The 72089-nt window shown below is 42.3% G+C and overlaps 1 protein-coding gene across 1 annotated transcript; it reads left to right on the top strand.

The window, feature by feature from the left end:
* The first annotated feature begins 40124 nt into the window (after positions 1–40124).
* On the top strand, positions 40125–67749 carry LOC145415684 (N-acetylglucosamine-1-phosphotransferase subunit gamma-like). The gene is made up of 8 exons (XM_080284899.1): positions 40125–40231; positions 42334–42459; positions 44989–45072; positions 49959–50055; positions 52173–52234; positions 57222–57357; positions 66117–66200; positions 67609–67749. The coding sequence occupies exons 1-8, from the start codon at positions 40134–40136 to the stop codon at positions 67747–67749; spliced, it is 828 nt and encodes a 275-aa protein (XP_080141025.1). The 5' UTR covers positions 40125–40133.
* The last annotated feature ends 4340 nt before the right edge of the window (positions 67750–72089 follow it).

The raw sequence follows: 72089 nt of genomic DNA, 5'->3' as shown, positions 1-72089 counted from the left end.
TATACAGGGGAGCACTGAAGTGGAGATGTGTGTGTGTGTGTGTGTGTGTGTGTGTGTTAGAGAGAGAGAGAGAGAGAGAGAGAGAGAGAGAGCAGTTTTCTGTTCACCTGTTGTTGGGTATATACTTATCTTCCCTTTCCTCCAACTGCAAAATAATAATAATAATAATAATAATAATAATAATCCTTATGTTTTTCTTCATTACATTTTTATATATTGGATGAAGTGTAAAAATATTCTCTAGCAGCTTTAAATTTATGTGCTTGCTAGTTTTATTTGCACAGCATAAGGATTGAACATATTATTTTCACTACAGTCTTTTCATCTTAACTTGATCCAGATTTTCGTCCTTTTTCAGCTATTTTCATGTAGCTCAGTGGCGGAAAAAGACGCTATTACAGCTCTACCGTCTTTCCTTTGCACTTCTTCATGACCAGCACCGAATTTTACCTCTTATCTCTGGCTATAGCTGAGAGTCATGATGGAAAGATAGCAATTTTAGGCCAAGGTAGATAAAAAAATGGTATAGTCATCATTATTTAGCGTGATGACAAACGTTCCCTTTGATTTGTGTATTTACGGTTCACATAATTTACTTCATTCTATCGTTATCTACAGAAGGGTCAAACAGCAGCATCAGTAGTAATGGGGTTCAGAGGAGGACAGGGAAGAGAATAGAAACTTTTGAGTAAAAACCAGGGAAGCAAGAAGTGGAAGAGAGCCGAGTAAAAACCAGGGAAGCAAGAAGTGGAAGAGAGCAGAGATAATCACTTGTTTTTCAGCGCGGGAATTTGGTGCCGCGCGCTGCCCCCAAAACACATCTCACTAACTTGTAAGCACTTGTTTGTTCCACCGAATTAACGTGACCTCGCTTGGCCTGCAGAATTTACCGTGTGAGTGCCATCAATTTTTTGCCAAGAGCAGAAACTTAAGGCTTTTAGTACAAAAACAAACAGATCATCCTTAGAACTATGTATATTCTTACTCGTTTTCTGTGGTAAAAAATAGAGAGCCTGTATATTCACTGTTGGCGTGCATCTAAAGCTCCCAGGTATATGAGAGCAACGCGTTCTTAGCTTGTTTTTCCTGTTGTTAATGAAGAAAACTTTGAATTAAATTTTCACTGAAGCCAATTCATTAACCTTACTGCACAAAGTAAGGTATAGATCACAGCAAAGTCGAATGTTCGGCCCTCAGACCAGTTACACAGAGAGGATGTTGCATTGTCCAAGTGGTCCTCATTTTATTCTTGCAATCTTCAGACCATTAATTTCAGCTTAACACAGGCTTTTCGAACTGCTGAAGTAAGGTATGCTACACTTGCTACAGTCTTTATTAGCTCCATCAGTACGACAGGCGTTCCAAAGTTGAAAAAAAGGGCGTCTGAAAGTAACAACAGTAGACTAAAGGAAAACGTCAACTCACTGAATGGAATAAAATTTTACGTTTACTGAAGGAATGTATTATAATTTTGTCTGTCAGAAGGTGCAACGTGGGCTATGGTGGTGTTATCATCTTTAATCCACACAGCTGTACATACACCCAGGGCAGAACGCAACACTATACACCTACCAACCAACAGACGTGTATTGGAAAACGTTTAAAAGTCTGTCAGTGTCAGAAGAAATATTGCATGAACTGGGCTGTGGTGTGGTGTGGTGTGAGGGCCGGTGTGGCAGAGGGGACTTGAAACCTTAACCATGTAAACCACTCGTAGTTTGAATGATTCTTTTGCTGTGGGGGTTTCTTCATCTTCAATCTATATGGATTTGGGGGAATGGTTTAGCTCGACCGTTAACCTTCATGGGAACCCGTTTAGCCCATTTGTTTTTCCAGACCATTCGTGTGTGACTAAAAACAGACTTACATAACCTGGTTAGTTAATTTTCTTTTTTCTAACGGGGAAGGGGGACGGGTGCCGGCCGCAAGAGACCATTTCATGAAGATTGTGGAATACCTAGTGCACATTATGGTGATTGTGTTGATAGTCATTTCTTTCTGGTTATATTCACAAGGCTACCACAAATCCGGCTCGAAGCATCAAGGTCACATAGGCCTACACAGAGACAGGCTATGGTTACGTGTCACATAGGCCTACACAGAGACAGGCTATGGTTACGTGTCACATAGGCCTATACAGAGACAGGCTATGGTTACGTGTCACATAGGCCTACACAGAGACAGGCTATGGTTACGTGTCACATAGGCCTACACAGAGACAGGCTATGGTTACGTGTCACATAGGCCTACACAGAGACAGGCTATGGTTACGTGTCACATAGGCCTACAGAGACAGGCTATGGTTACGTGGAGAGACAAAATTGGATCGCCTATGTAAATCACGTTGCCCGAAACGTGTCACTCGAGTTTGTCGCTCTGCAGCTTGAGAAAAAAAACATTTCGTGGTCCCATAAAAAAAAGTTGGAAAATATGGAAGAAGGAAGAAAAATAAGAAAAAGAAAAAGAAAAATGAAGAAAACGAAGGAAGAAGAAGAAGAAGGAGGAGGAGGAGGAGGAGGAGGAGGAGGAGGAAGAAGAAGAAGAAGGAGGAGGAAGAGGAGGAGGAGGAGGAGGAGGAGGATAAGAAAAAGAAGCAAAAGAAGAGGAAAGGCAAAGAAAAAAAAAGAAAAAAAGAAAAAAGATGATGAGGAAGAAGTGGTACCGTAGTCAAAAGAAAGTCGTCCAAATTATTTGTTTAAAAGGTAAACTATGTCATAAAAGAATGATATACACATAGCTTCTGACTGATATTGTGCTTATTTCATTACTAAGCACAGTATAATAATTTAATTTGGTCGGTTCTCGGCATTATGTGGGTACAGAGAGCATAAACACACAATAACGACGAATTGTGTCCAGGCATCTCAAAATAAACGGATCCTGAATTTGGCTCTCTGTTATCTTGGTTTTGTTTTTCCTTAGAGGGAACAATCTTGCCGGCTCCTGGCCTTAGGTTCCACCTTTCTTACATTAAAAAAAAAACGATAATCCAGGACCACAGCACAGCAATGGAATAGAGACGCAACACACTGGTAGTAATATAGCCATACACACACACACACACACACACACACACACACACACACACACGGGCCAAAAAACACCACCTTAAAGCCTGGTAATCCAAGAGGAGGCACACCAGTCTGAGGGATCGCTGGTGGCTCCTGCAAGATTTTGGGGGAGGAAAGGAATTCGCTCCAGTGGCAAGTTTCTCTCTACAATTTTTTGTCTTGATCTTTTAATATATAACTTTTATCAGTCTGGCAAGGAACGCGGGACTTTTCATCATAGCCAGAAACGTCATTTGTATTTCGTCGTTGCAATCACCAGACAATATTATTCAGTTTTAGAAGACATGGCGAAGAGCAAGGACCAGATACAGCCTTCATCATCTTGAATGTGTGATCCTTTGTAAAATAAAATTGTCAGTAGATAGAACAAGTGCCAGGATGTCATTGGAGTGAGTGGGTTAAGGAAGTTGCAGCGTCCCAGTCATTACCGGGTCCAGCAGGTCCTGTGGGGGAGTCCATGTCGATTGGATTTGTGGGGGTGTGTTGGTGGTGGTGGTGGGAGTTTATTCAATCTGGAGCGTGATTGGTGCTGTTAGGGGGAGTGCCGGAGGGGGCCTCACAGGATGCACTCTCTTCCTGCTTCTGTGCTCTGACAGGGGGACGCTCTCTCCCTCCTATGCTCTGACAGAGGGGCGCTCTCTCCCTCCTATGCTCTGAGAGGGGGACGCTCTCTCCCTGTCTCTATGTTCTGACAAGGGGACGTTCTCTCCCTGTTTCAATGCTTTGACAGGGGGACGACGTTCTCTCCCTGCTATGTTCTGACAGAGAGGCGCTCTTTCCGTGTCTCCCCCTCACTTCCACCTTTAACCTTTCTCCACTTTTACACTATCTCCTCACCTTTATTCATCCCTCATTACCACAGTCCCTCACTTTTGGACTTCCTCCCTCGCCCGTCCTCATTCTCCCTCACCTTCACTCTTGTCTCTCTCCCCGTCACCCATCCCTCTCATCCACCTTGACACATCCTTCCTCATCTTTATTCGTCCCTCTCCTTTTCTCCCTTCCCCTCACACCTATCTCCTCCCTCATCCTCTTCCCTCTCTTCCTGTCCTTATCTGCTCTCTCATCTTCACACTTCCTCCTCCATCTTCCTTCTTCCCTCTCACCCGGCCACTTACTCCTTGACTCTATCGTTACTAATGTAGATTCAAAAGTTTAACCATCACCCTAACCTTATTTCCATTCCCATATTTTAACACTTCAGCACGTGTTTCATCACCAACCTTAGTTTCATCCTCAAGATGCAGGTGATGACTTATTTTTTACTCCGAATAACACCAGACGACTTTACTCGCCAATGGAAAGCCTGTCAAAGTCTATGGGGTAAAGAAATTATCTGTGTAACCAGTCCAGTGATTAATACTGTCTCTCAGTTCCCTTGCAGGTGGTGGACGCGATCTGGTGCAAAATGTGGAGGTTGGACCAGCTGCGTCGGGCAAAAAGTAATGAAGAATAATTGTGCGGGGTTAGGAGTGAAGAGAACCCCATAACACCTGAGCCTGAGTGTGTAATGGAGCATACAACTGCAAGGGTTAGCAACGCTCGCCTCGCCCACCACCACACTGAAAAATATCAATCACAATAACAGAGAGAACAGCCACTGGAAAACAAGGGAACATCGCTGCGAGAATATCGATGCGTGGGAATGATGGCCGAACAGCAGGGAAGAGAGAACGATTCACTCCTAAACGATCTTACTGTTAAACGTTCTTTAAGAGATTTTGTGTGGATGTGTTGCCGTAGATGATCATACTATAAACACAACTGTGCACTCTCTCTCTCTCTCTCTCTCTCTCTCTCTCTCTCTCTCTCTCTCTCTCTCTCTCTCTCTCTCTCTCTCTCTCTCTCTCTCTCTCTCTCTCTCTCTCTCTCTCTCTCTCTCTCTCTCTCTCTCTCTCTCTCTCACCTAAAGTAGATCTGTAGTTTTTTCCTGTGCATTCAAAAAAAGTAGTAGCAGTAGAAGCAGCAGTACTAGTAGTAGTAGTAGTAGTAGTAGTAGTAGTAGTAGAACTAGAAGTAGTAGTAGTAGTAGTAATAGTAGTAGTAGCAGTAGTGGTGGTAGTAGTACTAGTAGTAGTAGTAGTAAAAGTATTGGTGGTAGTTAGTGTATAGGAGTCTATTCTACAACAAGTACCAAGATATCAAAGCGACATCTGCCCTCCTTCCCCTGCTTTGTGTCCTCAATAAGTTACGGGGGAGTGTGGACCCCCTAAAAAACAATGGCAGAATTTTTTATATCGTGGAAGACATTATCAAGGAACCAGACGAACTGACCTGAGAAGTGTCGATGAAATCCATATGCTCACTTCCCCTATTTCTGATCTATTTTGTTTTGGTGAGGGGGACTGACCCCCCCCCCAAGAATCACTGGAGGGTCACACTCCCCTAATATCGCATTACAGCATGTACTAAGATATCCAAGCCGTATATACCCTCCTTTCAATATTTTCGAGAATTATTTATTTGGTGAGGGAGGGCTGACCCCCACCCCTCAAAAAAAAAAAAAAAAAAACATGGTTGGAAATCGTATACTGTGGAAGACCTGAAAAACCAGAAGAGCTCACCTGGAAAATGTCTTGCAGCGTTTTGGTAGCAGCTTACATAGAACTAGCAATAGGGAAAATTCCGTGCCGGTAGTGCGTCATCATTTCCGGCAGTACTGGACGAACGGGTTACCGCCAATTAGTACACAGAATGCTACCCTCGTCACAGCTGCAGGACGCGCTGTGTAAGGAGGCATGCAGGCTAACCAAGTGTAATGGTCACCTGCTGTCTCTCTCTCATCATACCCGCACGACCCACCATACACACTAAGAGCTAAGAAATCAGCGCACGCAAAAGTGAGGGTGAGGATGGGAGTTGGAGCAAACACACACACACACACACACACACACACACAAGCATGCACGCATATACAAGCATACCCCCCCTGGGGGTAGGGGGGTTTTCAAGAATACTCCCCCAGTATCCCTGCTTGTCGTAAAAGGCGACTAAAAGTGTTGGCGGAGGGTTAGTGCCCCTCCCCGGAAAACAACTAACTAAAAATAACAAACAAGATGCCTCGGACAAGGACTTGACCAAACGATGACGACCAAGGACCGGACAAAGAACATTGTAATTGGAACTTGGAATGTAAGGGGAGCGAATGATGAGGTGAAAGAGAGAGACTGTCCAGGTGCTTGAGGATGCGAAAGTGGATGTATGTGGAATAACTGAAACAAAATGGAGAGGAGAAAGTGTGAGAGAATGGGAGTATGGATGGGGTATATGTGCAGGAGTAGGTGAGAATGAGAGGGCAAAGGAAGGAGTATGTACAGTTGTGAGTAAAAGATGGAAGAGGAGCATAAGACAGTATGGATCAGTTGGGTCAAGGATTGTGTGGGTAAAGTTGAAAGTTGGAATACAAATGTGGGCGATTGTGTGTGTGTATGCGCCAAAGCAAGATCGTGCTAGAAGAGTGAGAGAAGAGTTCTGGACAAATGTAGAAGTGTGCATGGAAAAGTTTAGAAGGAATGAGAGAGTGTTTTTGATTGGTGATATGAATGGTAAAGTTGGGAATGTGAAGGTGGATGGAATAGTTGGTGAGTGGGGTGTGCCTGCTGAGATAGATGAGAATGGGAGTGCGTTAGTGGACATCTGTGCTGGGAGGGGGTTGGTGATAGCCAATACCCTCTTCAGGCATAAAATGATTCACAGGTATACATGGCGAGTGATGAGAAGGGTGGGTGGTGAACTGAATGAAAGGAAGGCAATGATTGATTATGTGTGTGTGGATGAAAGGATGCGAAGATGTGTAATGGATGCAAGAGTGTATAGAGGTTGGGGGAGTGGACTTTCTGACCACTACTTGGTGATGGCCAGAATTAAAGTACAAGAAAGTTGGAGGAATAGAAGGGAAAGACGAGAAGAAGGAGTAGTTGCAAGGAGAGTGGAAAGGCTACAGGAGGATGAGAAAAAGGCAGAGTATAAGAGAGAAGTGGAGGAACGATTGGGCAAATATGAATTGGAGCAGATGGGAGACGTGGAAGGTGTGTGTAGAATATTTACAGAAGAAATATGTGCAGCATGTGATGTGGTGTGTGGAAGGAAGAGAAGACGGAGGGGGGTGCAAGGAACAGCGTGGTGGACTGAAGAGGTGAAACAGGCTGTGGCACAAAAGAAGAAAGCATACAATGAATGGATGAGAAATAGGGGCGTGGAAGAGGTTGAGAGGCGGAAGAGAGAGTTATATGTAGAAAGGAAGAGAGAGGTGAAAAGATTAGTAAGAGAGAGTAAGAAGAGAGTGGATGAGGAATTTGGAAGAAATTTGAGTGTAAAGTGGAGGGACTGTAAGAAAATGTTCTGGAGAGAGGTGAAAAGAGTAAGACAGGGTGGAAGTGAAGTTAGCAGGGGAGTGAAAGATAAAAATGGTAGATTACTAGTGGAGAAGGGAGAAAAAGTGAGCAGATGGAGAGAACACTTTAAGGAATTGTTGAACGTAGAGGATGGAAGTAATGCGAGTATAAGTGGCTGGGAGAAGGAGGGAGGTGAGAAGACAGGAAGAAATCAGTAGGATAGAAGTTGTGGAAGCAATGAAGAAAGTTAAATCGGGGAAAGCCCCAGGAATTGATGGAGTGTGTGGTGAAATGCTGAAGCATGGGGGAGAGGTAGTAGTAGAATGGATGTGGAAGATGTGCAGATTGGCCTGGGAGGAAGGTAGAGTCCCGGAAGATTGGAAGTCAGGTATAATTATTCCCTTGTACAAAGGAAAAGGGGAAAAAGAAGTGTGTGGTAACCATAGGGGCATTTGTCTTCTTAGTATAATAGGAAAAGTGTATGGTAGGATACTTATTGACAGAGTTAGAGAAAGAACAGAGAAATTAGTTGGAGAAGAACAGGGAGGCTTTAGGAAGGGAAGAGGTTGTGTAGATCAGATATTCATTCTCAGATCTTTAGTGGAAAAGTTTCTAGAGAAGGGAAAGAAGTTGTATGCGGCATTCATGGATTTGGAGAAAGCATATGACAGGGTGGATAGACAAGGATTGTGGAAAGTGTTAAGAATATATGGAGTAGATGGAAAGTTGTTGAATGCTGTGAAGAGTATGTACGATGGTGCGAAGGCTGCAGTGCGTGTGGATGGTGATCTAAGTGAATTTTTTTCTTTGAAGGTTGGGTTGAAACAGGGATGTGTCATGTCTCCATGGTTGTTCAATCTGTACATGGACGGGGTAATAAAAGAGGTACAAGGTAGGGTAGTGGATGTTGGAGTGGCCATGGTGAGAGGGGATAGTGTTTGAAAACTCCCTGTACTGTTGTTTGCAGATGATACTGTGTTGTTGAGACGAAGGAGAGCTGCAAGGCTTGGTGGATGAGTTTGGGAGAGTGTGTAAGAAACGGAATCTAAAGGTGAATGTAGGGAAGAGTAAAGTGATGGTCTTTGAGAGAGGTGAAGTCAGTGAATGTACAGCGAGGTTGCATGGTGAGGAATTGGAAAGTGTGAGTACGTTTAAGTACTTGGGTAGTGTGATGAGTAAGGATGGAGGTTTGGAGGGTGAAGTGTTTGAAAGGGTACAGCAGGGAAGAAAGGTTGCTGGTTCCTTGAAAGCAGTGATAAGAAACAGAAGTGAGCATGGAAGTGAAAAAGTTACTACATGACAGTATTGTGATACCAACTCTAACGTACGGAAGTGAAGCTTGGACGTTGTTGGAAGGACACAAGTCAAGAGTGAGAGCAGTGGAAATGAGTTATTTAAGAGGAGCCTGTGGAGTCACATGGAGAGACAGGCTGACGAATGAGGATATAAAGGAGCGTTGTGGTGTTGATGTGGATGTGATAGGAAGCGTTATGAGGAACACACTGAGGTGGTTTGGCCATGTGGAGAGGATGGAGGGTGAAAGACTGACGAAGAGAGTGTATGTGAGTGAAGTGGAGGGGGAAAGAGGGAGGGGGAGGCCGAGGATGAGATGGAGGGATGGGGTGGAGAGGTATATGAGAGAGGGGGGTGTGAGCTGGGAGCAGGGGAGTGAAATGGCGGGGGACAGGGCGACTTGGAGGCGATTTGTTTGTGGCCACCCCAAACGGGATTGAGGCGTCTGGCTATATATATATATATATATATATATATATATATATATATATATATATATATATATATATATATAAACACACACACACACACACACACAGAGGGTGCCAATCACAACCACTTCCAGTCAGTCAATAAGCCGGGTGTGTGAGAGACAGCGAGCAATCGAGTGTAACCCAGTGTAATTCCCACCTGTATACACCCCACTAACCGCACCGCCGGGGATATTACACACTGGCTGGGGTGTAAGTAGGGGAGAAAACACCTCACCCTACACCCTGTCATAGTGTATCGCCCATAGGAAAGTGTGTAGTGAAGAACAGGAAGAGTTTAGATTTTGTGTGTGTGTGTGTGTGTGTGTGCGCTCTCGCTCTCTCTCTCTCTCTCTCTCTCTCTCTCTCTCTCTCAAACTTCATTTCCTCCCCTCCCCACTTCCCCCTCCCCCACGCGCCAGGCTATGCCCTGATACTCCCACTTTCAGAAAAAAAAAAGAAAAAAAAAATCTCATTAATTTCCCGGGAGTTTATTTTTGGCATGCACTTCTAAATTTCCTGAAAAGAGTGGAAAGTGGAAGGGAGGGAGGGAGGGAGGGAAAGAAAAAGAGGGAGGGAGGGAGGGAAAGAAAAAGAGGGAGAAAGGAAGGAGAGGAAGGGAGGGAGGGAGAGAAAAGAGGGAGCAAGGAAGAAGAGAGAGGGAAGGAGGGAGAGGGAAAGGAAAAGATGGGGGAAGGATGAAGAGAAAGGGAGGAAGGGAGGGAAAGAATGAAAACGAAGGAGGGAAATAAAAAGAGGCAGGAAAGGAGGACGAAGAGAAAGAGAGAGAGGGAAGGTGGGAGGAAAATAGGAGTGGAGGGAATAATGGAAGGGAGGGAGGGCATGAGACAGATGAAAGGAAGGAAGGGAAGGAGACGAATGGAAGGAAGGGAGGAGAATTAGAGGGGTAAGGGAAGGAAAAAGAAGAGAAAGGAATAAAAGGTGAATGGAGAGTGATAAAGAAGGGAGGAAAGGGAGGAAAAAGAAAATGGGAATTTGAGTGACAGAAAACGGGGACTGAGAGGGAGGCAGAGGGACAAAAAGGAGATAAGCGGAGTTTGAGAGAGAGACAGACAGACAGACAGACAGACAGACAGACAGGCAGACAGACAGACAAACAGACAAACAAACAGACAGACAGAGACAGAGAGAGAAAAGATCAACCAAGGACATTATGAAAGAACTAGAAAGTAAATAAAAAAAAAAAGGAAGGAAAGCTGGGGAGAATGAGAAAGCGGACAGGATCAAGAGTATGAGAAAAAGAAGAGGAGGGAAGAGGGTAAGAGGTCCTCGAGTCAGGAGGGGTGAGAGGAGGGGAGGGGGGGGGAGTGAGAGAGTGGGAAAGTTACAAGACAGGGGAGAGAGAGCGAAAAGATTCAGTCGCGATGATGGTTAAGTCAATAGTGGGAGAAATGTTGTGGCGGCGGCGACGGTGGTGGTGGTGGTGGTGGTGGTAGTAGTAGTAGTAGTAGTAGTAGTAGTAATGCAGCACAGTATTTTAGTCATCTTACCGTAGTCATCGTTATCACCCAGCCCTTTACCCCTCGCCAACGATGACCTCTTTTATCAGTTACCCTTACTTAGAGCAGGAAAAACCTCCCGTGCTTAAGGGATTATATAAGGATTTATCTTGCGCCTTTATTTCAAAACGTGTCTTCTAAGCTGAATAAAATCGCCCGAAGGTAGACACAAAAAATTAATGAAAGACAGCTTCGCAGTTGAAAATGCGGGACCTGGAAGCAGCATAGCAAGTGAAGTCAGCCACAGAGCTATTCACACATCAAGCCTTCGAAGTTTTTGCTGCACCTTACAAGCAAATACAATCAACAGTAATCATTTTCTATTTTTTTTCCTGTCAATTGCACTTCAAAAACACCAGTGAGGTAGCCATTCCACGGACTACAAGTGGTAAGATAAGTAAAAGAGTTCCTCCCTGGAAATGAGAATATCCATGATGGTTTTAGGGGGACTTTTCTTTTTTTTTTACATGACGATTACCTGTGGAAGAACTGTTATTACTGCCTAGAAAAATGTACATACCCAAACTGGTCCCTCTCTCCCTGCTTCGATTACTGATTTCGCGTCCTTTTGAACTGCACTTCGACTCTCTGCAATTTAAGTACCGAATGCCATATTTAAAACTGTTAGTCTCTCGTCTTATTAATTCATGGTACCTTTTTATTTCTTAACTCTTCTCTCCCTCTCTCGCACACCCTTCCTCAATCCCTCCCTCACACACCCTCCCTGAATCCCTCCCCTCATACACCCTTCCTCAATCCCTCCCTCACACGCTCCCTTAAGTCCTCCCTCACACACCTTTACTATATCCCTCTCTCACGCACCCTCCATTCATCCCTCAGTCACACACCCTCCCTGTATCTGTCGACCCCTCGCACACCTCCCTCCCTCACACACCCTCCTTTCCTCCATCCATCCCTTACACACCCTCCCTCCCTCACAAACATCCCTCCCCCTCCCTGAAATCACCATTCCTCCATCGCACACCAATCTTTCTCCCTCACAAACCTTCCATTTCTTCCTCCCTCATAGGTCCTTATTTCTTCCTCCCCCCCTTCCAGCTCGTCATTTCTCCCTTCCTCAAACTGGCCTCCCCTTCAAGCTCTCCCTTTCCCTCTCTTACTCACAGCAACCCCCCTCCCTTCCCGTTCCCCGCTGTGCTCTGTGATCTACGCGGGTGTCATCCCATAACTGTCCTCATCTCCCTCACCCTCTTATCTCCTTCCCACACCTCCTTCCTTCCTCAATCTGCCTCTCTCCCCCACTTCCGCAATTCAGTCAGCTTTCTCCCCTTCCCCTCCACCTCTCCTATGCCCCCCTCTTCCCCCATATCGCTCCTGCCTCCCCCCTCCCTCTCTCCATCTCCTGCCTCTCCCACCCCTATCTCCTGCCTCCCCGACCCCCACCTCTTTCCCAGTCTCCTCCACTCACTCACCCCGCCACTTCCCATCTCTCATCTCAGCCAGTCTTCCTTGTTCTGGTGGGCATCGGGAACTGCTCTGCGCCTCTTCCTCAGCGATATATTTTCCATCTTACGCCTCGCCTTCCCGTGCATTTTATGTCTACCTGTATGACTTTTGACACCATTTGCATCGCTAGCCTAAAGGAGGAATAATAACCCCTTCAATCCCATTACCTTTTCGTAGATTTTTATGCGTCCAGGAGATTTCATTTGACTTTGAAGAGAATTTTCGAGAAGGAGAGGTCAGACGTGTCTCATTAACCCCGCCACTGCAAGGGATGAGCCCAAGCAAAATGAAATCATCTGGAGGAAACAAGATAAACACTGAAAAAAAAAAAAAAATCACGTCATTGGAATGAATGGGTGAAGGAGTGATGTACAAAATAAATCGCTATGGAAAAGGCGTTGCGAAATCCACAAGCCGAGCAAAGACACACAACCCTGGTTCACTCCTGCATCCTGCCTTCCTCGTCATTCTATAACTCATTCACTTTAACCTGGTGAATTTTTTTTTTTTTTTTTTACCCCTTTTGTATCCCATTATCCAAAAGCCCTACATCACTGCCACAGCACTTCTTCGTGACTACTACCATATTCTAGTGTAAATATCATCTCACAGCACAGCATTCAAGATGGTGAGATGGCAATTTTACGCCTAACTGAAGCGAACGGTGTGTAGTTACCTAGAAGAGATACAGCAACACGATGGAAGGCATGGAGAGGTGTACAGCGAAGGGATGCCACCACATGTAGCCCGACACTGAGACACGGCCATTAACTGCAATAACACGAAATAGAAGTTTCCTTTATCTTATGGCACTCCAACACTGGTACAAACATTGCAAGAAACGATCACAACACGTAACTCTCGGCACGGAGGGAAACAAAATCGTGAAATAATTATCAAAATGCAGTAATCGACGTATGTAATAGACCTCACGACGAGACGACACAACAACAAGCCTTAAGTGTGTCAGGCATGTTTCTGCATTACACTATAAAACAGACTGTGTAAAAAACTGTATCCTGTTACTGTATCATTTATTATGCACCTACAGGATACAGCACCACAAACTGTCGTACTTCATGGTGCTACAAGGAGGCTGCAACTTCATCCTGCAACAAACGTCTGAAATAGTTAGTTGCGTCTCAGCTGTTGAAGGTATTAGCCAACAACAATCCCGCCTCGTGACGTGGGTGTGGACAACCTGAGGGAGGCTGGTCGCTACTCCTGAAGGGTGTGTGAAGGTGACCTGAAGTGGCTGCCGGAGGTGACCCACACACTTTCTCCACTTTAATCTTGTTACCACCGTCTCTTTCGTCCTTCACACACCCTCACCTTCCACCACCACCGACATGGGTTGAATAGGGACTGACTGCGAAAAACGAAGACAGTGACAGAAATGAGGCACTGTTTTGTAATAACCTCCAGTCTTCACGAATGTAAACAACCGCATGTGGGGGCCTTCTCTCTTGCCGCAGCCGTGTGACCGCGACGAGGAGAGAGATGCCGCGAAACCCGATTAAACCCTTTCAATTCGAGGACGTCACTCTCTCTCTCTTGTCACTGTGATGAGACTATATTGTCTCATCACAGGAGACACGACAAGAGATCTTCCCTCAAACTGAATAAAATCGTCTGGTGGCAGCAGGAAAAAAAGTTATCGGAATGATGGGGTGCTCGACAAACATGACGGCGTAACAGCCAAGGTCATTCCGGCATTAAAGTGATCATATAATTTTGTGGTAAGAGTGTGTGGATCATTAAGCTTTCGTAACATCCAACTAACTCCCTCTTGCCGTCATCCAGGTGTAGGGACCCGAAGCTAGGCAACAGTAGACCAGTACAATGAAGGATACATGACCAGCCTGTAACCCACGATGATAATACATAATAGAAAAGTTTCCACCTGTTGCGGATCGAACAAACTGGGACGTTGTAAATTTGTGTGATGCAATATCCAGACACTAGAAAAAAATGAAGATCGGATAATTTGTATTTACATGTGGAAAATGCTTAATGGTATAGATTGTACATTAAACAATTACGCATTCATTCCTGGAAGAAAAGGTTGATCACTGTACACATATTCTCATTGTTTTTAAGATATTTGCATTATAAACCCAGTTACTGTATGATTTAGCTGAAGATAAAACAAGATTTTTCATTTATTTTGACAGTAAAATTACGTACAGTGGTTTATAGTAGCGAGAAAACCAATGAAGGAAAAAACTCTGAAAGCCGTGGACAGAGATGAAGTCATGTATATTCGTATGCAGGTTTTACAAGATTCAAACAGCCGTGAAATAAAAGCCAGTGGGTGCAAAGTTATGCATAGTGACTGTTTGGGTGTTAAAGATGCAAAAAGTGTGCCACAGGTGCATTTAATAATTCAAGTTCTGAAGCCTGGAAATCTCCCTGAATACAACTCTGTCATATTTTCTCAAACACATAAAATAAGCTTCTAACATTTGGAATTCCCGAATGATTTTACTAGGTGAAAATTTGTTCCCTCAGTCTGTCGAACCTTAATATTTCAATCTGGTTTCATACTCATGATTTTATTAAGTTGACGGAGGCTCTACGCAGGAAAGTGTTAATTTATCAGAGAGGTTACACATAATATGAAAACATTTAAAACACAAGCTTCCACATTTCTCAATCTTAAGAGCACTATTAAGATTTTGAATCTTAAGAGCACTCTTGCTTCTTAAGAGCACTTTTGATTCTTAAGAGCACTTTTAAGCTTTTGAATCTGATGGGCGTCCTTGATACTTTACTTGAGTAAGAGACGATTTCATGAACTTTGGGACTCTCGCTCTGATGCGTTTCTTAAGGCTGTATTTAACACCATGGGTTTTGCTACGTCTCAGTCTTTCCCTAGAACATGACCTACAACAGTTCACGGCCCCAGTTACGCTACTACATGAACAGGGGCAAGGATAAACAAACTATGGCCAACAGTCTGACCGGCCAGAGAACTCAACTCAGGTTCTTTCAGTTGCGTGCTGGATGTTCGACAGACAAAGAGAGAGAGAGAGAGAGAGAGAGAGAGAGAGAGAGAGTGTGTGTGTGTGTGTGTGTGTGTGTGTGTGTGTGTGTGTGTGTGTGTGTGTGTGTGTGCGTGAGAGAGAGAGAGAGAGAGAGAGAGAGAGAGAGAGAGAGAGAGATGGGTATAAATCTGAGTGTGCCGTGACGAGTTGAACGGCAGAAAATATAATCACATTTTGAAGTTTTCATTTACCGGTATTTATTGATCTATCTATCTATTTATTTAGGCTATCTGTTTATATATGTACTACAGATCAGGACAGCCTTGGACCCTCTGCAGGTATGAGGGGGGTCTGGGTAGTGACAAATATGCCTAAGTTATCGTCACAGTTTATATAATTTCAGTATGTAGGTATAATTTCTAACACAAAAATACACACACACACACACACACACACACACACACACACACACACACACACACACACACACACACACACACACACACACACACACACACACACACACACACACACCCTCCACATCCTACACCCCTCACACAAAAAACAAACACAGACCTGAACAGCACTGAGCTTCGTAACAGGCGGGGCAATGTGTGGAATAGACCGCAATCCACAGCACAACCACGGGCGCCTCATTAACGCCAGGTGAAAAGACGATCCCAGCCCTGCACCTGCCTCGCACCTGCCTCGCACCTGATCTCACCCACCTCGACAATACCGCCCCTACCCCGCCACTGCACAAGGCCCAGTTTGCCTTGTTACGCCGGGGCTGGGGTTGGCAAAGTGTTATTTCCAGAAGGACGTAAAGACATGCGAACATAGAGTGCTAATCCCCTGTTAAAACTTGCCCATGTTTTTGGTTAATTACTCGGTGTGGATGGGGAAGGGAAGTTGTGTGGGGGGAGAGGAGTTGTGAGTGGGGGGGAGGGAAATTGTGTGTGTGTGTGGGGGGGGAATGTGTGTGTGGGGGGGGAAGCGTGTGCGTGTGGTGTGTGGGAGGGGAGTTGTGAATGGAAGGAGGGAAACTGTGTATGGGGGGAGTGGAGAGATGTTGTGTCCGCGGTGTGTGTGTGTGTGTGTGTGTGTGTGTGTGTGTGTGTGTGTGTGTGTGTGTGTGTGTGTGTGCCTGTCATCACAGTGAAAGGGCTAAAACGAGTGGTGTTGACGAAAAGCGTGCATGATGATGAGTGTGTGATGAGGCTGTCAGCGCTGATGGGGGAGTGATAGTGATAATGAGGCAGTGATGAATGATACCCCTCACACTGTACATTTTTCCCGCCATACAGGGTGGGTAAAAAGTATGAATATTCGCGTAGTTCCTGCCCCATTACCTCTTAACTGTGATGACGTGTTAGTGGAGTTTATTGTTGCTACTGAGAGACGATTTTATTCAGCTTAAGAAAAGGGGTTAATAGATGGGGTTAATGAACGCTATGACCCCTATTCTCGTCGGTTGAGGATGTTCCCTAAAACCTTTTCCTAAGCGATTTATTTTCCTTATTACACCTTACTCTCCTCCTCTGTGTTACGTAAATCCTTCTAATATCACCATACTCCGCATAAATAACGTACAGAAGGATAGTCAAAAATAAATCGCTAAGGAAGAGGTGTTAGGGAGCTTCCATGACCGACGAGACAGGCCTATTTCTAATCCCTCTAGCTCGAAAAATCCCTCCCATGCAAAATAAAATCGTCTTGAACAGGAAGAATGCCATGAAAATAATGTCATCAGTTGAAATGGTTAAACAAAGCAGTGAAGTGGAAAAAATCGACAGCCACCTACGTAGAATTAGTGGTTTGAATGTAGTAACGGTTTATTTCAATTATCTTCCAAAAATGAGACTATAGGGAGGGAGGAGGAGGAATAAAAAAGGGAGGGGGTAGATGGGAGGCAAAGAAGGGGTGGACTGAGCTGAAACCGTGAAGGGGGAAAGTGAGGGATTGTGATGGTATACGCTGTGAAAATGAGACCTGTTGGATGAAAGGTTTGAGCGCAGAGAAGCCTGATTTCAAAGTTTTCTCCAAGAACAAGAACAGCAGAAGCATGCATTGTTCTCCTAAGGTATATCTGGGGTGTTGTGACGCAGACAAAAATAAAGGAATATAAAGAAAAAAGGCTTGGAAAGAAATAAAGGAGATATGCCACACGGACAAGTTAACACGAGAGAGATTAAACACAAGGAAAGGGAGGCGGGCGATGGGGACAATCAGGTGGAGGAGGATTACGTGGAGGAAAGGGCTTTGCTTCTCCGTGTTCAGTACCATCAATCCCACGACGCATTCTTTCATCTTATTCTTGTCACCACCAGACGATTTTGTCAAGCTTAGGAAGGACCTCTTGTAGTGAGTGGGTTAATGAAGCCTACATCTAACCCCTCCAGCTCGAAAAGTCTCTCCACAGCTTAATAAAATCGTCTCACGTGTTTATCTATTTATCTATTGCCAGACGCCTTAATCTCGTAAAGGGTGGCCACAAACACACTGCCTCCACGTAGCCCTGTCTCCAGCCATTTCACTGCCCTGCTCCCAGCTCACACACCCCTCTCTCATATACCTCTCCACTCCATCCCTCCATCTCATCCTCGGCCTCCCCCTCCCTCTCCCCCCATCCACGTAGTTATAATAATGCGGAATAAGGCATGGAAGTGATCTATAGTCCGTTTACACCAATTTGACCCAGATTTTCGTCCTTTAGTGGCCTATTTCGCGTAGATTATTGACAGGGAAAATCAGTACTGCGACTCTACATTCATTGCTTAGCGCTTTTTCTCGTTATAAACACCACACTCTAGTATTAATCTACCGTTATATGTCAGCACAGAAAGCGGAAAGAGGGCAATTTTAGGCCAAGTTAGAGTAAAATGAGTATAGTCAAAGAATATATCCAGCAGGGTAAAATTAACATGAAGGAAATTGAATAAGACTAGGAAGAGGAGAGAGGCGATGGAGGGAGTCAGCCGGGGGAGAGTTAATTGGAGGAAAGGGTTTTGCTTGTATTAGTTTAGAGTAATTGCTTAAAGTCAGACCCACACTGGAAGGGACGAGGAGTTTAATCATCGAATATACAAGACGAAGGGGAACAGAGTGGCTTCAGGTATTGTAAATTAGAGGAATGTAATGATAAAACAGACTACTGTAAAATGAGCATAACGTCAAGTATGCAGAGATTTGACGATATTTAGACAGTAGTAGTAGTAGTAGCAGTAGTAGTAGTAACAGTAGTAACAGTAGTAAAGAAAATTATAACTGACAGAAGAGCGACATCTGTAACAGCGGCCAAAGGAAATCCCTGAGATAATCAATGGAAAAAATCAAAACCCACCCAATCACCTTCCTGCCAAATAGTTCCTCCATTCTGCTTACCCCTCTCTGCCCATACCATCTATTTTCTCACTCTCGCTTTTGGCTTTCTAGATATTGTTTTTTTTTTTACTCTCTGACAATGCTCACTCCTCCCACACTGCCTCACCCACCGTTGCAGTCCCCCCTACCCATTCCTTTCTTTTGTGGCCGACAGTATAGTGGTGGTGAAAGGTAAGGCTGGAGAGATAGTGATGATTATGTACAGTGCTCGTGAGGGAGACTATGTGATGATGGAGGAGACGGTAGTGTCGTTGGAGGACTGTGGTGGTGATGCTGACGGAAAAGGATGGTGGTGGTTGTTGATGGGGGAGGATGGTGATGATAATGTTGGAGGAGGAAGATGGTGATGGCGATGGTGGAAAAGAATGGTGATAGTAATGACTGTTGGAGGAGAATGATGGTGATGACGGAGAAGGATGGTGATAAAGATGACGGTGCTGATGGAGGAAAGTGGCGGTGGTGGTGGTGGTGGTGACGGAGGAGGACGGTGTTAGTAACGTTAGAGGAGACGTGTTAGATAATTTTGGAGAGCGAAAAAGAGGAGGATGGTGCCGACTAATGCTGGAGAAGTACGGAGGTAGTGCTGCAGTGAGAGATGGTGGGGTGAGGATATAGGAAAGTCAGCGAACCATTGAATTTCCATGAGCTCTCGAAAAAAAAATAATAATAATAATAAAAGCCTGGAACAGTTGGTATTCAGTTTGCGTCACTTCTTTTTTTTTTTTTTTTCGTGCCAGACTTTTCATGTAGCGCTGTTCCTCGTCTGACTGAACGTGGCAGGGGCTTACGTGGGCTTTGAACATCAGGGATTAGTTTTATGAACATTGCAACAGTTTCTGGCTGGAGTTATTATGTTCTGCACAAAGCGAGATTGCAAGCATATTGTATTTAGTCAGTGTGTGTGTGTGTGTGTGTGTGTGTGTGTGTGTGTGTGTGTGTGTGTGTGTGTGTGTGTGTGTGTGTGAGAGAGAGAGAGAGAGAGAGAGAGAGAGAAAGAAAATCAACCACAGCAAAATATATAAAATCGTTGAAAAGAGTTGACCCACGAAAATATCATGAACCGTGCCTGACTGCTCTCTCCCGAAACGAAATGTAGCATAGAGGCAAATATATTCATCCTACTTCCTTCTGCCTATTTCCTAGTTCCTATTTCTTTCTTCCTATTTCCCTCTCCCTATTTCCTATTTCTTTCTTCTTTCCCTGGGCAGCTTCGGGCAATATCACTAGGCAAGCTGCACAAACAAAATTATTATGCAGAACTGAGGCAAAGTTTACACACAGTCTATACCCAGTTTACTTTAACTTGGCCTAAAAGTTTCCTCGTTCTATTTTGAATGCTGAGCTGTAGCAATAGATTAATAGTAGAGGATGATGCTGAGTACGATGTGGTAGCCTATGGGAAGGACGTAGAGCCGTAGCATTCTTTTTTTTAGCCACAGAGTTACGTGCAATAACCTACAAAAGGACGAAACCCTGGGACAGGTTAAGGTGAAAGAGCCATGGTTGGTACTCGTAATTTCACTGTTTAAGGTACCGGTAATTATTCAGAACCTTGACCTAAGGAATTTAGTCCTATACGAAACATTAACATTCACCTCTATATTTCTATGTAATCTGTGTTCGTATTAGTGAGATACAGGAGAATAACACGGTGTAGTGTCGATTCATATTCATCTGACAACTGGACCCCTCCCGCAACTTGATTACTAAGCAGTGGCGGCATAAAATTCGGTAAAATTATTGTTTCAGCCAAAAACAGAATTAAGATTTTTTTTTTTTTTGTATTTTAGACAACTCTAGGACACTTCTATTCTATGGCAATTATTCTTATTTTACTCTTGAAGATAACCTAACCTAACCTAACCTTCATGAGTAAAAATAAAATTAATTTGCGACAAAAATGCCACAGATGAGAAGTTCTTAGATTTGTCTACAATACCGAGAAAACGGATCAAAATCTCGTAATTCTGTTTTTGGCTGAAACTACAAAAATACAAAAATTCAATGAGGCTTAGGTATGAGGCTGCGATGAGACTCCTTGGTTACGAGTCAAACCAGCCATCCAACCTGATAACATCCGGCCATCAACAGAGGTGAAAGGGGTTGAGGATTTTCGTCAGATCTGAGAAAACGTGCTGTAGTATCGACAGTCAAAATAAATCGCTAAGGAAGAAGTGTTAGAACCCCTCCTGTACCCCCCAGAAAGCAATCATAATATCAAGACTCCACGATAAGATTAGACAGTATACAAGGTCACTCATCCATATCATGCTTTGCTAGATAAGGGACTCAACGAGAATTTCCTTTGCTTAACGCCAGATGAAATTCTTGAGCAAAGATAACCCCTGCCTGGTGAAGAGTTAACATTCATCTCGATGTGTGACGCTGAATCAGGCTTTACATATAATCGCTTCAGGTCCTCTCTGGTGCTGGAGAGGGACGCCTTCATGTAGTGGCACTGATATAACTGCGCGGTGGAGATGCCCAGTTATACAAACATCCCTCAACTCCGTCCCTCTCAAATTAACAGACTCATCTTCAATCTGGTCACCTCAGGCTTAGTTAGACAGCTTAAGCTCAACTTTATTCAGGTTCTTTTAGGATTAATTACACAGCTTCAATTCAGCTTCGTTCACGTCACTTCAGGTTCAGAAAGACAGTTTAATCTCAACTTCATTCTGATCACGAAGGCTTGAGTAAATTGTGTCCTAGGAATATTAAAACAGGAAAAATGAAAGATGTCAAACAGCTTAGTCCTATGCGAGTAAAAAAAAAGCAAATATGAGTGAAAGGCAGCACCATTCACACGGCTAAAAAATGCGTCACCCAGGCAAATGAGACGTCATATAACGCTGCGTCTTGCGAGTCGGGTAAGGACGCCGGTAGGGTTGAAAGACGCATCATCCCCACGTCAAAAAATGCGTCCTTGGGGATTCGGGACTTCCCTGGTAGGATGGGATGTTTTTACAGACGCTCACAGGCCGACGCCATCACCTCGCGCTAACAAGATGACGGAGGTGTGAAAGAGGGAGAAAGGGACTGGAGAGGAGGAGGAGGAGGAGGAGGAGGAGGAGAGGCACGAGGGAATGGAAACGGGGAGAGGATGAGAGATGCGGAAAGATATAAGCAGCAAAACAGTGAGCGGTAATATTCGAAAGGCAGTGATGCGACGAAAATATTATGTAAGTTTCGTAATCGTTCGACTAAAAAGTGGAACAATTTTATTTACCAGAACACCAAATGCTTCAACAAAATTTTAAGAGATTTTGTAACAGGTTTCTAAGGGAAGCACAAATACCGCCAGCAGAGCGTCAGAAATTATATTGATAGCATTAGAGTTTATTGAGTAAAAATTCTTGAAAATCCTTTGTTTTGGTGGAAAAAATATGTAGTTTGGAGTTCTGAAGGCGATCACTCTACTGGAACTCTCTATATTAAGAGCAAACTTTCACAGGGAAGAAAAAGTTTAAATGAAAGTTATAATGGGATGAAGTTAGCTCGGCATCATGTCACCTGAAGATTTTTTATTTGCCAGGAGAAACAATATTAACACCTAAATCACGGGACTGAAACTATACAGAATAAAACGTAAAATTTTCCCAAGATTCTGATGTAATTATTGACAAATGACGTACTTCTGATATATCATATAACCATTATATTGTTTATGGAAAGACTTAGAATTTATTGTTATTTTTTTTTTAACTAATGATAAACACTTCCCGGGAAAAGACAGTTTCTGAGATCAAAAGTGGATACGGCTTTGAAGATCAGGAAAAATGTGGGGCGTTGGAACGAGATAAATAGAAGGAATTGAAAGGTACTAGGACACTTTTAAATTCAAACCTAGTTTCATCAGAACTTGGCACAGGTTTTCAAGACTTCCAGAGTAAAGAAATGCAAAAATTCAGATATGCGAGCCAACCTTATCTGCCAACCCCGACGTAACATGACCTAACGCATATTAACCAAACCCGACCATCATTTCTGTCCTAATCTGGGTATCCTTTGGTCCTAATCCTGCATTCTTGCGCTCTACTCTTGGCATCCTATGGTCCTATGGCATCACTGAAGGGGATGTCAATGGGAACTGCACAAACCAAACCTAACTGGACCTACTGTATCCTATTAGATAAAACCATATCCTTCAGTCGAGGCCAAAGCATCCTTCGGTCCTATCCTGAGCATCCTTTGGTCCTATACTGAGCATCCTTTGGCCCTGACGTGGGAGTTCTGATTCAGCCCTTAACCCTTGTCCCGCATTTTCTTACTGTCAAAACTTCAAAATTTCGAGCCAATTTTGTTCCGCACAATTACTTGGATTCCCATTTTTGAGTTATATTAATTTCCTATTCTACTTTCATCTCATCTTGCTCGGCACCATAAAGAAGGACGCATTTCAGAAAATGTGTTTCCCCGAGAATGATTATCACTAACTGAAACAGCACATAACAGTTATTCCAAAAAAAAAAAAAAAAAATGGTATATACAGAATTATTCGATCTGGTTGTTATACAGACGACTCAAAAACGCGCCAAAGCAACGGAGCCAAACATGATATGGTTAGACTGAAGACGGTGTTTCTGATCCTAATGACGTATTAAAATGATTAATTAAAAGAAGGTAAGAATGATGAATTAATCCCATCAATATAATGTGTCTTTTTATTTTATTCTTGCCATCTCCAGACGATTAAATTAAACTCTGGAGGGATTTTTCGAACTGGAGACGCTACATTAAGCCTTCACCTACCTCTCAACCACATGAGGGCTCCCGAAAGATAACTGGAGACAGGAATATACCAATAAGTCACTAGATTGAAGGAATTAAGAATGATAAAAAAACCGGAGGAATTTTGAACAATGTAAGAGTCAAGAAATCCGATACCCCGCAAAATGGATCAGGCAAATAGAAAATGGGCAAACGAAACTACGGGACGGGAACTATTTTTTTTTTTTTTTCACTCCCTAGTTTAAGGATTGGGTAAAGCAGACCATTTCCCCAGGAGGATGAGGAAATGGATAAGATTCTAATGAAAAGCGATGCCACAATAACCACTAGCTTTACAGAATTTTTTTAGGACTAGCCACGGCACAGTATTACTCTTTTTTCCCATTAAAGTTTCATGTAATTTGCTGCGGAGTGGGGCGGCATGAATTTCCTGTGCTTGTCGGTTAAAGCAATACGATCGAACTGTGAGGGCGGTAGTGGGACTAGCTGACAAATATGCGCAAAGGGACGAAGTGACGAATCATGCAGTAGGGACAAAGAAAAAAAAAATCGTGAAATATCGTTAAGTATGTGTGTATTTCTCAACTTTAGTCTAGCCTACTAAAGCTAATCAGATTAATAACATCGGTTCCATTATGTCGAAAATCCAAAAGGTACTTCTTCCTCGGTACCAAATTTGATATATGGCAACAGTAAAGAGAGTGGAGGGTGAAAATAAAGGAAGAAAACGGAAGAGCCTGAGTGGCATTATGGAGGCCTGTTGTAACATTAATAAAGGACGGCCTGATGATGAGGAGCGCTGAAGAGGCAAGCTTAAGGAATTTAATGGAAGGGAGAGGCACAATTGTGAGAGGATAAAAGGTCTGTAGAGAGAAGTGAGGCCCTAATAGGCTCTAAAAGGGGGCCGGGGAGCCACCTCAATGAAGGGGAAAGGCGGTAAGCAGGGTAAGGACGCCTAGGGGAAGAGAAGAGGGGGGAAAGAGAGACTGCTAATGGTTCAACACGGCATAGCGGGGGTGAAAGAGCGAAGTGGATACCGGCGAAGCGAGAGATATGGATAAAAGTGGAGGAGGAGAGTAAGTATGGGGGAGAGGTAGATAATTGTGGAGAGAGACAGTTGCGCAAGGATCGAGGGAGGGAGTTGGATAAAGCTGGAGGGAGAGTGCTGGATAAAGGTGATGAGACAGCTGGATAAAGGGAGAGAGTTGGAGAGAGGTTAGGGAAACTGTGGTGTAGTGGAGAATGGCCAGGTTGCGTGTGGTGTGGTTGTGAGTTGGGTCTACTGTTTTGGAAATAGTGGAGCTGGTGGTGATTATGCTCTGATGCGAGGTGGTAGTGGCAGTGGTGACGAAATGTGGTGACTTGGTGGTGGTGATAGTGGTGGTGACAGTAATGATGCTTGTGGTGGTGGTGGTAATGATGAGAGTGGTGATAAAATGTGGTGACATCGTGGTGGTGACAGATGGTGGTGGAATAGAGAGATGGTGATGACACTGTAGTGGTGTGTTGAAGGTGCAAGTGTAGTAATGCTACGAGTGGGAAATATACTTGGGATGATGATGATGATGATGATGATTAAAAAAGGGACAAGTAACAATGATGAAGTAAAGACAAAGATGAACAGAAAGGAAATGAGAAACAAAGCCTAAGAGAAAAATTAGTTACATGACTGAAGACAAAGGACAGTGAGAAGAGAGAACGATAAGAGATGAGAAGAGGGGAGGAAGAGGGACAGGAGAGATGAAAAGAGGAATATAGGAAGACAGTGAAGGAGGAAAGAGAGGAGAATGGGAAGAAGAGCTGCAGGGAGGTGGGAAAGGAGAAAAATAAGATGACAACGGAGGTGGGGGGGACGGAGATATGGAGGAAGAGGTACAGAAGGGGAAAAGGAGGGAAATAATAATTAATGGGTTAGAAGCAGGTGAATGGAGGAAGAAATGCAGGGGGAGGGAAACGATGAAGACTAGAAGATAACACAGACGAAGCCGGAGAAACATGAAATAATACAGACCCACAAAAGTCAGTACTGAAGAGAACTAAAAATATCCTTCAATAAAATCATAATGTAAATATGCAGTTTTTGTTTATCTGAATCCGGATACACATACATAAGCATGAGTAAAATTTACGTATGGTAGAAGTAAGAGAGAGAGAGAGAGAGAGAGAGAGAGAGAGAGTGGGGAGGGAGAGGAAGTGGCTGGTAGGTTCACATCACCAAGTCAATTTCAACAACACGTAAACTTGGCGGGGGCGTCGTCTCATCCCGGGTTAGCCTCAAAACTTTCCATACAGTTACGAAATTTTCCAGGCCGTTTCGCATTAGGTTTCGGATCCCTGGCTTTTTAATAAACGTCCTGGTGTCTGGCGGTTAGGAGGCCCCTGTCGGAGTAACGGCTTTCCATAGATCCGATTCCCTAGGGTTAACTGAAGGCTTTTTGATCTTACGTAGGCTGCTCATCTATCCTTAAATATAAGGCATTACTATAGCCTAACTCGGGGTCCTTCACTTTTTTACCATCTTTTACATTTTCCAGTTCAATCGTTGTTCCAGAATTATCGGGCGCCTGTGATTAACAGCTTAGTTTAAATTGAGTTCTGCTTGATTTTTAGGGTCCTCTGGTTCTTCGTCTTTCTTGCAGACACTTTCGACTTTGCAACTTAGCGCCATTCTTTTCTTTCTTCACCAATTCGCTTCAACCTTTGCACATTTCTTCCTTGGGCCAATATCCTCAGACTCGTAAGGAAGGTGTTTGCAGATACGTAAATACATAAAGTTAAGCTTGAGGTACAGATAGCGAAGGGAAGAAAGACTCCCAATTTCTTCCTTCATTACTAAAATATGATGATAATTTAAAGAAACCTGACCTTTGTTTTCTTCCTAAATGCGTTATGCAAAGTGAAATGCAGCCCTTGTGTTTTTAAAATAGTCGTAAAGAAAAGTTGGGTATTTTTACACTTTCTCGTACTAGTAGCAGTAGTAGTAATGCTGGTGGTAGTAGTAGTAGTAGTAGTAGTAGTAGTGGCAGTAATAGTTGCAGTAGTAGTAGTAGTAATGGTGGTGGTGGTGGTGGTGGTGGTAGTAACAGTAGTAGTTATAATCGTGGTGTTGGTAGTAGAAGTAGTAGTAGCAGTGGTGGTAGTAGTAGTAGTAGTAGTAGCAATAGTGGTACAAGTCGCAGCAGCAGCAGCAGCAGTAGTAGTAGTAGTTATGATAGTAGGCCTAGTAGTAGTCGTAGCCCTAGGTTTATCTGAAATATGAACTCAGTGGACTACAGGCTTAAACTGCCCTTCATTAATCCAGAGAGAGAGAGAGAGAGAGAGAGAGAGAGAGAGAGAGACTGTTATCAGGATTTTACGAGGAAGGAGCAGAATACCAAGAGGATATGCAGGAAACATGAGAGTGTGGGCCAGCACTGGATAAAGTCTAAGGAGAGTGTGGTAAAGATTGTGATAAAGGGAGATGTGTGGTAAAGATATGAGGAGGGTGATAAGGGGAGACGTGTGGTAAAGATATGATGGTGATAAGGGAAGACGTGTGGTAAAGATATAAGAGTGATAAAGGGAGACGTGTGGTAAAGATAAGGATGGTGATAAAGAGAGGAGCAGGCAGAACAGGTGGAGGTGGCGTTAATCAGGACGCGGGATGTGAGAGGTGTAGGTGTAATGAGATAAGGCTGGGATGAGGCTGGGATAAGGCTGGGATAGGGGAATGACGAAGTGGGATAAGGGTGTGTGTTGGGGAAGAGGGGAAATGTTAGCCTCTTCCATCCGATACCGTCTTCCTTATTTCCTTCTTAAGACCACTAAATTATTTTCGTTGTGGAAGAGTTGGTAGCCACATCAAACCTTACACTTCAAAATATAATTACCTGGACGTAGGAAGAGCGCAATAAGAATGTCCTCGTTCTGAAGGGATTAAGAGAGCGTGGAAAGGCATAGCTGTGTGGATCAAAAACAAAACGAGTAATTGGCGGTGTTAGGAGATTATGAGAAAGCTGAAAGTAGGAAATTATGTTGGAGGAAAAAGAGGGGCTTGTGAAGAAATTAGAAATGCTTGGGTAGGTGCCAGCTGAGAAAAAAATAAGGAGAAAAGAAAGGAAGGAAGAAAGGAAAAGAAAAAAAGAAAATAGAAAGAAAAAGAAAGGTGAGGTGAAAAAGGCATGTGAGGAAGGCATGTTAAGCGGTTGTAAGAAGCATGTGAGTAGTGTCTGTAAGGAAAGGATAGGGATGGGGTGACTATGAGGTGAGTAGGATGATGTGTAAGGAGGGCTGAGTGAGGTGTGAGGATGGTGCAGGACAATATGCAAACGTCTGGAAAGGCTAGGATGAAGGAAGGCTGTGTGCAGGGTGTGAAGAATGTCTGAGGTGTGAAGAGGATGTGGATCAGTGTGTTTATAAGGAAAGGAGGTGGCGAGCTGGATATCGCAAGAGGTGGATGAGGAGGCCTGAGTGAGATATGAGGAAGATGAGAGTCAAGATGTAACAGAGTGTGGTTGAGAAGTGAGGAGGGTGTGGGCAAGGGGAGAGGAGGACAAGTTGATATGTGAGGAAAGTGAGGATAGTGTGTGAAAGAAAAGGAAAGGGTTGGAAGAACAGCGGAGAATCTTACATACACATTAACAATCAATATTTCAGTAGTTTTAAATCACGAGAAAAGTAAAGACAAACATTTTTTTCATACGTCTCTTTGGTTTATCTGCAAATACAAATTCTCTCTTCATTCCGGAGTGGCTTATGTGGCAGGAATTCATGTCAGATGTGAAAACAAGCTTCGTTACATAGACCTCCAGTTCACGAAAATCTGATAAAACTGTGGATGTTGGCGATAATGAAAGGACTGGCAGCCGAGCGGTATCAAGATAACGCAGTGAAGTGAACGCTGTTTGCCAATGTGATTAAATAACACCGAAATATATGACGGTAGATTGAATAAACGATAATAAATATTTTCCTGGGAATTATCTACGTTCTAGTGCTTGGACAAACAGCTTCTTCCTGGTAACGCAGACCACTGAACAGACCGCCCAAATCAGTGTCAGCCATGTTATGTGCTTAAGTTGATTCTCAGTACAACTGCTTGAAATGCTAAACCACTACAACAAGAGTAAAAAGCATGTACACAGATGACACGCACCTGTCGAGACGGGTGTGGAACCTCCCTTCGACCCAGCAACAGTTTCTTGGACATGTGGACGGACTCCCAGTATCTGTTACACCCTCAACTAACGGCCGGAACACATCCTCCGATTCACCAGACAATTGTGATCTCTCGGCAGGGGAGAAAGAACAGATTTTTAAAATCAGACACAGAGCTAGTATTACTGCCTTAAAACTATACAGTAGCAATTAAGACATTCGTAAGCAAAAATTACTTAAAACTAATCCTGATATAAAACAAAGCACAACAATTCATAAATACACATTACTAAAATTACAAAATTTTGTAATATGTGCATATCAACTTAATCAAATGAGTAAGGGACAACAGGTTGGAATAAAAAAAAATAAATAAATAGAATACAGAGAGCCGTCTTTACATATTGCATCTTCATTGTCTATCAGATCACTAAATCCAAGTTTAAACTTGGTGGGCATGGCACAAGTCTCGACTCTACCTGAAGCTGGTTCAAGTGAACACAGGATGGACTCCGGAGCTTCAACCTAGTGATTCATGATCATACATCACTCCCAGCTTACCCATCTTACTTAAAGTACATTTACATACAAAACATTGTAAAACTTTTACCATATAAAACTTACATAAAAGTATATATATATATATATATATATATATATATATATGTGTGTGTGTGTGTGTGTGTGTGTGTCCGACTCTGGGCATAGGCTTCACAGCCTGCTATCAAGGCCCAGCAGTCCTCCTACATACCATACACCTCTACATGTCACCACTTCGGCGCTAACACCCACCGTCCATATTGAATACATGCTAGGGCTGTCTCATACAGGACTGGTGTATTGGTATTAGCGGGGGTATTTTTACGACATGTCGGCGGGTCTTCTGGTAGATCAGTAAAGCCTGATTTTATGAAATTCAAATCCTTAAACTGTTCCCTGCCCCAGCCGGGATTCGAACCTGGGTCGTTAGGACTGCAGGCCACCTCTCTACCGATTGAGCCACCGCCTCCCCCTACTAACTGGGAGACTAACGTACGTGAACACACGTACTGTACACACGAACAATGGGTGGCGTTGACATCAAATGTATCGTCTGCCTAGACAACATCCTGAACCAATGTGATGTTGAAGTGTTTGGCTACCTGAATAAAACATTCATTGGTCATTCAATTCCTTATGTACAAAATATAATTCTTACACTGTAACATAATCTGCAGGATTTATTTGGTTTGTCAGTTACTACATTATTTGAAAAGAATTTGGTTATTTAATGTATAAATTTGATGAACATGTGAAAGTTAAACACCGAAGTTTAAAAGAAAATTTCGAACTGGAAGTATGCGATGTGGTCTTAGGGGTCTTTCCTTGAGTGAAATCATATGAAGGTTGCAAAAAAAAAACTGAACTAGAATGTCATCGTAGTGAAGGAGAGATTTTATGGTGTCTGAAATGTAGAACTGCTTGTTTTACTTCAGACGTGAATGAAAAGCTCTCACAGTTGCAGTCTTCCGTGAAAAGGTTTCATGCACCCAACCACAAAACAGTGTTGTAACTTTGAGATCATTCCTATTCTTGTTACCTCCAGACAACTTTATTCACTTTAGGGACGACTAAAAAAAGTTTATAAAGTTAATATCAATTGTAAGTTACCCCTCTAAGTTCAGAAAGTCTCTCGGGGTGATAAAATACGTTCGTTCGTTCAAAGATTTCCTGCACATATAGTGCAGGCCGGGCCATACATTAGCCCGGTCAGTGGGGTATGGGCTGGTTAAAAAATAGTAAGTCGGGAGGACAGGACCTAGGGATTGCCCAGCACACACGTCCTGTCTCCTGGCTGGTTTTGTGGGTTTTGTGGTGTGTGTGGATAAATTGCGTCACTGGAATGGATTTAAGATATCAGAACTGACTACTTCATCTTGTTTCCACAGTTCCATAGAATTTCAAATGCCTACTTACTAATTTTGTGTTTATTGAGGTGGTACATCTTTACCTTTTGTGTCTACGATGGGTCAAGACTGTTGAATTTTCACTATTTTATCTATTGTCATCATTTTTTTTTTTTTTTTTTTCAGAATCTAGGGACCCGAGGCTAATCTACTAATTCATGACATTTTATGTAAGGGTGGCCAGCCTTGCCCTACCATGAGCTGCATTATGTGAGCAATAAACCGCCACCACACGTCAGATGTAGGCAAAGCTCTAACCGGTCCCATTTGGTTGAATCGACTTACCCCACTAGACCACCTGCCTCCCTTTCACCATCTCTACTTAACAGAACCATTCCTTATAAACGGAGAATAAGCTGAGGGACAAACTGCAGCAATACATCCTACGAAAATGGAAGTTGTAGGTTGCCCAGCTTTGGTGGGACGATGGTTTATTTCAGAACTTTCTCCCTGAACAAGAAAAAGAACGTCAGCAAGAAGACAGTAAGCTTTCATCGCTCTCTTCATCTTCCTTTCCCCATGCTCCCTCACTGGACAGCATATGTTTACCGTCCTGTGCACAATCAGTTTTGCAGATGCGCCTACAGAATATGTGTTATTAATCAACAAGGGTGGTAAGTCTGTTGTTTGTTCATAATGTTCGTCTTACAAAGAGGAGTGAGTGGCGACCCTGCTCCACAACATCGCGAGAGTGAGGCAAGAGGTAAACAATGGCAGTGACTGGCGCGCTTCCCACGTACAATAGCCGGGCCCAGCTCTTGAGGAGGGGTGGGGTGGGGTGGCTCGCCATCACGAATTGTCAGCAACAAATAACTCTTCCCTCAGCCAACCATTGTACGTCTACTTTTGATATTAAACTGTGGTTTTGCAAGTAATCATAGTGGCCTTTGTCTGGCGGTAAAGTAAAACTGTTGAGTGAATGTAAAGGCAGGGCGGAGTGGTTGTGGGTTATTATACAGTAAGATCTGTTTCAGCTCCAGTAATTTGTTTGGCAATGACACTGAAGGGCTGCTCTTAGTTTGGGTAAGTGACACCAGATATATTTATAGTCCATGTAGTGGACATACTTAGTCATATCGCAAGAAATGTCACTGTTGAACTATAGCATTATCATAATATCGTTTTCAGATTAATAACGGCACTGGAACCAACAAAAACATGAAACACATACGCTGCATTAATTTCCACCGGATGCTATTCCTGACCGATGCGAAATATCTTGATGTCCACGTATTGAAACGTCTCCACTCTCAGTTTTTGTTGGTTACGCGTCACTATGTCACCCTGTATAAGGCTGTGTAAGTGAATTTTCATCATTACGCTTGTTCAGTCAGCCTCAGTGTGGGTCCGAGTTCACTACACTTTGGTACACCAAATGAAAGTATGACTCAGAAGGACTTCGGGATTCAATAGAGAGCGAGCCGGACGGAGAATGTATACGAACAGTCACACTGAGCTTTGAAGAATCTGCAGGACTCGACCGTGTACATCATCTCAATCCCACTGTCTGCATATACGCCATTCTATAACACTGGCTTATGTTATCAGGACACATAAGCAGAAGTAGGTAGGTCAGGTAACGTAAACTGAGGAGAGTCGTTTCCGACTTTTCTGCTCAACCCTTTTACATCACTTGATGTAAAACTGTCTACATCTTCTTTCACCGTTATCATTCTTTTTCTATTTCTCTCATTTTCTTGTCACTTTCATTACCCTTCTGTCCACTTCAGCTGACTCTTCTGTGAGTGACGAGCCCTATGGTTTCCTGTAGCCCAGAAAGCCATTAATAACGTTGAGTGATAACCATATAACCAGATAAAGGGGTGACGTGGAGCCTACTATGGTGCCCCTGTTAACTGGGTAGAGAGACGTATATACGGTGTCCATCCAGGAACCATACCTCCACAATTTTCCCCATCCCTCGCGTGGCTAGGTGCTGGCTTTTGCAAGGGAACATCAGTTCACTGCACAGGACGGCCTTGCAGGGGCATGCTTGCCTGCAGTTGATGGATTTGTTCGACCAGACCGAGATTGCTCAACAGCAACTCGTCCTCCTTACAGAGGTGAGAATCAGCTTCTGTTATACATCGTTCGGGCCAACGAATAGCACATCCGGATACGGGGCAGATAAGGAGGTGGATATTGTGATGCTCAGAAGTGGATGGCTGTCTTCTCTTCTTCCACTTCTTTGGCATCTCTCTTCCATTTACCTCCCAACCCTTCCATTTCACGTGTCCGAGTTCACTACACTTCACTTTGTTACTTCATAAATATTAAGAATTTTCCTTATGCGAATAACAGGTGCTTATCAGGACTTTCATTGTAAATACCTGTATACAGGAACATACGATCATTTAAACTGCTGCGACATTATCTTAACAGTAGTGAGAATTGCTGTGTACTGAACTGAAAGAACCATACCCACATAATGAAACTGTATTTACTGCGGGCCCTCCATGTCGAGCCAAAACTGTTCTCTTTTTAAAATAAGTATAAGTTTAGTATATGGGTGTAATTCTACCACTTGAGCATTTGATAACAGTGTGAAATTCAAGACATTTATCCTGTCTGTTATCCATAAAATGGCGTCCACTGTGTTTTTTATAGTTGCAGCGTAATGCAGTGTAACCAGAAGTTATCACTAAATCTGTTGCAAGCTAAGGAGAGACAGACAGACAGACAGATCGTAGCACAAAGCCAATGAATGTGCAGAAACAAATCAGAATGAGAGTTAATGAAATCACAACTGAAAAAGACAAATAAAACAATGCTGCGATAAAAAGTTAACCAACGCACAACTCGTCAGTGGAATATTGCAATAGGGCAGTATTTAGTATTACATTTTGCGGGTATGTATTTAATCCGCTTTTTTTTTTTTTTTTTTTTAACGCAAAGCCTCTCTCCACATAATATTTGGCCGCGTTCACTCAGTCATGATTTACCGATTTCGATACGTCCTCCATGACCATGTATTGTGTCTGGAAGTGGTATACGTGTAGACTGTGGCCCGTATTCTCATCGGGTAAGAAGGCTCCCTAACACCTCTTCCTTAGCAATTTATTTTTGAATACGGGAGGTTAAAATCCTCTTGTACGTTATTTATGCTGAGTATGACGATATTGGACTCAGTAAAGTACCACAGGAGAGGACGACAAGATGTAATAAACGCAAGAAATCGCTTAGGAAAAGTGTTAGAGAGCTTCCTTCACCGGCGAGAATGCAGGCCATCGCTACGCCCAGTGGGATCAACTGCCTTGAAAACAATGCTCACCATTTCAGCTTCTGTCTAAAAGGGTGCACGCACATACAGAACTGGTTTTAATATATAGTAATATGTAAAAATGGAAACAGTTTTACGTAAATATGTGCATGTTCAAGTAAAATTTGGTAAAAGTCAGGCACTTTCACTGGGAATTATGTTAACACCGTCAACCACTTTCCCGGTGTATTTCAAATCAGCAAGATTACTTGGGCAAATTCTTCCTACTGAAGAAGTCCGGTGCCACGGTTGACAGGCTACTTTTTTCAGCATTCTTATCCAATGAAAGTAAATAAATATGAAAAGATGCATGAAAAATAAATGAATAAATAAATAATCCCATAACTTCATACTAGACCTTTACGTGACGAAATTTAAAATGTACCCGAAACACTTTAAAAACTCAAGCCAGCACCGAACCCTCACATCGCATTGCACACGAAGATACCGCCGGGGGTTCAATTAATCCTCGCTAATGAGCCACTTCTCTTTGAAAACTCTGATGCCTGAGCTGAACACCACACTGGAGCTCAAATCTGCGGGTATGAGAAGACTGGAGGGGGGGAACGTGGGATTGGTTTAGCCCGGGAGTCTGCAGTGAGGCCAGAGTGAGTGCCAATTAGTTTGGAGTGGGTTACGGATGAGGTCACTTCAATGGCTGGTGGTTGATGGTGGTGATGGTTGGTGATGGAGTGATGGTGATGGTGGTATAGTGATGTTGGTGATGAAGTGATGGTAGTGATGGTGATGGTAATGATGATGATGGTGTTGATAGTTATGATGGTTGGTGGTATAGTGATGGTAGTGATGGTGATGATAGTGCTGAAGATGGTGATAATGCTTCGTAATGTAGTGATGGTGATGGCTTATGAGAGTGACGGGAAGGGATAAAATTATGTAATGGTTTGAACAGGGTTAGTATAAAAGTATTACATTCTCTGGTCATCACGGTCATCACTGTGTGTGAGAGAGAGAGAGAGAGAGAGGGGGGGGGGCAGAAGAGCATTGACTGAAACCCTAACTCCGTGCTTCTATCTATATACTTTTTTTAACCATTCCATTCGACAGAGTGTGATGCAACAAGCTAAAATTTGGATAGATAATGAAATATTTAAGTCAAAGAAAAGTTTGATGCCTGAGAAAAATTAGGTGCTTTGTTGAAAGGTCACTGCAGTTTAAGAGTCACAGATAAAAGAGATAAACAAATGAGAGAGATGAAGGAATGAATGAGGACGAAACTGTGTATAAAGATAGGAAGAAGAAGGAAGGGGAGGAGGAGGAGGAGATGAAGAAGAAAATGAGGACGAAGAAGGAAGGGGAGGAGGAGAAGGAGATGAAGATAATGAGGACGAAGAAGGAGGAGGAGGAGAGGAAGAGAACAAGAAGAGAAGATGATGATGATGATGATCATAAAGAGAAGGCAGGTGTAGATTTATGATTTTCAGCCATTCAGTTTCTGCTGAAAATCTTACCCTGGACTACGCCACTATTTTTTTATTTACCAGTTGAGTACCAGATTGAAAAAGTATAATCGGTTCCGTTTGGAAAGTGATGTCTTTTGTTTTCTTCGTCTCAATCACTGATATCCCACCTGGCAACAATAAAATAATTTCAGCCATAGCACTGAGTTTTCATTCCAATTTTTGAATATCCTTATATGTTCATGCACCGCTCCTTTATTTTCTAATCGCTCGAATTATTATATTCTCATACCCAACATGCTTCATCGAGTAATGTTGCTTTGTTTACCTTTTAACGCGAAGATGGAGATGGGGGGCCACAGATGCAGTCGTATTTAGGCCGCACTGGGAAGGAGAGGAACGAAAAGCACGGGAAACCACTGTCTCAGATATTAGTCCCTTTTCTTTTACAAGTATCTCATTACAGTCACCTCCCTCCTTTGAGGATTTAGGTAATGATATAAATACACATGCACAATTAAAAGGACACCAGAGAGTTCGGTAGCTAGGCCGGTGGTTGTTGGAGTGAGATGGTCCAAGCCTGAGAGTAAATAACCCTCAACGACCCCGAAGTGTGAGAGGCGCCGAACCCTCCCACTCTCCCTGGACGTCGAGGGCGGGAAAGTGTGAGGCAATTTGACCCCACCGCTTTGGGCTCTGGCAAAATTTCAGCAACAAGTATACAGACGATGCAGCATTAACTCCATTTAACCCCTTCAAGCTGATGACGTGTTTTTAGCATTTTTCTTGCCACGTCCATACAATATTATTCAGCTTAGGAGAGACTGGAGAGGTTAGATATACCTTCATCATTCCCTTCGCTATTGGAGAGCCTTCCTCAGTTTAACAAAATCGTCTACAGATTGGAAGAGTGAAATAAGAATATACGTCATCAGACAGGAAGAATTAATTCTCTTGACACCGATTTTATTCAGCTTAGGAGGGACTTTTTGGAGCTTGATAAATCCTCTATTGACTTCATCAGTACGAGTGCTGCTTCTTATACTAAATAAAATCTTAAGAAGGCAACAAGAAAAATGTACAAATAATACCATTTTGACTGAAGCATTTAGTAACTCAAAGTACAATCTGAGAAACAAAAACGATTAAATAACTTGTCGAAAGCCACGAAAGATGTATTACTTCACTACTGCTCATTAGGAAAAAAAAAAAAAAGAACACGAATATTGTTGATTTAATCTTCCTTTCAACGCACGTAATATCTCGAGTTTTTCCAGATCGCTCACTCCATTCATCTGGCTCTTCTTTTCAAGCAAGGGGCTCAGCTCGCACGCATGCACAGGAACCGATTCCAAGTTGGCTCCCGACTTCCCGCCCGCTCTCGTCATCATCCTCTGGGTCCAAAAGTTTCTCGGGTAAACAAGAGGTTCGAGAATACGGCGGCGAAAAAGTCTGGGGAACACAGGTTGATCCGTAAATAGCGCTCCACTCGAAACGCACCTGGCGGGGTCTTTTGTGTTGCGGCCTTGCGGGGACGAGTTAATGTACACCTGCTGGTGTGGGCGTAGGTAAGACAGTGGCGTGGGAAATGAGTAAATGATGAAGGTTCAGTCTGCTGGTGTGAACGCAGGCGATTTAGCGGTAGCAGGGAATGAATAAATGCTGCAGGTTAGACACCGCAACACGAAAGAAATCGCCCAAAGAAGTGGGAGTATATACGGACCACCTAATATTGAAAGTGTTGTGACTCATAATAGGAAACCATTTTTTTTTTTTTTTACTCCTACTTGGTCCAGGTTTTCTTCCTTTTGCGGCTTATTTCACACAGCTCAGTGGCAGAAAAAGACAATGCTACAGCTCTACATCCTTTCCATTGCACTTCGTGGTCAGCACCATATTCTGTCGTTAATCTGTTGTTACAACTCATCATTCAAGATGGCAATTTTAGGTTAGGTTAATGCAAAAACAGTATACTCCAGTTTTGATAGAGTATTCCGGACAGTGTAAGAACCTAGAGGGTAGAATTCACAGACTTCTAACGATATCCTTTTTGCTCTAACTGATTAACATTATCATATGATGCTGGTTATGAACTGCCATGGAAAAGGATGTAGGGCCGTAGTATTGTTATTCTGTCACTGAGCTACGTGAAATAAGTGGCAAAAGGACAAAAATCTGAACCAAGTTAGGGCAAAAGGACCATAGAAGAAAGTTTCTATTTTATGCCTATCAACCACGCAAGGGTCATAATTAAGGGCCTGAAATCAAGGGCGTGAGCCTGATGGAGTCGGGGGTAGAGGGAAGAGAATAGAGGAGAGAGGAGGTGTGGAGGGTTAGGAAAGTCAAAGGTTGTTTGGAAATTGATGATTGGACGTGAGAGTTGCTGAGAGAGGAGGAAGTTAAGGACAGAGATAAGAGCAGACAATTTACACTGGGTACTACTGGACCAGTTGTGGAGTTGCTGGGCCGTGTAGACGGTAGAAGCAGATTTAGTAAAGCCAGTGCAAGCAGCCCCGCCAGCTCATTAGACAGGACACAGCCGTCAGCACAAACGGGAACAGGCTGGGTAGGGTAGGTACAGCTACTGAGTTTACGGTTTGAGTGATGGAGAACTGAGGAGGGATAGGTGGACAGTCAGCAGCAGGAGCAGAAGACGTATAATGAATAGCAGGAGTTGAATGTGTCCATACATGGGGCAGAGGGTCAGTGGGGGTGGGGGTGTAAGAGAAGGATGTGAGGCGGGATCTCTACCAGTGAGCTGGAGAGGAAAACAGAGTACTGAACAAATTCTTTGGAGCCAGAAAGCCACACCGGGGACATCAGTGCGCCGCACTCGGTGGAGGTGCGTGGCGTCAGAGAGAACATCAACCAGTCGGGAAGAAAAGGACGGAGCAAGGGACGAAAATGTGTTCAGACACTGTGTGGCGAAGCAGATCCCGAGCATATGAATGTAATCAGTGACAGGACGCAAACTGAGCTCTGGTAGATCAGTGGCAATGAAAAATGATAGGCATGGCTCGATTTTGTATCACTTCAAGAGAGCTGTTCGGGGGGGACAAAGGAGAGAGGAATGGCACGATAGTCAAGAAGAGCGAATATATAACATGAAAAATGTACGGGCAATGGGGATGATGGCCTCCGAGCCGCTACTAAGGATGCCGAGGAGATCAAATCTGTTGAGGAGACGGATACACAAAGGTAGATAAATGTTTGGAGGCTTAAGAGGGAGGAGAGAGGGATGCCGAGATATATATACTACTTCGAGATGAAAGCCCAGGAGGCTGCGAATGGTACAAGCAATTAGCTTGTGAGTGAGGGAACGAGCAAACAGTTTGGTTCTGGCAGTGTTGATACTTAAACCACATGTAGAGGCAGCCTGGTCAAACCTAACTAGGAAATACTGAAGTGTGGCAGGGGATGGGGAGTGAAGGCAAAACTTGCTATCATAAGGATGTCTTTGATCACAGTGAAGCTGGGACGAGACCACTGTTAATGAGAGTTTTGATGAAGAAGGGCCTGAGATCTCCACCGTAGGGAATACCAAGATTGATGGATCGGTAGTCATTAGCCTCTCCAAAGAACAACCCGAGAGTAGCGACACGATAGGTAGCTTTCAAGTCACCGAAACAGGCGGCCAGAGACACCCAAGTAGGCAGGGTCCTCTAGGATGACGTCCCAGTGTGCGACACTGAAAGTAACTTTGAGGTTATTAACGGCAGTGTAAGAGAAGGATGTGAGGTGAGAAGGTAATTCTGCAATCCACCGTTGTGTGCTGCGACCTGATAGGAACCAAAGACGTTAGGACAGAGATGATCCCGAACAAGATCGTGGAACCTAGTTTAGAGAATTCTCTCGAGAACTTTACAGACACAGGAAGTATCCTGTGGGAATCAGGACGGGAGTCAGAGAAAACAGATTTAGGGATTGCGATAATTGTGCTGCTGGCCCACGTCTCCAGGAGAATGCCCTTAGAGAGACTGAAGCTGAACACTGTGGGTAAGGGAATGCCAAGAACCTGAGTAATAAGCCTTAGAGTGGCCTAGGTGATTCCGTCATCACCCGAACAGCTGCCGTGCCTTGTGCATAGAGCACGTGCCTGCGGCAGGGAGTGGCAGATGGGGTTGCACTGCGGGGTGTGGTACCACAATTATTTATTTTCCGCTTGGCCCCGTTCCCCCTCACCATACCCCAGATCAACACTGAGAGATTACGTGGGTTAACACTGCACGGTGGGGACGGAAGAGACAACACTATAATCTGATGTCACGTCCAGATGTAGATGTAGATGTGGATATAGCCTTTGCAACGGCAGTTCATGTAGTCTCTGGTTATTTTCCAGTTACAGTTGTTGTAGTTTATTTTTCTTATTTCCTCTTGTTCTATCCAGCGCACATTCACACACACGCCCATCTTCGACCATGGGAGGGTTAAGGGACATTGACGGATTTTTTAAAAATCATGTAAGGCACGATACCTATCAAGTTTATCTCACCCAGAAAAACAGATATTTGTATTCGTGATGCTCGCCAACTGTTGTGACGAGAATCACGTGTCAGTATACTGGCTAGTCATGCTTTCTTGTAACTTAAGGACATCTTGTATGTGACAAGATGTGAGTTTTGCCTGGTTACTGAACAATAGTAAGTAACCTATCTGGCATTCATGAGTCCCAGATTCAATCCTTGGTACAATAAAGTTAATAATTGTAATTAGTTTTAGTTATCGGATCATTTAACACACACACACACACACACACACTACAATATACTGAACATTAGTTACGTGGGTTGCTTTATGCGAAGAAATATAACGGCAAAATAAATCGTCCTTTGCACTTACAGCACTTCACTCAGAGAAGTTGCGAACAACCTCAGAAATGTTAATACTACAACTCAAATAAAAAAGTCTTTTTATGAAGACATATAATGAAAGTCGTATGAAGGTATGTGATAACAAATCTTATTTAACGCAATTATGGACGCCGAATCGGTATTTTTAATGCCGATTTGGTAGCTGGTCTTCCGAATCGGAAATTCGTCGCACCTCTTTAAAGTCTTTATTTACACCCACAAGAAGAAGAAGATTCAGTAATGTAAACAAACATGGAGCAAGCAATGTTACCATTGACGTGCAGTCTCGTACTGGTATCAAGGACTTTAGGTGACATGGTGCCCTTGAAAATACTGGATGATATGCCAAGTACTGGCTACAGGTGAGATAAGCCATGACAACATTGTTGGTAATGATGGTGAGGTGGTAACGGTAAGCGTCACGATAATTGTTCATAGTAGCCTATTACAACCTCAGAATTTCTGGTTTCCAGTAGTAGTAGTAATAGTAGATGGGGCGTAGCCTTTGTATCGGCGCCCGTTCCTTATCCTTTTCAGTCCTTTTTTGTTAAGCCGCGCGCTGATCACTTATTTTCTTTTCTCTTAGTTTCCACAGTTCATATATTGTCTCCTGTTTTCCTTCACTTGTTTTTCTTTATTTTTTCCAAGCAGAAGTAGAGTTTTTATTATATCTGTTCTATTCTCTGGAAAGGGCTGTTGCAATAAGTTATTTTTGATCCTCACTGCACTTAAACCTTCACAATCTAGGAGAAAGTGTTCTAATGTTTCATTTTCATATTGGCATATTGGACAAACTGTTTCTTCATTGTTGTGTTTTTTTCTCCAGTTTAAGTTTAGTGTGTTTGTTCGTGCTCTGAACAGTACTGCCGAGTCCCAGCCATTTTCATACAGTGTATCTTCTTCTTTAATTTCGTACTTCCATTCCCTGTAGTATTCTAGTGTGGTCTTGCCAAGTATTTCTGCTTTCCATATTTGTGTGTCAATGGTGTTCAATTTTAATTTCAATTTCTTTTCTTTTGCTAGTCCTTCCAAATTTAGATTTACTTTGTGTAGATAATATTTTATTAATTTAGCCCAACTTGTGCTTTGGTTTTCATATAGGTCCAAAAATACTGTTTTTACTAGTTTATTGCTTTGGTCACTCAAAATGTATCTGACATGATAATTTACTTTGTATGTCTCTTGTATATGAGGTTGACGTGCCAATTTCAGCTCTAAGTGCACAACTTGGGGTATAATTTGGTGCTTGAAATATTCTTTTATAAGCCTTGTTTTCTAAAGTTTGAAGTTTGTTAATTTCGCCTTTGCTGATAAACATAGCTTCTGTTGTGTGCAGTATACTTGGCAGGGCCACATTTTTCCAGAATACTTTTCCTATTTTTACTCTGTTGCAACTTCGTGAGGTTATGGATGTTATCTGATTTACGTACATTCCCGCATTTTGTAGTTGTTTTATTTTATGTTCTCTAACACAATCCTTTCTATTTGTAATGGTCACTCCGAGGTATTTTATGCTGTGCGTCACTTTTATATCCCCAATGTATGTTTCCATGGTTTTCAGTGCGTGAACGAACGGTGTTGACCTTCATTTCTATCGGAAAGTACACGTATTGCAGTATCCCTTACTCCATCACCAGAATATTGTGAATTCCCACAACAGAAGTCTCAACACTTTTTAGCAGTAAATATGTTTTTGGTTATCTTCAAAGAGACATGGAACCACATTATTTTTCATTTTTTTTTCCTTTACCAAAGTCCTTCATGGGATTCTTTTATTATTTTCTGTGTTTTTTCAAGTGTCTTTTATTTTTATTTCTTGTGAAAGTGGTGAGTGGCATTTAAAAGATTGTTTGTTTACAATCCCCAATGGCGCCAAGGAAAGACAGACGCCATCTTATGCATCTGAAGATAGCCAGATACCATTTTTACTTCGAAATTACCCCTATCAGTGCTGATTTATCCTAACCTAACCTGAGTTGCCTGACTGATTTTATGGTCAAACTGCAGGAGTTCCCATTGACAAGTGGTGAAAACTTAATGACAGGGACTATCTTTCATAATTATCAACTCATTTATGATGCCTAGATTCTGAAGTGATATCATTTATGTTGCAAAAGAGATTGCAGTATTCATTCCTGACACCAAGATTCTGCAAAAATAACATGTTAATCAACAGCACGAAGGTAGGTTTGTTGACCTCAGCGGTGGCATGTTTATAGTCAGACTTCTGAGGAAATGCTAATAGGGTTGACCACTCTTCAAATTCGGTCGTGAAGTTATGTATCCTTCCATTTAATCATTCAAATTCATTTAAAATCTGCCTGTATTTTTGTTTCAGTGGTGATTTATCTATATATTAATATGTTGTGTTACTATGTATTTTAGACCATTTCTTGTGTATTAGGGTATTGCAAAATGGTATTAGAACTACCATGCAGTATTTCACAAACACATATTTCCACAGCAATTTACAGCATGTGGATGCAAGGCATGATGACAGACTTCAGCTGAGAATGAAGCCAGCTAACTTCGGTGGCCCAGAGCATCTGCGGGACTGGTTGGGCAAATGCTTCAAGCATCGGGATTCAAAGTTAGTTTCTCATATTGACATTAACATTACAATAGTTGTTTCACTTTTTGCAAGACAAATGATCACTTAGATTTATTTTTATTTGGCTAGTGCCAGACAATTCTGTTGAGCTCAAGTAGGCCGGTGGATGGATGGCTACTATCAACCCTGAAAGGTGCTACCATGAGACTGAAGTGTGATGACAGGCTTGGTAACAAGCCACACAGTTATCACTGTTAGACAGGAAACTCACCAAGTATATAGAGTCATAGTACTGGCTGAGACTCCTACATTGTTACCAATCTTGTTACACATCAAAGATTTTGTTCTCCAACAGCTTCCTGCAACTGTTGGGAAGCAATTAGCTGGTTTTGACACTTGGTTTGGATTCCAGCCCATAGAAAATATCAGATCTACCTTGAGCAACCTCAGTAGCATAAAGGAATTCCCGAGGAGGAAATACAGGCAAACCCCAAGATACGATATCCCTAGATGTGATACCCTGGCATAGCGATAGGGGTAGAAATACTACCCTACCCTGCCGAATGATGGCCAAATCCCGGTATAATTATTATTATTATTTTTTTTACAATTTTGATTATATTATTGACAAATTTTGTGTTTAGGTTGATTTATAAACTGTTATTAGACTTAGATTATTGTGTTTTAGTCACAGGTGGATGAACATTGTCATTTTGTGGTACAGTTAACTAAGTTAGATTTTTTCCAGACTTATTTTTGATGATTTCAGAGTTTATTTTTGGGATTAGGTGAGTTATATACTGCTACTAGGCTTAGTTTAGCTTATTTTTAGGCTATTGGGGGTTTAGGTAAGCTGGAAACTTGTTTTTGGACTCATTTGGGTGGGTTTAGGACTTGGTGGTGGGGGAAACCTACGGCTCAAAAACACATCCCTAGCCTTTACATGTTAAATCTACCCCGAGATATGATACCCCACCTAGCAATGGGTTTTTACTTAACCAGTTGCATCGTTAAACCTGGGTATGCCTGTTTGAGTACGTTGTTGTTTTTATGTATATATATGAAGGAGAACCCTCCCTGTCAAAGAATTTAAAAAATAAAAATGTCAGTGATAATTTTTTTTTACTGTATATTTCCTTCTTGAAGACCTTAGGAAGAAGATTGCCAGTTATTTATGACACCACCCAGACATTTTAATAATTACATGAGATCCCATACAGAGAGGGATTAGGAGAAGGCTTATTGCTTTTTCTTTCCTATTAAAATTCTGTTCAAGGCAGGGAAGGCAAACTAACCTTCCCTAAGGCCATGTTTGTGTAAGGTGAATTCTCCATATTGTGTATCTTGCCCTTCCACATTGTGCGGGTATGTCTGCTTCTAAGTGGCGCTCTTCCATGCATTTTGTCTTCTGTTCTTTGCTTGTGTTTGTTCAGTGTTTCCTCTTCAATTGCTAGCTACCCAGCCTTGATGTGTAAGTTCCTTTGAGCATTTTGACATTTATATATATATATATATATATATATATATATATATATATATATATATATATTTCGTATACAGTAATGTACTTTAAGAAGGAACCTTGCTTCCTGCATCATGCATCATAGACACACTACAGCACAGGAAGTGCTTTTCCTTATTTTCCAGCAGGTGCCTTATTTTATAAAGGTTTACTAAGTTCCTTGTTATTGTATCTTATTCCACATCTAGCCTATGATTACATTCGCCACAGCTCTTTGTTTCATGTGCTAGGTCCTCTGTAGAATATTCGCAGTTCATACATAGTGTCCATTCATGGCAGTCTTCCCAGTCTCCGTATTCATGTAGAGGAATATATGTACATGCCAGTTTGGACCCCATGCAGTTTAGTTAGTCACATGACCTTAGCAGCCAAGCTCAACTAAGAGAGTGATGGTGCATCATCTTGTGATGTTGCCACTAAACACTTTTTTCACTGTTACTTGCTAATGCATATTACTGTTTTATCAGTTACTACAGGTACTTTATATTATGCATGTTCTTATAAATTAGGTATTATAAATTTTTGGTTAGCTACTTTAAATATTTGTGAAACAATGGTATTGAGGGCCTATTGGGGTCCCAGTAACTTTAGGCGGGGGAGCAAAAGTTGCCACATCTTAGTCATGGCATTGTTTACCCATGAAAATGTTCCCATCCATGCATTTTAAGTATTGTCAGGCATGTAATATGTTGTTAATGTTCTCATGATTAGGTTTTAGTTGTTTTTTTTAGCTAGATTAATTTGGTTTTCCACATTCAGGAAAATGGTAAACAAAAGGTTTAACTGAATAAGATACCAAGTACAGATATAAGTGGAAAGGCTGGTTGCAGTTGGGACTGGAGTAAAAAAGCATAAATTATTTTCTAAAGTTTGAACGCACCCTTAAGCCTGAGGAGTTTGAATTTAAGAAGCATGTTTGTACTTACTGATATATCTCTTTATATTAACAAGTCCAGTATACAGTAGTTAGAGCATTCATTGTCACCTACTTAATCATTATCACCACTACCTGTTTTCCCCACTTATAGTGATAACCTCTTTTGCAGATATGAATATGTGTTCTGTCCCTTCCATAACTTCACCCAAGAGGATATTCAATCCTACTATGATCCTTACAAAGGAGTCTTAGGGTAAGTATAGGATTATGGAACTTGACCATGTGTATGGTAATCTCTTTCTATGCATGGACTCAGTATGTGTGGATTTACAGTGCACAGTGCATGCAGAGAAAGAATGCTGATTGCGCAGTTCCATGTTTACCAGTATTTCCCAGTTATTTATTGCTTAAAACATCTTTGATGCCACTTTGATATCTGCTTTATCTCTATGAGGTCTGTTCAGAAAGTAGCATATCTGACATTAGGCTGTAAAAATATAAATAGCTAACATTTTAAGCTAGGACACCACTTTCCCTTAAGGTAGGCTGTTTCTGACTTGACACATGTGTTTCAGCATTCTTTCCACTGACAAACATTTTTCAGAGTTGGTTTTCAGTACTTCATGCAGGGGCATCATTGCATTCATTATGATCTCTTTTCCTGTCTCAAATAGGAAACCTTTCAGATTAGTTTTGAGCTTCGGGAATAACCAAATGTCGCAAAGTGCCAGGTCTGGTGAGTAGGGAGCCTGCCAGACCTGTGAGATGTTGTGCTTGGCCAAAAATTCCTGAATCAGTTGAGAAGAATGGGCAGGGGCATTGTCATGGTTCAGCTTCCAACTTACCACTTTCCAAAGGTCTGGTCCCTTCCGCCGAACTGCATCAAGAAGACGACTGATAACGTCGAGGTAGTAATGTTTGTTGACAGTCTGACCTTCTGGTGTATATTTGTAATGCACAGCACCACAGTAGTCAAAAAAAAAAAAGGCAACATGCATTTCACCTTGATGCAGACCTGCCGTGCTTTTTCTGGCCAGGGTGACCCTCCATGCTTCCACTGGGATGACTGTGCTTTGGTTTCTGGGTCATACCCATACACCCAAGTCGCATCTCCAGTGATAACAGTCTTCAGAAAGTCTGGATCGTGATTTGTACACACCTGCTGTCGTGAGCAGCATTCATCTGCAGAGCTTGTTCACACAAAAGGAGCTTTGGAATGACATTGGCAGCAACTTCGCATGCTCATGTCATCTTTAACATTTAAAGCACTTCTGCTTGTTAATGGCCTCCCAGGATGTGGATCGCTCTCACCTGACATTCAGTCATTTTTGGAGTGATTGTACCATCCTTTATTTTTGTTACCCATGGCTTCATTTCCAAAAACTTGCTGGATCTTCCTGATAGTTTTAACTTGGGTATCACCTAGTTTTTGGCCAAATTTGATGCAGCAATGTTTTTCAGCTTTTTCGGTCATCGTGATGAGCACAGGAATGTGACAAGCGTATGTGCACAGCCATGAACATATGTAGCAGTTGGCTTTAACCACGTATGCACATGAAGGTCCTGCACTGTGCTTCACAGAACCCTGCCCCTGTCCTCCAACTAGTTGGTGAGAAAGATAATGAGGTTGGATAGTTTCTGAACAGACCTCATATACAGTAGGAAATGCCCTAGTAAAACATATCAATCTAGTTGGGGTGAAAGAGGGTTTTCAGTAGGCAAGTATCAATGTTGATTGGTAAAGATGCATGGATGGAAAAAAGAAGCTGTGCTGAAAAAGAGAAAGAATTATATGGAAAGCAAGCTTATGAAGAGGTTATTAAAGAGGAGAATGACTTTTGGAGAAAAAAAAAAGTACAGTGGAAGCATGTGAGGTGCTGATCAAATTCATAACGATCTTTGTAGAAAATACTGAAGAATAGGGAAGAGATACTGACTGAATGCATCTGGAATCAGTAGTGTACCCAGAAGGGTGGCCAGGGTGGCTCTGGCCACCCCTAAAGTATGCCAAATCATTCCACTGCAAATTGGTCTGTGAGGATGGTAGAGTGCCATAAGATGGTAAGGAGGTATAATATTTCCCATGTATAAGGTAAAAATGAAAGGGAAGTGTGTGGCAATCATAGACATACTGTAATTGTCTTCTTTCTGTAGTGGGAAAGATATATGGTAGGATACTCATCAACAGAGTCATATAGAGAACTGAGGAATGTTTGGAGAGGAACATGGGTGTGTTAGGAAGGGGAGGGGGTATGTAGACCAGACACCGTATTCTCCTTAAGTTGTATAATAGAAAAATATGAAGAGATGGGAAATAAATAGGAAGGTTTAGAAGGTGTGAAAGTGTAAAAATGAAGTTGTTAAGAAATGTGAATATATGAGAGATGAAAGCAGAATACCAACAAATGGAAGTGAAGTAAGGAGTAGAAGGAAAGAATATTTTGAAAGGTTGATGAATGGGACTTATGAGAGCAGCATTTGTAAACATGGTTAGTGTTGGTGGTGTACAGAAAACTAATGTAGTGCCAGGAAATATGACACTGACAGAAATATAGAATGCTATTATGATGCTGTTGAAATGTGGGCAGGCAGCATGCGTTAATGAGGTGCAGGCAGAGATAAGTAAGTGCAATGTAAAGAACAGAATGAAGTGTATGTTAGAAGTATGTAAGAAAGCTTGAATTAGTGCAAATGCACCAGTAGAGTAAAAGCTGTGACTGTACCCCTGCACAAGAATAAACATGATCAAAATAAATGCAAAAATTATCATTATAATCCCCCCCCCCCCAGGAATCTTGGCATAAGTTTAATGGCCCATTCCCAAGGCACAGCAGTCCTATGTACCATACACCTCCACATACTGTATAGTAAGATGTTAGGAAGAATCAACTTGGAAAAAGTAAGGAATATACAATCCCAGAAGGCCTGGTGAGTGATGAGCAGAGTGGCTGTAGGAGTGGTAGGTGATACATGGACCATATACAGGTATTTGCAGTGAGACAGAGAGTGGAGAAGGCTTGTGAAAAGGTTATAAAGTATTTGTGGATCTTGTAAAATCAGATAGCAGGGTAACAGAGAGGGATTATTGAAGGTTTTATATTTGTATGGTGTGGAGGGAAAGCTAGTGAATGCCAATTAGATTTTTATGATGGTAATGAAGTTTGTGTGATAGTAAGTGGGTATCTCAGTTTTGAAGTGAGGCAAAGCTGTATGATATGCCCATGGCTGTTCTATATACATATATATATATATATATATATATATATATATATATATATATATGTAGTTAGAGAAAGAGTGAATAATGATCAGATGCAGTTTGGGTTTATGTCAGGCAAAGGAACCACTGATGCCATATAAATTGTCTGCCCATCCTCATTACAACACCAATACACTCCAGCCTCATCTTTCTTCCTAACTCTACAGTCGTAAACCTAGCTTCCCAGGCCTCTCAGTCACGGATGCACACATCCATCTCATGATTTTCATTTCTGTACATTTGAGCCTATGAATATTTCCTTTCTTTACCACTCAGGTCTCAGTATCATACAGCATTACACTACCAACACATACCGCATACAAGGATCCCTTATTGTCAGCTGGCTTCAGCCCCAGCTACAGCACATAACATATCCCCTCAAAACAAAACATGGAGATGATTTATTCTTGGCCACTCCTCAAGGATAGGCACATCTGGCAGTAATTAGATATAATGCAGAAAATAGGAAGCCATTTCGAAAAGTAGTAGAAAAATATGGAAGTGATTATGGGAAAAGAGAAAACTTTTGGAGGGATGCAACTAAAGCCCTGTCTTCTACTTATAGTCAGTGAACCTTTGAAGCATCATGGGAAAAGGCTTCTGACACTGCTTGGGCATTAAAAGTAGTGACAGAAGAAATTATCTCTGATGCAGAATGCTGAGGAATGAGTGTATTGCTTCTCGTCTCCAGTCACAGTGCCTCATAAGGTTTGATGACTTTCCTCCAAGGTCATATGTATCATCTATTCATTGAAGTTATGTATCAGGTGATCATATCCACCCAGTATATGTATCATCTGTTCATTGAAGTTATGTATCTGGTGATCACATGCACCCAGCACTGTGGCCACTGTCAACACTGTCAAGTCACTGTCCATACTGGCTGTCAGTCATATCACTTGTTTTGTATGGCCTCACTTGTTGTGACATTATGAGGTTGATGGCTTTTTTTTTATTTTTTTTTTTATTTTTTTTTTTTTTATAATGTAGAACAAGAAGGGACCAGCGGCTGGAGGCTTTCGAAAACTTATCCTTTCCAGGAGGAAATTAGCATATGAAAATAATAATTATCGTCATTTCAGTTTGAGGTGCCTGGATGCATAACATTTTAAAAATTAGTTGTCATGGGCAGAGGGAGATATAGCTTGCAGAACACCATAACAGAGCTGACCAGTTAGATACATGAAAATCTGCGAACACTGGTTACCTATGGCATTAAAAAGTTTGACAGAATATAGGTACACGTACAAGTGTCTAGGTGCTTCAGAGCTCACTCAGGTGAAAAATGTGGTTTGACTGAAGAAAGAAAAAAATTCAATGCTCTCTCCTTTTAGAAACGCCTCTGAGAGCATATCAGGTGCAGATGGAGAGAGGGCAGAGCAAGAAGGCCCAGAACATCTGCAACTGGACAGATACCAATTTTTTTTTTTTTTTTTTTCATGAATCTAGTGAGTTGAATGCATATACTCTACAAGGTTTGTGTGTAAATCGTGCAATAAAAAACTCCACAGACTTGGTTATTTTTAACTTTTAAATGTTATGATGATGGCAGATGGCTTTTGTTAGATGATCAGTTAAAAGTGAAGTAAACTGATACTCCATTAGGAGTAGTTGCAATTTTAGGTTTGCGTGGGGTTTGAGGGAACCTAACCTCTGTGAATAATGGCAGAGTATGGTATCACATTAGCAGATGTACATGGTGGTCTGGTGGGGTAAAGGTGCTTCAGCCAGATGTACATGCATTTATTATATGTTAAGAAATATGTGGGTAATGTTCTGCTCTTGTATCTCATTATTTTACTCTTAGTCATGACAACATTAGTATGAATTCTCGTTATCCCCAACCAAATTTACTTATTTACTAATGTGGTGTCTTGCAGGGTGTGGGCTGATTGGGAGATACGAGACAACCAGTTTCATGCAATGAATATGATAGAGGGCAGCCCGTGTGCTAATGGTACTCACCGCTCGACCAAAGTAAGTCTCTCTCTGTCTGTCTGTCTGTCTCTCTCTCTCTCTTCTTTGTACTGTCTCTGACTTGTCATTCTTTTCTAAGACTGGTGAGTGGACTATACTTGACCTGCTCCTCATTGCTCCTCTCATTCAGTCGGCATTAGGAAAATAACACTCACCTGAAATGCTGTAATAAAGATTCAAGACATGATGGTGAACACCTTTAGCGAGATTTCCTCTGTCTTGGTTCTGGTTGATCTGTCTACAGTTTGAACACAGTAGATCTTGAACAGTAACTGGATGATCTGCATTTTTGTGATGTTCATGATGATACCCTTTTGTTCTTTGAGTCATACCTGTCAGGCGGAGCTCAGTAAGTTGTAGTGGACAACATTTGCTGAAACTCTGTTCCCCTCCTGTTTGGGGGGGATCAGTTTTAGGTCCAGTTCTGTTTGCATTGTATACTAGTAGTTTATTTTCTCTACTTGTTGCATATGATGTGTTTTATCATTTTTACTCTGATGACTTAGCATTATGTTGAGATGACATACCATATATTAATGATATTAAGAATAAATTGAAATTCTGAATACCTGATGTTAAGATTTGGATGACAAAGAGGTTCTAGGCACTCTGTCATGCATCACAGTATTACTGGTTTCCTGTGGTTCAGTGAGTCTTAGTTCATATGAGCTTGTGGTTGCTATGACAGCAACAACCAGTTTGCCTTTGCTAATGGAACTTTATATACATAATATGCACGTGGTGAAGGCTTGGTCTATATGTTTTGTAAGGTTGTCGGTACCCATCTTTTCCCAAGCATCCCTTTGAAATAGTATCCTCATACAGAATCTCATCACTTACAGATTGTATGGCACCTTTGGATCATTTGTTTGAACAGTTCCACAACTGCCAGTTTTGTTTTGCCACTTTACACTAAAACATGACAGACGTGTATAGCAAAGTTGCCTACCCATGTCAGGCATGTGCAAGCTGTCCACTACAATATATACGTACTCAGTGAGCTCCTTATAGAGGTCAAACCAGTTGAACAATGTTGAATAAAGTCCTGCTGCCTTCCTGAGCCACTCCCTTCTTCCATCCTTCTTTTGCAGCATTGCTTATTGACACCCTACCTCAGGAACTGGACTACCTTTGATTGTACCGTTTTAAACACAGATTTTTGCAGCTCCAACCTCTGTCCTCAGCAGCCTCTCACTCATTTTAGGCCCCTTTTACACGAGGCCACCGGTGGCCGCAATTAGTTGCCTCCCATAGTTTTCAATGGAGCCTTTCATACGAGGCCGCTGCGGTTGCCCAGCCGGCAACCAGCTCCCGGAGGTGGCTCGCTCGCGCAACTAGTGTCCACCACTGGCAATTTGCTGCTACTCGCTGTAAAGCATTGTTTCAATTCGGAGCTTTCATACGGCGCCACCAGTTGCCGCCAGCAAGGTAAGGAGAAGGAGCTCTTCCTGTGACGCCATTCTTTCAACTGAGAACTGTGCCAAGGAGTGGCGCGAGTTCAGTGGAGGACACTAATTGCTGGCCTCTTCACATTGGGCCACCAGTGGTGGCCTCCGGTGGCGGCCACCGGTGGCCTCGTGTGAAAGCGGCCTTAATCTTGTGGAAGTCACATCCTGGTAACCATGCCACCATTGGTCAAGCAATATTACACATACAGTTAGCCTGTGGTAAGGGCTCAGTGTACTGGTTTTCCACATTCATCGTAGTACGCTGTCCACTGACATGGTCAGTAGGGATACACAGGCATTCAACAGTAGGCAAATGATTAAGGCAGGCTCACTTCTTGTTCATCATATTAGAAATAGAACGTACACATTTCAAGCATGTAATTGTCAGTGTCGTCTCTATTTAGATAATTATTACCTGTGTTCTCTATGCAGGTATTACTCACAAGTGCATTTTGCAGTGCATGTCGTGCGTGTCAGTACTGTATATGAAACACACACACAAGCATGCACGTACGCATGCATGTGCACGCGCACACACACACACACACACACACACACACACACACACACACACACACACACACACACACACACACACACACACACACACACACACACAGCCAGTATAGTTGCTTCAGATATTACCCTATAATACCTATTTCTCAACAGGTACTCCTCAGATGTGGTAAAGAACCAGAGTTGATATCAATTGAAGAACCACAGAAATGCAGGTAAATATTGTAAAATTATATGCAAGGACATGAGTAATTTAACTGTAGATTAACTTGAATAATAGTTTTTCCAGTGCTTTACATGCATAGGTAAGTTCAGAACATTCCTCTTGTGTCCATGTAATTGTACTGTTTGTTTGTTTTTTCTGTGTCTTCACTCCATGAAGATACCAAAGCAGGAGGAGGACTACCCCTTCTTATGGCTATACTGTACAGGTATTTCATGGAGTCTGAAGGACCATCTTAGACGTACGAAGGCTGAATTGACGGGTGTATGTGATTCCATGAAGGTCATCAAGGGCAGTGGAATCTCCAAGGTTTCACATGTAGTGTCTACACTTTGAGCTTCTATCACGTGTGACGTTACCTCCACATTCAGCTCCTTGGCTGTGGTGTTGGGAAGCATCAAACATCTGTTGTGTGTACTGTGTAATTAGGACTGTTTTCAGATCAGTTCTGTTATAACCTCTTTCCTGGGGTTGACCCTTTGATTCCGTGTTCAGTTTTTGCCTTCACTGATGAACTGTATTAAGGCAGCTTTCACACCTGTGTCTGCATTAATGAAGTTATGTGTGAATGATGTAATTTTTGTTTCATTCATAACAGGCTCCAAGCCACCCCATTTATGGGACTAATCTCTTTCTTACTTTTGATTTCCCTGAGTATAAGCCTAAGAGAATTCTAAATTGCCAGGACATAGCCATTTTCTGCCATTTTCCGGGGTCATGATATTTATTAGTCTAGGTCTCAGGAACAAAGGTCTTATATGGGTCATCCTGCCATCTATCTAGTATTCAGTACATTCCTAATGGGCATCACCATCAGTGAAGGTAGACAGCAGAGTACAAATTGCAGGGCCAGAAATGTTTTTGTTTCATACTGAAGAAAATGTTGTCACTTAGCCCAGGTAGCTGTTCCGCAGGAACTGCTTTCTTCTTTCTCCCCATATCACTCTGCACGAGTCAGGCAGAAGCAGAATTCACACATAGACTTTCAACAGAATAGTAATATTGCTAACTAGACTGTCAGGCAGTGAGATGGGAACTCAGCTTGGCAGGGCCTGTTCAAAGTATATAATTTTTGCAGTCCGACAGGAAGTTTTGCATCTCTTTGTGTCCTTTAATGTATATTTATTTGGCTTTTACAATTTGGAGCATTTTCCTGTAAATCCACTGAATGCCAGGTGATAGTTGAGAGTGGCCTGACAGCATTACAGTATTCATAATAGATGACTCAATTTTTTTCAGAGAAATTTTGTTTGTTTGTTTATTTTTTTTTTAGCAGAAATCTTTTTTTGTTTAGCATATTACTCTGTGCACTATCATAGGATACCTGTATTAGATTTGGATTGTCACATGTGTTGTATATACTGGAGATTATATGGTACGAGTGAGTTGCATATAGCAGGTAAGGGGCTGTAGAAAAATTAGGGAGGTGGAGTGAGAGGAGTTGAATTAATGTGGGGAATTTCACTCTCATCTTAAACGTCAGGACCAACTGCCTAGCACCGGGCTCCTATGCTCCTCATGGGGCAATGTAGAATTGGATGATGGATGGATGAAAACAGAGGCTTGGATAATTGGAGAGAGAGACTTATGCAGATAGAGTGATAAATGACCTTTTACAGTCTAAGCTGTCCAATCTGAAACCTTGATTTCCGAAAGCCACCACTTTCCAAAATATATTTCTTTGTGACAGGGGATTGTTGATATCACCTGTCCTTACACAATCATTGCATATTGGAAGACAAAGTTTTTGTATGGACATGAATAAGAACAGAAGATAAATTTTTAATGATAGATATATTGTTGTATTAACTATAAAAGGTGCTGTTCACTATTTATCAACATGATATTCTCATTATCATCTTGATTCCCGATTCCAAATTTTCTTAATTTTGGCCCCAACATTTAAGATCTAAGAGTCTGTACTGTACTTTATTCCAGGAATGAGTTGGTTGTAACATATCTCACTTGATATTTATCATGTGTCGGTGCATGAGAGATGCAGCAGTATGAAAGGTAGATTGCATGATGTAATTAGAAAGCAGTCAGATAGTTCATACCCCTGCCAGTACCAGTAGAATTTATTATTTACTGCTTTAATTCCTCATCCTTAATGGACGAATACTTTTACAGTCTCACATAATTAATTCTGTGGTGTTAGTCTGCCCTGTTACACATTCTCAGAAAGTGCTCACCTCTGCCAGTGCCAATAAAATTTGTTATTTATTCCTGCATTCGAACCCAGATCCACCTCAAACTCTGTTCAACTCTTTCTTGACCCACTGCCCATGTATCCACCAGATTTCATTGAAATCCATAAAGAGTTTATGGAGATGTCTTTTACACCCACAGTCAGACATGGGTGAATACATTACTTAATTGGCAGAGGTAACCAGATACAAGTATTCTGTGTACAAAGGTGACAATGTTCAGTTGGGACTATAAGAGATTGCTGTAAGGGATTTGATGTTGGAGTTTACTGAAGAGTTTTAGTAGTTGCATGACATGAAGAATGGGGAGGGGGGGTTGCACAAAAGCTACCTCAGTTGCAAAGAGTCAAAAGTGTTGGGTGTAATGTAGGTTGTCACTGTGTGTACTGATAATGAAAGGGCACTGTATAGGAAGTTGTACACCTTATGTGCAGTATGTGTAAAGCTATATGTAAGCAATTAAGGATGATGCAGTCCACAATTAAGTTCATCCAGTCATCAACCAATCCTAATGTGCCCCATAAGGAACAGAGGAGCCCAGAGTTAGGCAAGTTGGTTCTGACATTTAAGATGAGAGTGACTAGCCTCACTCATCCCTGAGTGGCATGATTTAGTAAAATGAAAATGTGAGATGCATGTACAGAGTATTGAGGTGTTAAGAAAACAAACATTGTGTGCAAAGTCAAGAATCATTTGGGTACTCAGTATGTTACCAAGTCATTGAATGCAGTTAAGCTGAGATAATTTAAACAAATGATATGGGTGTTTTAGAGAATGACTTCACAGATCTGAACAATGAGGGGCCTCAAAATGCTATTTGAAAGTAAGATGACCTGATAAGGATGCTGTGAGATAATATGCAGCTTAGAGAAGGACCATCAGGTGAACAAAGTGAGCATAAAACACTGCCTTATGATAGTTTATGTTCAGTATAAGTGAATAATAGACTGTTGGTGGAGAAGAGAGAGAAATTGAGGAGATGGAAGGAGCACTTTGAGGATTTGTTGAATGTAGAGAGTGAGAGCAGTGCGAGTATAAGTGGTTGGGGAATGGCTGGGAGAAGAAGAGATGAGAGGAGGGAGGAAGAGATCAGTAGGGGGGAAGTAGTGGAAGCAATGAAGAAGATCAAGTTGGGAAATGCCCCAGGAATTGATGGAGTGTGTGGTGAAATGCTGAGCTATGGGGGTGATATTGTTGTGAAGTGGATATGGAAGTTGTGTACATTGGCTTGGGAAGAGGGAAGGGTTCCAGAGGACTGGGAATCAGGTATAATTGTTCCTTTATACCAAGGAAAGGGTGAGAGAGAAGCATGTGGTAACCATAGGGGTATTTGCCTTCTTAGTGTGACTGGTAAAATATATGGTAGAATACTCATTGATAGGGTTAGGCATATGACAGAGGAGCTAGTTGGAGAAGAACAAGGGGGATTTAGGAAGGGAAAAGGGTGTGTAGATCAGATATTTCTGTTCTAAGATGTTTAGTGGAGAAGTGTCTAGAGAAGGGAAAGAAAGTGTATGCTGCCTTCATGGACTTGGAGAAAGCTTATGACAGAATAGATAGGCAAGGTATGTGGAAGGTATTAAGAATATATGGAGTGGAGGGGAAATTGTTGAGTTCTGTGAAGAGTATGTACGAAGGAGCTAGGGCTACGGTGCGAGTGGATGGTGAGCTGAGTGAGTTCTTTGATTTCAGTGTGGGACTGAAACAGGGTTGTGTGATATCTCCATGGCTGTTTAATATATACATGGATGGGGTTGTAAAGGAAGTGCAAGGCAGGGCAGTGGATGTGGGGGTGGCTCTGATGAATGTGGGTGAGATTTGGAAGATTCCGGTGTTGCTGTTTGCTGATGTTACAGTATTGTTGAGTGAAGATGAATGGGAGTTGCAAGGTTTGGTGAATGTATTTGGGACAGTGTGTAAGAGGAGGAAGCTGAAAGTTAATGTAAACAAAAGTAAAGTTATGGTGTTTGAGAGAAATGAAGGCACAGAATGTACAGTAAGGTTGGATGGTGAGGATATGGAGAATGTGAGTGCATTCAAGTACTTGGGTAGTGTGATGAGTAAGGATGGAACTTTGGGGGATGAAGTGCATGAAAGGGTACAGCAGGGAAGGAAGGTTGTTGGTTCACTGAAAGTAGTGATAAGGAATAGGGAGGTGAGTATGGAAGTTAAGAAGTCACTGCATGATAGTATTGTGATCCCTACCCTGACATATGGAAGCGAGGTGTGGACCCTGCAAGAGGGGAACAAGTCGAGTGAGAGCAGTAGAAATGAGTTACTTGAGAGGAGCATGTGGAGTGACATGGAGGGACAGGTTGGCGAATGAAGAAGTGAAGGAACGTTGTGGGGTGGATGTGGATGTGGCTGAGAAGATTAGGAGAAATACGCTGAGGTGGTTCGGACATGTGGAGAGAATGGAGAATGAAAGACTGACTAAGAGGGTGTATGTAGGTGAGGTGGAGGGAGGGAGGGAGAGGGAGGGGTAGACCGAGGATGAGGTGGAGGGATGGAGTTGAGAGGTATATGAGGGAGGGGGGGATGAGTTGGGGGGAGGGTAGTCAAATGGTGGGTGACAGAGCGACTTGGAGACGTTTTGTCTGCGGCCACCCTTTGCGGGATTAGGGCATCGGGCTATAGATAGATAGATAGATAGATAAGTGACCGAACATGTGCTTAAAAGTTTCTTATGGAGTCACAGAAGAAAATCTAGAGTATATAATTGAAAATATTATAATATAGATTAAGCTGGTTTCATGTCCTTGCCTTTCACAGGTACCAAGCAGTGTTTCAAAGCCCTGAAGTATGTGGTGTTAATGCACTAGTGGTGTACCCAAGGTTGCCCATGCACCTGCAAGCACGCTGGGACCAAGCTGAGCATGATTATACCCTTGGCTACACTACACACAAGGTATGCTCATGAGCTTTATATAAACTTCATGTTAAACTATGATGTTGATTCATGCTGGCATCTAGTAAACAAGTGTTGTGATTGGAGGAAGACTTGAAGTTATGGTACATGGAAGAAAATAATTGAACAGTTAGTTGATGGGAATCTTGGTAATGGAGGAAGAATGGTCAAAAGAATAAAGGAAGTATAAGGATGGCAACTTAAAGAATCTTCTCTCATGACCATTTTTTTGGTTGCTAATGGAGAGCAAGACATCAGCAAGATAGACAGATAATTTAATAGGTGACCTTTGCATGTTGAAGTTGCAATGCTTTACTATATATGTATGATTAGAGTTTTATGAATTTAGTGAACTGTTTTCATACATTGGCATCATTTTACATAGGTCACATCCATACAGCATCTAGGATATCTCACCCAAGGCTTGATGGCTTAGTTCTGGATTGGTCATGGGTAGTCCTAGGCAAGTTGGATTGGAGGTCTGCATCCCATATCTTGCTACAACACACACACATACAGTACATACATAAATTTAACACCATACTTCCTCTTAAAGGATTCCCTCATATTAGGGTTGGCCATGGTACAGTTGATGTTTTCTATGGAGTGGAGACTAAACCAAATGCTAGTGCACTTACCAAGTTCCAACTGCTCCAGCACCTCATAAGAGTGAGCCATATGTACAGATTTGTCAAAATCTTTATTGTCCCTAAAGCTTGGTTTTAGGATATGAGGAGTAGATATGAGGAGTAGATACTAAGATGGGGTGGGGACTGGATGTAGGGATCTGGCATTCTCAATTGCTTTATACCCAGAAGAGTTTTGAAGTAAGACTGGAGTACCTTACCATCAAGTCACAAGTGCCATTGCCATTATATGAATTGGTCTCTACATTACCAGAACTTAAAAATGCATGAAACTTACTATCCTTCCAATAGTCATCCAGTCCTTTATAACCCCATCAGGAGCATAGGAACCTGGAGCTAGGCTTCTCAGTCTGGATACTTAAGACAAAATGACCTGTCATATGTATATCTGTTGACATTGAGTTTGTACTGTATATGGGTAACAAAACACTTGAACACTGACAAGCATATTTAACAAAACTTTAAACACAGCCATTAGGGTCCAGGGTATGTGGTCATAAAATCGACCATAAAATTTGTCTTAGCTAAGGCAAAATTATAATTTCAGACTTGTGCAGTAGGGTATTATCATAAACTCGAGTCCAAGGTACCAGTAAAATGCCTTTGTCTGCGTAGTATGAGCGAGGCCATTTAAATCCGAAAGCACTGAAATTTCGCCTTACACCCCTAGGATGCCTAGAGTATATTGATGGCTATTTACCTACTAAGTTTCATGCCTTTACAACAAACAGTCTGGCCTGTGTCCCTCTTTTGAAGATTTTCAAGATGCTGCACTTGGCATGTGTCGTGTGCCACATGCATTGCCTGGGTGTGATGAAACCTGTCAAAAACAAATCTTAAAGAACTGGGCTATCATATGATGCAAACCACACAGTGATCGGCCCTGTGGTTCTGTCTATCCATCTATTGCCAGATGCTTTAATCCCTTATATGTGGTGGCCACAAACAAATCGCCTCCACGTCACCCTGTCCCCCGCCATTTCACTGCCCTGCTCCCAATTCACACCCCCCTCTCTCATATACCTCTCCACTCCATCCCTCCATCTCATCCTTGGCCAACCCCTCCCTCTCTCCCCCTCCACCTCACTCACATACACTTTCCTCGTCAGTTTCTCACTCTCCATCCTCTCCACATGACCAAACCACCTCACTGTGTTCTTCCTAACGCTTCCTATCACATCCACATCCACACCACAGTGCTCCTTCACATCCTCATTTGTCAGTCTGTCTCTCCATGTGACTTCACAGGCTCCTCTCAAATAACTCATTTCCACAGCTTTCACTCTTGACTTGTGTCCCTCCAACAACATTCAAGCTTCACTTCCCGCTCCTTCTGGCATCTTGCCAAAAATCTTTCTAACAACTTTACCTCATCATCCTTCCCTCCTCTTTTCTACTCTGATGGTTCTGTAGCTATTTCTTCTACTCATAAAGCAGATCTCTTCGCACAGACTTTCTCCTCCAATTCCACCTTAGACGATTCCGGTGCTGTTCCTCCATCACTTCTCCCCTCTGACTTCCTCATGGCTGACATTAAAATTTCTTCAGTTGATGTATATTCTGCCATCACTGGCCTCAGTACTGACAAGGCATATGGGCCTGATGGGGTCCCTCCTGTTGTTCTCAAGAACTGTGCTTCTGTGCTTACACCCTGCCTAGGCAAACTCTTTCGCCTTTGTCTGTCAACTTGTACCTTTCCTTCTTGCTGGAAGTTTGCTCTCATTCAGCCAGTCCCAAAGAAGGGTGACCACTCCCAACCCTCCAACTATCGTCCAATTGCTTTAACGTCCTGTAGTTCAAAAGTTTTCAAGTCAATTCTTAATAGAAAAATTTTAAGGCATCTTTCCTATCACAACCTTCTTTCTGATCGTCAGTATGGGTTCCGTCAGGGACGCTCCACTGGCGATCTTCTCACCTACCTTTCAGAATCCTGGTCATCCTCCTTTCGGGACTTTGGCGAAAGCTTTGCTATTGCACTTGACATCTCAAAGGCTTTCGATTGAGTCTGGCATAAATCTTTAATTTCCAAACTGCCCTCCTACGGTTTCTATCCTTCTATCTGTGCCTTCATCGCTAGCTTCCTTTCTGGTCATTCTATAGCCGCTGTTGTAGACGGCCATCATTCTTCTCCTAGATCTATCAACAGTGGTGTTCCTCAGGGCTCTGTCCTATCACCAACTCTCTTCCTTTTATTCATCAATGATCTTCTAAGCTGTACATCTAACCCTATCCACTCATACGCTGATGACTCCACCTTTCACCTTTCCATTCGGTTCCCGCAACGCCCATCTCAACAGTTACTTCAACAAACAAGGAATGAGGCTATGGCACACCTAATGTCTGACTTGGCTCGTATCTCTGACTGGGGTAAAAATAATTTGGTTGTCTTTAATGCATCTAAGACTCAGTTCTTACACCTATCAACCCGACAAAATCTTCCACAGGTATACCCATTAATGTTTAATAATATTCAGCTTAATCCTGCATCATCCTTGAAATGCTTGGGGTTTCATTTACTCGGGACTTATCTTGGAAAGATCATATTACATCTCTTGTAAAATCTGCTTCCAAGAGATTGGGTGTGCTAAGCCGACTCCGCTCTTTCTTTACCCCTGCACAATTGTTGACTCTATACAGGGGTTTTATCCGCCCCTGTGTGGAGTACAACTCTCATGTGTGGGGAGGCTCCCCACATACAGCTCTTCTCAATAGGGTGGAGTCAAAGGCTTTTCGTCTCATTAACTCTCCTCCTCTTACTGACTCCCTTCAACCTCTGTCTCTTCGCCGCACTGTTGCATCTTTATCTCTTTTCTATCGCTACTTTAATGGTCACTGCTCCTCTGAACTGTCTGCTTGCATTCCTCCACCTCTACGACGGGCGCGTAGCACCCGTCTGACAGCAAACTCTCATCCCTTTTCTGTCCAGCTCTTTAATGCAAGAGTTAACCGTTACTCCCAGTCTTTCATTTATGCAACAGGTCAGCTCTGGAACTGTCTCCCTCTATCTGTATTTCCTGCTGCCTATGATCTCCAGTCTTTCAAACGCAGTGTGTCCAGGCATCTCAAAATGATCGGATCTTGAATTTGGCTCTCTATTGAATTTTGTTTTTCTCTTGGAGGGAACTGTTACTGCAGGCTCTTGGCCTTTGGTTCCTTCTTCCTCGCATTAAAAAAAAAAAAAAAAAAAAAAAAAAAATCCATACGTTAGAGGTGATATCACAATACGGTCATGTAATAACTTTTTCACTTCCATGCTCACTTCCCTGTTTCATATCACTGCCTTCAGGGAACCAGCAACCTTTCTTCCTTGTTGTACCTTTTCAAGCACTTCATCCTCCAAACTTCCATCCTTACTCATCACACTACCCAAGTACTTAAACATACTCACCCTGTGGTTGCTGAGATATGAGCTTCTCAAAAGTGTTATGGTCGGGCCGGTTTGGGCTGCTTATAAGTGAGAAAATGCCACTACATGATGGGAGACTCGCGAGGGCGAAATGATAGGCTGCTGAGTTATCTATGTGCTGTATATAGCAGTTGATTTCTGGGAAAATGTTGAAATTTACAAACCATGGCAAAGAAGAGATGTAGCAGAAAGTCCTAAATTACTGTGGTATTACTGTTAGGATAATCTGGTAAAATTTCATTTGATAAATTTAATTCATAGAGAGTATTTATATGCTGCTGTGCATAAAATTGTAAATGGCTACCCATCTTTTCACCTCAGCTCACCTCACCTCTCCCCTAATCTACCTCTGTCCTTCCTTCCCTCCTTCCCTCCCTCGCTCTTCAGTGTGCCGCACCTGAGTGCTCCCTCCCACCTTCCCTCTCTCTTCACTACACCACACTTGAGTCCCCCCTCCATCTTCACTACGTTGCACCTGAGTCCTCTCTCCCTCCCTCTTCACTACATTGCACTTGAGTCCTCAGTCCACGCTTTACCTTTGCCTTTCACTTTCTGTCACAAGTGGTGTTTCCTCCTCATAGGGAGGAATGTCATGTGGAGTGTAAGGGAATTTTATTAACTGTTTAAGTACATCAGTTGATGAAAGAGAGTCAAGTATTTCAGCGATGACCCTGCCTATAATCTGTTGTGAAAGTCCCAAGTCATCACTATTTCAAAGGTGCATCTTCCTTACAGTGTTTCAGTGGGTCTTGTTAATGTTGCTTGAACCAGATCAGTTATGAAAATAATGCCTAAATGGTTTAGCAGTACCTCATGACCAGTTCTGCATCACCATGCAGACACCTTGGTTAATGCTGGAGAATTTGTTGTTAATGTTTGGCAGTCGCCATGTTTACTGTCATGATCATGTTGTAAGCCTTATTATAAGTGCTATACCATCTTAGGAGGTGTTTTTAGTTGTGACTTAAGTTATGGCAAATCATAGGACATGACTCATTCCTAAGAATTAAGGACAGACTTCCTCCATTTTCAAGTCTTTTGATGCAGAGTTAGTGTTTATACAAGTGCTTGTGGGCCTTTTGGGCCCTCTCGCACTTGCTCCTGCGGGGGACTCTCGCGCTGCGCGCTTGCTTACTCGTACTTCGCACTTGTTTCCTTGTGCTTTTCACTCATTTCCTCGCACTTTGCGCACACATTGCGATCAGTTCAGGTAGTCTGAGTCACGTTTATGTGCTCTTCTAGTCTAACGTTGTCACTGTCGGCCATCAATGCGACATCGAAGGGCCCATGATGGTCCGTTTATGTGCTGTTCAAGTCTAACATTGTCACTTGGATTTTTTGCAGCTAACCAATTGATAGTGTTATTTGCAGCTTCGGGAATGGAACCCAAGTTGTCCGCATGCAAGTCCGAGATATTAACCACTCGGCCACGGCAACTGACTGGGGGCCGGGAGCAGTGTTTTTTGGTCAAAATTTGATCACTCATTAAATATAGTAAAAGTTTTTTAGTTGTGATGAAACCAAGTTTTGTCACATCAGCAAGCTTTTGTGATTTTTGTGCCAATTTTGGTGCGATTTGAATGTGTAGTTTCACCTGCCCAAAATACACACACAGACACATGGCTAGTGCTATAGTATATTAGAAGTACAGGCCCCATAGCTGATATTCTGAGTTTGGTCTGGACTGATATCCTCCGTGGAGGTCTTTTGGCCACGTTTGTGCTTCTGCAAGAACTTTGATTAAATGTGGATGGCAGGGTGTTTAGAGTTTTTGAATGTGTTGTGTAAAAAAAGAGTCAAAGAAAACTAGATTGAGGTCTTCTGAGGGGAGGTTGTGGCCACTTTTGTGCTTTTGTAATGACTTCACTGTCACAGATGGTGGCAAAGCCCTAGTAGGGCAAGCACCTTTGTGAGTGCAGTTGCTTAAACTTAAGTGCCTCCTCAAATTACACGGTTAGTATATTAACATAGGGTCCAGTGTAACTCGAAACCATGTATCTTGGGCCATTGCACTTCATTATGTAAAAGCTAATGTGTAACTTACATCATGGGCCTGACCCCTACTTCCCCCCTAAATCCCTTGTGTAGCCGTACTTACTGATTTGCTTTCAAAAGACGTATCCTACTCTTCAGAGGTAAAGCAGACATAAGAGAGTGGTATTTGAGAAACTCAGAAAACAAATTTTAGCTGAAGTGACAACTAGTATCACCACCAGAATAGCTTACACTCTCTCCCTCCCATCTAAACGTGACCATTGTGATACCTTTGGCATAAGGTTAACGTTTGTTGCCTCAACTTCACTGCTTCCTTACCATCTTCTTCTCCTTTATTCTATACTCTTTCTGTTCTTCTGCCTGTTACTTTTGTTCTTCTCTCTTACTGTTCTTTTCATTCCGTTTCCTGTCACATACAAAAGCTGTAAGAGGAAGAAATAAAATATTGGAACTGGAAATTTGGGCCCCTTTGTAATTTATCTGGTTGCAGTGACTTTGCTGGTCTCTCCTCTATCCTTTTCCTTTCGTCTCCTGCTTTTCCTTGTACTGTCATTTGCCTTCTGTCTTTTCACTTTTCCTCTTTTACCTTTCGTTCCCCTGTTACCTCTTTTCCTCTCTCCTATTTCTCTTACTTTTCTTCTCTTCTAGTCCTGTTGCTTCCAAAGGAAAGACTAATAGATGTGAATGAAAATGGAATAACAAGGATTGTGGCTTCATTTTCACCTGACCAGATCTTGTTCACATAACCAGAGAGGTGTACATTCATTCCCTCCCCTTGCAAGTGATTCTCATGATACAGTGACATAAATGTTTTTGCTGCCTCTACACTACTTTGAACTTTTACATCCTCCCTTTTCATTCTCTTCCCTCCTCCTCCTCCTCTCTCTCTCTCTCTCTCTCTCTCTCTCTCTCTCTTTCTCTTTCTCTCTCTCTCTCTCTCTCTCTCTCTCTCTCTCTCTCTCTCTCTCTCTCTCTCTCTCTCTCTCTCTCTCACACACTCACACACACACACACACACACACACACACACACACACGTGTCTTTCTTTAATGTAATCTTAGTGTGGATGTTACTTTTGTTGGTTTGCTGTTATATTATTTATCATCATCATTCGGACCTCCTCTCCCACCCTAGGGCAGGGTGAGGAATATTACAGTACTGTATTTAAATATGGATTATAATTTGTCACAATAGTTGGAGAAGTGAGAAAAATTGTTCAAACATTAACCCCTTAAACGCGGCCGTGCACAGTCGTTCCCCCCCGAGTGGCGGGGTTGTATCGCGGTCTGAGTACCTGTAGGAAAATATTCACCAAAAATCAGAGATTAACCCTAGAACATTATACTTGGTATGGCAGATAGTACTTACGTTCAGCTTTCTCCAGAGACAGGTGTTGAGCCTTCGTGGACTACCCAAGGACTTGTGGAGACTTGCAAAGTTGGGTAACCAAATCTTCACTTTCACACCTCCAGCAACCCGGTTTACCCTCTACCACAGCCTCATTCTGTCACAGTAAACTTTATACTACAACGTAAAGGTAGTTAGGATTCCGTATTTGTACAATAAGCACTGAAAATAAGGCTAAAATCAACGGAGCGTACGGCCGACATGCACTGTGGCAGCGGTCTTCCCGTCACTCAACAAACATTTCCATTTTCACAGCTAAAAACATGTATACTACATTATTTTCAATCATATTACTTCCCAAAAGATCACCACGGCGCGCTTTTTATTCTGCCTTACGCCCACCACTTTATTCTCGTTCCTGTCGGCCGCTTGCACTGACTGGGAAGAGCTAGAACTCGCCATAATGTCACTTTGAAAGCCTGCAGTAAACTGACGCTAAACAGGGGCAAACCGTGAGAAAAAAAGCTAGTGTTACAACTGGGGAAACAAGCGTTTCCTAGTAACATAAACTGCTTGTGAGAGGAGAGCGCAGATTTACAGTTCTGAGCGCTCAGAGCACTGCCATGTAACACAGCCAGGCTGGCCGGGCCGTGGTGGGGGGGGGGACGGGGGGAAAACGCGATACTTGGCAACAACTGAGGTCAGTAGTACAAAGATAAAGTATGCTAGTTGTAGCTAGAGGGTGGTGGTACTGATAGACAATACCAGCTGGAGCCTGCTTGCCCGCGGTTATTCAAAATTTACTAGAATCGCAAACGCGACGACCCGCCACTATGTCCTTTTCGTCGAGCGTCGCAAACGCGACGATCCACGTTTAAGGGGTTAAAGAGATCTGAAATCTCCAGCCAAGATGAGCCCATGTAACTTAGTTTTAGATAAAAACTGTGCATCTTGATTTGGGGTCTCAGTTTTGGTCACCATGTAACTGGAAATCATATCTTAAGAGTCATGTAACTGCAGGGACCCTGTTGTTTACCAGTTCATGCTTTGGATATGGTTAGATATTTACTGTACTTGTTGTTTTTTGTTGTTTTGGCCGTAGGCCCATCAGAATGTGAACCTGGTGGACTTCTGGCTGATATTGCCCTTCTCCTGCAGTCCACCATCCTTTCAGGGAACAGGGAGGGAGTTGTGGGCATTTTTTTTAACTGGGCAGCAGAGCCACCCAGTTATACCCATGCCACCATGTGAAGGAATCTGTCTCTAGTGCCATTTATATTGTATTCTAAAGTGTGTATATGGCTGATAAAGCATAGGAATCCAAAATAAATAAATAATTAATTAATATTAGTATTTGCTTTCAGGGATATGAAAAGGAACTTGAGAGGATATTCATCAAAGGAGGCCTTGTGTTAACAGCAGAAGCTCGACTGACTTTGTTGCAAAAGGTTTGTATCTTCTTATCTGCAGTGTTCCTGGTAGTGAGAGGGACTGACTACTATAAATTTGAATGTATTATAATGTACATTAGTGGTAGGTAGGTAGGGTCACTCTCCATCCACTCACTCAATGTAGTGCTGCTCTTGGGTGACAGCCCTTTCCTCTCTTCCTTCTTTTCATCTTTCCTCTTCAGTCTTTCTTTCCTCTTCCTTTTGTTTATGGGTGTCTCTACATTGAGTGACAAACCAGATGGTTTCTTGTACACCAGGTAACCATTTACTATGCTGGGTGGTAACCACATAGCCAAACTATGGTGCCTCGTGGTTTAGTGGGTAATTCAGGTGTTCCAGCCAGATTGAGCCTGTATAGGTTTATATCCAAGAGGTGGTTGGGGTTTATTGCTCACGTAATCTCATCTTAAATGTCAGGACCAACTTGCATAGCCCAAGGCTCCTACACTGCTCATGAGGCAACACAGGATTGGATGATGATGATGATGATGAAAGATAATAATGAACAGTAATGGTAGTACTGACCAGCTGCAAACTCACTGTTGTTCTTGTTGAAAAATAAAAAGCTTTTTGAATGGACAAATAGCCATTTTCATTACAGCTCAGGATTTAGTGCATATAAAGCTATAAATCCATGCCATACCTAGATTAGATTGACGTAACTCCATATCATTGCAGTAAAATAGAAAATTACACCCTATGTTGAGTGACAACATAGGACAGACGCTTAAAATGTACCTAGGAATGAACCTCCCTACTCATCCTAACATCCTCATTAATGAGACTCCCATATGCAACCTGAACATCAACTGTCTCCATTTTCTTGGAGTGAGGTTTCTTACCTGCATGGACTTGTTAACCCTGTGTTGTTTTATATTTCTGTATTCTCTTGCAGTTGCTGCCTTGTGTTTTTTGGCTGTTCTGTTTCATGCCGTGGTCTGTGTGGATGTTCTTTTGATCTTTCTGCTGTTACTTCTTTCCTTTTTCTTATTTCTTTTCCTGTATCATCCAAGGTGATAAAAGAATTAAAAGAGGGGAATTAGAGGAAATTCGTTAAAAAGAGGGAAATCAAAAGATGCTGAGGCCCTTCATTCCCTTATCATTTGAGGCCTACACTGTTTACATATACACACATGCAAAACTGTCATGCGTGTGATTGACAGACGGATTATTCTCCTTCCTTCCCTCCTCCCTTCTCATCTGGTTGGAGTACCTTAACTCACTAGACCACCAGGCATCTAAAAATTTTATGAGGGGAGTTGGACTAATGCATTTCATTAGTAAACAGCATGAAGGCCCACCATTCATCTCCCTGCATGCAGTGGAGAGCAGTCCCACATAGGGGTTCTTGACCTTTTATTTTCTTTCTTAAACCAAAGTAATATTATTATATTTGACTCAACAGACAGCAGCAGAGTCAAGCCAGAGTTGCCAGGTTGACCTGCAAGCAGCACAATTGAGGGTGGCTCAACTAGAGGAGGAACTCAGAGCAAAGGAAGAGATCATCAGAGAGCTGCAGGATGGTAGGAGGGATAGATCATTGTAAAGTAAACTGAATAAAGTACTGTATGTAGATTATGATTTATTGGTTTTCCCTCCTCTACTTCTCTCTCTCTCTGTACATCAAGCCATCAAAGTGGATGAACATTTGAGAGAAGGTAATAGGTACAGAGAAAGACAACCCAGCACTTCAACATTGTAAAAACAATATATATATATATATATATATATATATATATGATAGTGGTAGATGGCGAAAGTTGCATCTGTGGAGCATTCACAAATTTTTCATATAATCATCAACATCTACACCTAGAGGATGCAGATGTTGCAGAGATGTAAAGCCTTTATATTTTAATAGCAGTTGGTTACCCTGTGCACACATCCATCATGTCCATTATGTGGCAGCTCCAGATAACTGACCATGTTGTCAGTGATCACTGACTTGCTCACACCCACTCATTCATCTCACTTTCACACTCGGTCACTCACTCACTTAGTGCTTTACTCCCATTCTGATATATTCATTACGTTTGTACTCATCTACTCACAGCCTCACACTTTCTCACTCACACAGTCATAATTACTATCCTAACTTCCTCATATATAATGACTAGTGTACAGTGGGATAATTGCATCAAGTTCAGGGTAATTGCACCAACTTCCTGAAAGTGCCCAGGAAGTAATTAATTGTCAAAATATGTACAGTAGTACCTAATAAATATAACCATTTATGTTTAATTCACTGTTCAGTGTTCTACATAATCCCTAAATTTCATCATGTTATGTGATTACTATTTAATCTTTTTAAAGGAAAAAGTTTATTATCAGTTTTTTTTACAAAAATATTTGCTGAAAATCCTAAAGTTTTGTGCTAAATGAATAAAGCTGCCCGCTTGCTTGAAGATGCTGTCAGTAATGGGGTCAGTATAAGGTATAGTATAGCAATCATGTAAATTCATAGCTTTCAGCATATAGCATACAGTCCCTCATGTGCACCAACAGGGAAATTGCGCCAACTTTGTATGAGGTAATTGTGATCATAATATTAAAGCTTGTCCTATAATGCAATAATAATTTTTGTGAACATACTTCTATCCATCCATCCATCATCCAATCCTGTGTTGCCCCAAAAGGAATGTAGGAGCCTGAGGCTAGGCAAGTTGGTCCTGCCATTTAAGATGAGAGTGATCAGCCTCACTCATCCCTGAGTGGCATTACATGAGCAATCAACCCAACCACCCCATGGATATAAACCTACACAGTCTCAGTCCGATTGGAGCACCTTAGTTACCCACTAAACCACCAGGCACCATAATTTGGTTATATGGTTACCACCCAGTATAGTAAATGGTTTCCGGGCATGCAGGAAACCATTTGGCTTGTCACTCAGTGTAGAGTCATCCATAGACAGAAAGAAGAGGAAAGAATGACAGAAGAGGGAGTGTAAAGTCACCCATAGGCAGAAGGAAGAGGAAAGAATGAAGGAAAGAAAGACAGAAGAGGATATAGAAGGAAGAGAGGAAAGGGTAGACACCCAAGAGCAGCGCTGCATCAAGTAAGTGGAAGGTGAGCGCCCCCACCTACCACCTAACATATTTCTTCCAATCTATATATCTATACCGTACGCCATAAAACCGTAAGGGGTGGCTGTTTGTCTTTGAGTTAGTAGTTTTACGGGGAGGGGCACTAACCCTCCACAAACCCACTTGTTGACATGTAGGGAACACGTGTGGATTGGTTATATGGTTACCATTCAGTGTTGTAAATGGTTTCTTGGCTTACAGGAAACTAGTAGTTTGTCACTCAGTGTAAAGCCATCTGAAAAGGAATGAAGAGTAATAAAACGTGACAGGAAAGATGGGAGAACTAGGATGAGAGGAAGGCAGACACAGAAAACGAATGATAAAGGTGAAAGAAGCAGTAGGCAGCACTACAAGTGAGTGGATGATGGATTTCACACAATGAAAACAGACTAGTTAATGTGCTTTGTTCATTTACAGGTAAATTCAAGAAGTAATCAGTAAGACAGTTCTGACCTAGAAGCCATGCTTGTGGGATGGAAAAGGGTGATTATGTTCTAGTGTGCTATCCATTTGCAGAACTATAACCCATGAATGTGGGAGAGGCCATGGCAAAGGCTGTCACTATATAGATGCATTACACAACTAGAATGAGCCAGGGTACATTGCATGGGATGTTCACTGTTTTCATAAAATAAAATCACAGAAAGTGCAGTCTAGGTTTCTGACTTTCAAGGAGCCTGAGGTTCCAGACATTGCTGTCACATCTACAGAGCAAAATGTTTTGAAATTAGATAATCCTGAGTTTGTTAATGGGAAACTCATATTTAAAGATGTTTTTGGTGTCAAGGGTCTAACTGTAGCCTATACTAAATTTTGTTCTTATTGATGTTGTCAATACATTTTCATTAGATTTAACATTGATTCTGTGCATGCTACATGATTTTCAACTGTTTCACAGTGTTCTGTCCTCAACACTGTATAATTTTCAGATATCTAACAATGTTATGTTCTCAGCAGTATTTAGTATTTGAGGTTTAAATGCCTTGGCAGACAGTGCTTATGTATGAAGTGAGCTAGTGAGTAAAGTAGTTAAGGCAGCAGCTTCTTAGACTGTAGTTATGAAGCCTCACTCTTAGCAGAAATTCTGTACTGTATTTTTCTTTGTTTCTGGCTGCTATTCAAGCCTTCTGGCAATATATATATATATATATATTTTTTTTTTTTTTTATGCGAGGAAGAAGGAACCAAAGGCCATGAGCCCGCAGTAACAGTTCCCTCCAAGAGAAAAACAAAATACAATATAGAGCCAAATTCAAGATCCGATCATTTTGAGATGCCTGGACACACTGCGTTTGAAAGACTGGAGATCATAGGCAGCAGGAAATACAGACAGAGGGAGACAGTTCCAGAGCTGACCAGTTGCATAAATGAAAGACTGGGAGTAACGGTTAACTCTTGCATTAGAGAGTTGGACAGAAAAAAGATGAGAGTTTGCTGCCAGACGGGTGCTACGCGCCCGTCGTAGAGGTGGAGGAATGCAAGCAGAGAGTTCAGAGGAGCAGTGACCATTAAAGTAGCGATAGAAAAGAGATAAAGATGCAACAGTGCGGCGAAGAGACAGAGGTTGAAGGGAGTCAGTAAGAGGAGGAGAGTTAATGAGACGAAAAGCCTTTGCCTCCACCCTATTGAGAAGAGCTGTATGTGGGGAGCCTCCCCACACATGAGAGTTGTACTCCACACAGGGGCGGATAAAACCCCTGTATAGAGTCAACAATTGTGCAGGGGTGAAGAAAGTGCGGAGTCGGCTTAGCACACCCAATCTCTTGGAAGCAGATTTTACAAGAGATGTAATATGATATTTCCAAGATAAGTCCCGAGTAAATGAAACCCCAAGCATGTTCAAGGATGATGCAGGATTAAGCTGAATATTATTAAACATTAGTGGGTATACCTGTGGAAGATTTTGTCGGGTTGATAGGTGTAAGAACTGAGTCTTAGATGCATTAAAGACAACCATATTATTTTTACCCCAGTCAGAGATACAAGCCAAATCAGACATTAGGTGTGCCATAGCCTCATCCCTTGTTTGTTGAAGTAACTGTTGAGATGGGCGTTGTGGGAACCGAATGGAAAGGTGAAGGGTGGAGTCATCAGCATATGAGTGGATAGGGTTAGATGTACAGCTTAGAAGATCATTGATGAATAAAAGGAAGAGAGTTGGTGATAGGACAGAGCCCTGAGGAACACCACTGTTGATAGATCTAGGAGAAGAACGATGGCCATCTACAACAGCAGCTATAGAACGACCAGAAAGGAAGCTAGAGATGAAGGCACAGATAGAAGGATAGAAACCGTAGGAGGGCAGTTTGGAAATTAAAGATTTATGCCAGACTCGATCGAAAGCCTTTGAGATGTCAAGTGCAATGGCAAAGCTTTCGCCAAAGTCCCGAAAGGAGGATGACCAGGAGTCTGAAAGGTAGGTGAGAAGATCGCCGGTGGAGCGTCCCTGACGGAACCCATACTGACGATCGGAAAGAAGGTTGTGATAGGAAAGATGCCTTAAAATTTTTCTGTTAAGAATTGACTCGAAAACTTTTGAACTACAGGACGTTAAAGCAATTGGACGATAGTTGGAGGGTTGGGAGTGGTCACCCTTCTTTGGGACTGGCTGAATGAGAGCAAACTTCCAGCAAGAAGGAAAGGTACAAGTTGACAGACAAAGGCGAAAGAGTTTGCCTAGGCAGGGTGTAAGCACAGAAGCACAGTTCTTGAGAACAACAGGAGGGACCCCATCAGGCCCATATGCCTTGTTAGTACTGAGGCCAGTGATGGCAGAAAATACATCCAATGAAGAAATTTT

The sequence above is a fragment of the Coenobita brevimanus genome, chromosome 103 (assembly GCF_032717465.1).
Source record: "Coenobita brevimanus isolate Jiangsu-jjx chromosome 103, ASM3271746v2, whole genome shotgun sequence".
NCBI classification, from domain to species: domain Eukaryota; kingdom Metazoa; phylum Arthropoda; class Malacostraca; order Decapoda; family Coenobitidae; genus Coenobita; species Coenobita brevimanus.
This window is presented reverse-complemented; position numbering and strand designations above follow the sequence as displayed.

Bases quoted from the DNA above. Each gene is read 5' to 3' on its own strand.
- LOC145415684 (XM_080284899.1), top strand. From the start codon at position 40,134: ATGTTACCATTGACGTGCAGTCTCGTACTGGTATCAAGGACTTTAGGT. The intron at 50,056-52,172 runs GTAAGTCTCTCT...ATTTCTCAACAG, and splicing joins GTACTCACCGCTCGACCAAA to GTACTCCTCAGATGTGGTAA. The intron at 52,235-57,221 runs GTAAATATTGTA...TGCCTTTCACAG, and splicing joins GAAGAACCACAGAAATGCAG to GTACCAAGCAGTGTTTCAAA.